Genomic DNA, 72,089 nt, shown 5'->3' on the forward strand with positions numbered 1-72,089 from the left:
ACAAAAAAATGGAAAACACAGTAAATCAGTCAACCGATTAAGAAAAATCGAACCATGAAAGTTGCTGTAAAGAATAGAAAACCCTTGTTCTTGCAGACGCATGCTAATCCTTTTGCAGTCTATTTATATCACACAGTGGCTCCAAATAATATTTTTAGAAAAGCGTAAGGGTTTTTTTTGTTTTTTTTTTTTTTGCAGTACGTGGGCCTCTCACTGCTGTGGCCTCTCCCGTTGCGGAGCACAGGCTCCGGACGCGCAGGCTCAGCTGCCATAGCTCACGGGCCCAGCCACTCCGCAGCATGTGGGATCTTCCCGGACCGGGGCACGAACCCATGTTCCCTGCATCGGCAGGCGGACTCTCAACCACTGCGCCACCAGGGAAGCCCTAGCATAAGTTTTTAGTAAACATTTTTCTTCTGCTTTGAGTATTCTATTTTGCCAGATGGATGAAAATGGTTTCATAAACCTAACAGTTTCATTAAACCGCAAATGTTTAATTAAAGAACTGTGCATTTAAAAAAGTCAAATCACACACAAACGAACAACTTCAACATATGTGTCACCCGGGTCTATAGATCTGAGGATGCAAACATTAATAAAGTCCATCTTTCACCTCCATGGGGGGAGCAGAGGATGGAGGCACGGTGTGAGAATGAACGTTATGGCTTTTAAAATAGAAGGGGGTGGTTGTTTATAGCATTGTTGGAAAATAAGATAATGTACGACTTTACCTTTGCCCTCAAGTAGCTTATATAAATCAGGACATGCAAACAACCACCTCTACTAGGCAGAATAAAAAGGCACAAGGAAGGTAAAACCAAACAAAACTGTGACAGTGCTAAAGAAGAAGGTTCATTCCCACGAGGGTGGGGCGTGAAAATGGGGCGAGCAGCGGTGGGCGATATGGGGGGAGTGGCCTTGGAACCAAGACTCAAAAGAAGCTTGAAGAGGTAGTCAAGCGGCACGAAAACGGTCTGAAATGACACTAAAAATTAGGTCGACGTGTGTATTGTGTGCTTTTAGTCTAATCTGTGAAACGAGCTAGCCTCTTGTCCAGCCATGAGTTCACTCATCTTAATTTGTTAAAGTTGATCCCGATGGAAGCATCATGATGGGAAAAGGAGAGAAAAGAGGGGCATGTGGTTCTCTTGGGGGGAAGGGAGGGATGTACCCCAGAGGCAGGAAGCTCTGGCGTGGCCTCTCAGATCCAGTACAGTTACAGCGCCGGCGTTCGGCACCGGGACCCCAGACCAAGAGAAACCAGCCAAGCACCGGGCTGGGGCAAGAACAAATGAATGAAGACAGGGTAGAGACAGCCACCTCCTTATTTTACTTGGAGCTTGTCCGTGCCCTCCTTTCTCATAAGCTCTCTGCTCCCAAATCTGGTCCCTGCCCTCCTTCTCCATCACTGAGCGGGGCCAGCAGGACAGCTGGGGAGATGCCGAAAGCCCTCTGAAGTCATCAGACTTGGTGGTAACGGCAGGACCTGCTCAGAGCATCAAACCAAGAGCAGCTGGTCTCATCTGATGGGCGCTGAGCATGCAGGACCTGCAGACACGCCTCATTGCAAATGTGGTTTTGGTAAAAGCAGAACTCGGGCTCAAAACATCCTTTCGAAAATTTCTTTCAAAACCCTGCGCGCCAAGTGCATTTTCCCATATAGGACATACTAAATAATACATAGCAAGCAGAGCCATGAGCACGGTACCCGACGTGAGATTTCCGAAATCCTTTCTTTAACCAGATATTTTCAGCTCACTGTTATCAGAAAAATAAAAAAAGAAACCAAAAACTCTGCGTCTTTATTGCTTAAGCTTCCCTGATATGCTCGGGCATTGTATAGATGGAAAAGAAAATGCTTTCAGGATGAAAATTAAAGTTGCATGGACATATCTACACTACCAAATGTGAAATGGATGGCTAGGGGGAAGCAGCCGCATAGCACAGGGAGACCAGCTCGGTGCTTTGTGACCACCTAGAGGGGTGGGAGAGGGAGGGTGGGAGGGAGACGCAAGAGGGAGGGGGTATGGGGACATATGTATATGTATGGCTGATTCACTTTGTTGTACAGCAGAAACTAACACACCATTGTAAAGCAATTATACTCCAATTAAAAATTAATGACTTTTAGAACTGAAGCAGAAAAGCATAAAAAGAAAAGGTTTCACATTTTCTCCCTCAGTCAACTGTATTTATAGTCCAAACCTTTTCCTCTGCAAGTAGACAGGGTTTTAAAATAAATCTTACCCTATATTTTTTGGAATGTACTTGTGATTTTCATCATATCGGGAAAGCGGATGGAAGGGACGTAATAGCAAACAAAATGGATGTTTGCAATCAGGGTCACACTTGTTAATTATGGAAGACTGGAAAGGAAATATCCATTTGCCGTAGAGAGATGGCATCGTAGACTAGCTAGGAAGGCAACTGAATAAACAGGTTTCGGGGAACCTTACTGACTGCTTGCTTCAGTTTACAAATTAAAGAGAAATTGAATGCATTTTAATGAATGTACCGAGGCACACAGAGAGAGGAAAGCATATTCTCTGTAGCTGGCACACACCGTGAGAGAGAGGCAATTTCATAGGAGGACAAACTCTAATTTGGAATGGGTTGAACAATGACCACGACTAGCCCGTGGCTGATTCTCGACGGATGTGTTTTCTATCAAGTGTTCATTCAGACTTTAAAAAATCAGGACTCTGTGCTTGCCATGATGAATGTTTCTTGATACCAACACATGATAGACACAATATCATTCACACAAAAATGGAATGCCTCGCCCTTCTCAACAACTTTTCCCACTTGAAGGTAAATCTCCACCGCCCTGCTTCTCCCCAAGCAGCCAGGACTGACAGAAAGCAAGCGTGTAAAATGCAGAAGGAAAAGTCTATTCCTTGATCTTTTTTTAAGTTTCTCTCTTATATTACCTCCCACACCAATCTTAAAAACCTCCGGTCTTCCTAAAACCCCAGTACGGTTGTGCGTTTTCCCTAATGGCTGCCTCCAGGCTCTGGGCATACCCTTTGCCCATTTCCCATCATTGTGGACCTTTACCTAAGTCTCACCTCCCAAGAATCAACACACAATTCGCAGCTCTACTGCAAAGCTATCAGATAGCACGATTTCGTCTGAGGTCCTCACCCTTGGCTGCATGCTAGAATAACCTGGGCAGCTTTCAAAAATTCCAGTGTCTCTCCAGACCCAGTAAATGAGAATCTGGCTATAATGGTTTTAAAATTCCCCTGTTGATTTCACTGTGCGGCCAACAACTCTGGCCTAAGACACGGCCACTGGATCGTTCTATTGGCCATTCGGGGGTACGTGCAATCAAGCCATTAAAAAAAATCATGCCTTAACTCAGCAGCTAACCTTACAATAACATTCTCTTGAGATTTACTAACAGGTGTTGAGAGAGTCAAGAAAAGCAGGGTTCTGAACTCCAACAAATTTGTGAACTGATGTGCCTCACGTCACCCCCTCAGAGTTGGAACTGAGTAGGACAAATATTCTAGGAAGTCGTGCTTTTAAGACAGGACCCTAAAACCCTTCTGAATGTATTTAATCCAGGACTCCCAATTTTTTTTTATCACTAAACAATTGTTTATCAGAGCAACCGGAATCGGCATCCTGTGAAAATGAGACTCTGTGATTCACCCCTGAGGAAAAGGCTGTTTTGACACCAAAGAATCCCTCTCTAATCACGAGGCCTTTTCTCAGACACTGCTCACTCCTTTCATACAGATTCCTGCATCCCTCAGTCTGTAAGACCAGCTAAGAACACGAGGATGGGCTTTTCTTCATCCAGGAAAAGCCATCTCCCGATTCTCTAGCTGAGATTCACCTGACCTGATTTCCATGATGAAGCATAGACATCGAACTTCACAGCTGGAAGGACGATAAAACATCACCTAGGATGAAATTGCAAAATTCCTCCTAGGGGGCCTTGGCAAACAAATGTCACTTGAACACAAGCACTGCAATACCACGACAGTGGCTACTAAGGAACTGACAGGCCAGACACGCTGGACGAAGGGAGGATTCGTGTCCCCAGAGGGGCTAAGCAGGACAGCAGGAGATTTCTTCACGCTACTCAGAACAGTGGCATTTAAAACTTCTTGTTTATTTCTGGAAGTTTCCCTTTAATATTTTTGGATCGCGGTCGCCTGAGGGTAACTGGAACCACAGAACAGCGGGGCACACTCCTGTATGGACGGAAGAAACGCACGCAGACCTGAGACCTTCCCACGCAGAAGGTGAAACCAACCTGGAGCATCGGCTCTCACATGTTGACAGAGAAGGAGAAAGGAAAGGGGCGTGTGATGAACTGTCCACTAAGAGGCATGAGCGAGTTCCCCTGTGCGTCTGCTTTGAGAGGACCTAGGGGCACAGGAGCTGAGACGTGTCGTTGGTATACACAGAACAACGAGGAAACAAGGAGAACTGAACGCCGATTCTTTTTTTTTTTTTAAGACAATTTTTTAAGAGCAAGTTTCCAACAAAATTGAGAGGAAGGTACAGAGGTTTTCTATATGCCCCCTAGCCCTACGCATGCATGTTCTCCCCCATTATCAACATCACTCACCAGACTGGTACTTTTTTTTTTTTAAACCAAGGATGAACCTATATTCACACATCATAATAACCCAAAGTCCATAGTTTACATCCTGTGGATTTGGCCAAGTGTATAATGAGATATACCTGTCATTATGTATCATACAGAGTAGTGACACTGCCCTAAAAATTTCTCTGTTCTCTACTCATACCCCCTTCTTCATTCCTAGCAACCACTGATATTTTAATTGTCTCCATAGTTTTGAGGATATCATAGACTTGCAATCATAGTACGTAGCCTTTTCAGATTGCCTTCTTTCACTTAGATATACGCATTTAAGGTTCTTCCACAAATACGGATTCTCAGAAGTAATGGATGATCCTGAGGAGGATGTGATGAAATAATTTATGCTGGAATGAACTGGTGGAAGATCTGAAAATTAAATATCATTTCTTATGGAGATGAGTTGGCAATTATTAAGAAGGAAAATGAGGTGGTCACAGCAAGAATAGAGTTTATTGATTTTAACATGTTTGTTTTACCTTGGAAAAATGTGCATAATGTATGTCTTCAAAAGTTTACAACAGCTCCTCATAATTTCCATGTAGCCTTACTGGAGAGTTTCCTGAGTGTCAGGAAGTATGGTGTAGGTAGAAGAAAATCGGGTGTTAATCCAGTTTCCACACCTGATGAAAAGCCACTTCTGCGCACACCAGATTAAGCTGCACTCTTTAATTAAGATATTCCCCTCGTACAATAATATCTCATTATTGCTGACCTGATGAATGGAGAATTCACGAAGGCTTGGATGTCACCTGGCAAAACGTTATCTTGCAAAGCAAAGCTCTCCTTCATATATTGTGCAAATCCTTAAAGTAGTAAACATGTATATACCTTCAAACGGTACTATAATTTAGACGACTCTTTCCACTCACATGAAGTAGTGTGCTTTATGGATTTCCTATTTCAACGTACAGTTTACACTTCTGACGGTTTCAACATAGGGTCTACATTTTATTCACTGCATCTTACTCACTTTCATTATGAAGCAATCATTTGTGTGTATGATTGTAACGGGTAAAAGTTTTCAGTATACCTAATTCTTAAAGGGAGAGATGTTTCTTTTTTTTTTTTTCTTAAAATGGAAAAGGTCTAATTTTAAGGGCTCCTGAATCTCTATAAAATCAGAACCATTACCTGTGCTGTCTGTTGCTATGGCTACATACTCATGTGATCTGTAAATCTGACATAATTCAGGTATCTCTGCAGAGCAATATCGTTGCAAAGACATCAGAGAAAATTTAAGCCATGCAGGGAAGCGAGAAACGTAATTTACAAGAAAGATTTTAAAAGGAAAAGGGCACTCTAGGAAAAGATAAAATTCATTTTGTAATATATTTTCTACTTTTATCATGAACTATTCACGTATCTTTTTGCGTATGTCGTTTCTCTTCTCAGGATCTACGTCTTCCACTTAATACTTAAAGTGCACACATTAACTAGAGGAGGAAAAAATGTAAAGAGTTTCTTAACTATGGAATATTGCATAAAATGACATAAGATGTCTGCAGAGGTTAACAGTTTATTGTTTTGCTTTCAAATCAAAAGCTGCAAGAGCTATGTTTGTGTAAAGAGATTTCCTGGCTCCAAACCTCTATTAAATTGTATTCAGTGACCTTTGATGAAATAATAGAGCCATATTGCTTTTGAAGACATTAACCTTCAGCGTTAATAGTTGGGTTTGTAATCCGATGGTACGAATGAAATTTAGAATAAAACAATGATTAGGTATCACTTTTGTAAATAAGACAACTCTGTCAGTATTCATGCCTGGCTACATGTTTGAGAGATAGGTTAGTAGATTGACAGAAATACAAAACATGTTCAGATATTAACTGCATAATTAATTAATTTCACTGGACATGATTTTCACCACAATCCATTATAGCCAAAGCATGTGTTCATCTCCTGGGATCCCAGGAAATCAGGCTTCTTAATTGACACATTAAAGTGACTGGTAAATAGCTAGTCTTTGTAGGGATGTTATAGTGGACAAGTCTGTTGAAATAATGAAGAGAACAGGATTGCCAGTGACGCATTAGAGAAGAAAGCAAACAGACCAGTAGAGAAAAAGAAATACATGATGATGAAGATGAAGAACAATGAAAGAAAAGTGCAATTGGAAATAAAAGATGAAATACTGTGTATTTCATACCCAGATACCCAGATAGAAGCCCTGGATGTAAGTAATCAAGCCTTAGGCAACTTGAAAGAAAGCAAGCTGATGTTGGAAACAGAAGTTTTACCTGGAAGCTCAGACTTTGGTCCACCTCTTCATACTGACTGTACCAGTCAGGATTTTCCAGAGAAACAAAACGAATAAGATAGACAGATGATAGATAGACAGACAGGTAGAGAGATAGATAGATAGAGAGATAGATGACAAAGGTATATAGATGACACTTAGGTTGGTAGACAGAGAGATACCTATATAGATCTAGAGGTCTCTCTATCAACCTAGCCATCTATCTATATATTGAGATTTACTTTTGAGAAACTGGTTTCTATGACTGTGGTTCTGGCAAGTCTGAATCTAGTAGGCTGGCTGAAAACTCAGGATTTCTATGTTACAGACTTGAGGCTGAATTTCTTTTACTCTGGGAAATCTGTTTGCTTTTATGGTCTTCAAGGGATTGGATGAGGTTCACACATATTATCTCCTTGAAGTCATCTGATGGTTGATGTTAATCACATCTACAGAATACCTTCATAACAACACCTTCACTAGTGTTTGACCAAACATCTGGGCACTGCAGCCTGGCCCAGTTGACACATAAAATTTAATCGTCACAATGACCCAACTCTTCTCTCCATCAGCTACAGGCACGTCTCTTGTATCAAAAAGAACAGATTTCTCTGTATTAAGCCTTTTCAGTCACCAGAGACTAGAGAAGTCTCTGTTATCTTCAGTTAGTGCTCACACTGGTTAATCACTGGAAACTTCAGAGCTCCATCTGATGATCAGAAGGTTGTGTTTACAATGAAATATGTAAATGAGAGGGAACTGCAATGACAAAAGACAACACTAAGACCCCACCTCCCTCTGCACTCGTGGACTTTATGGTTACAACAAAATTGGTCTGCCCTAAGTCTCTAATTATTAGAGAAATGCAAATCAAAACTACAGTGAGGTATCACCTCAGAATGGTCAGAAAGGCTGTCTACAAATAACAAATGCTGGAGAGGGTGTGGAGAAAAGGGAGCCCTCCTGCGCTGTTGGTGGGAACGTAAATTGGGGCAGCAACTATGGAGAACAGAATAGAGGTGCCTCAAAAAACTAAAAATAGAACTACCATGTGATCCAGCAATCCCGCTCCTGGACATATATCCTGAGAAAACCATAATTCGAAAACATACACACACCCCAGTGTTCATAGCAGCACTATTTACAATAGCCAAGAAATGGAAACAACCTAACTGACCATCGACAGAGGAATGGATAAAGAAGATGTGGGCACCTTCAAGATGGTGGAGGAGTGAGACGTGGAGATCACCTTCCTCCCCACAAATACATCAAAACTACATCTACAACTGGAACAACTCCTACACAACACCTACTGAACGCTGGCAGAAGACCTCAGACTTCTCAAAAGGCAAAAAACTCCCTACATACCTGGGTAGGGCAAAAGAAAAAAAGAAAAAACAAAGACAAAAGAATAGGGACAGGACCTGCACCTCTGGGAGGGAGCTGTGAAGGAGGAAAGGTTTCCACACACTAGGAAGCCCATTCATTGGTGGACACAGAGGGTGGCAGGGGGGAAGCTTTGGAGCCACGGAGGAGAGCGCATCAACAGGGGTGCAGAGGGCAAAGTGGAGAGATTCCCACACAGAGGATTGGTGCCGACTGGCACTCACCAGCCCAAGAGGCTTGTCTGCTCACTTGGTGGGGTGGGCGGGGCTGGGAGCTGAGGCTCGGGCTTTGGAGTTCAGATCCCAGGGAGAGGACGGGGGTTGGCGGCGTGAACACAGCCTGAAGGGGGCTAGTGTGCCACAGCTAGCCAGGAAGGACTCCGGGAAAAAGTGTGGAACTGCTTAAGAGGCAAGAGACCATTGTTTTGGGTGTGCGAGGAGAGGGAATTCAGAGCACCGCCTAAATGAGTCCCAGAGACAGGCACAAGCCGTGGCTATCAGCATGGACACCAGAGACGGGCATGAGATGCTAAGGCTGCTGCTGCAGCCACCAAGAAGCCTGTGTGCAAGCACAGGTCACTCTCCACACCTTGCCTCCAGGGAGCCTGTGCAGCCTGCCACGGCCAGGGTCCTGTGATCCAGGGACAACTCCCCTGGGAGAACACACGGTGCAACTCAGGCTGTTGCAATGTCACAGTGGCCTCTGCCGCTGCAGGCCCGCCCCACACGCCGTGCCCCTCCCTCCCCCCAGCCTGAGTGAGCCAGAGCCCCCGAATCAGCGGCTCCTTTAACCCCGTCCTGTCTGAGCGAAGAACACACGCCCTCCGGCGACCTACACGCAGAGGCGGGGCCAAATCCAAAGCTGAGCCCCTGGGAGTTGTGAGAACAAAGAAGAGAAAGGGAAATCTCTCCCAGCAGCCTCAGGAGCAGCAGATTAAATCTCCACAGTCAACTTGATGTACCTGCATCTGTGGAATACATGAATAGACAACGAGTCATCCCAAATTGAGGTGGTGGACTTTGGGAGCAACAGTAGACTTGGGGTCTCCTTTCTGCCTCTATTTGTTTCTGGTTTTATGTTTATCTTAGTTTAGTATTTAGAGCTTATTATCATTGGTGGATTTGTTTATTAATTTGGTTGCTCTCTTCCTTTTTAAATTTTACATATATATATTTTTTCCCTTTTTTACTTTTTGTGAGTGTGTATGTGTATGCTTCTTTGTGTGATTTTGTCTGTATAGCTTTGCTTTTGCTATTTGTCTTAGAGTTCGGTCTCTCCGTTTTCTGTGTTTTGTTTTGTTTTGTTTTTAGTATAATTTTTAGTGCTTGTTATCATTGGAGGATTTGTGTTTTGGTTTGCTTGCTCCCTTCTCTCTTTGTTTTTTAGTTACTTTTTTATTTTTAATAATTTTTTTCTATTTTAATAACTTTATTTTATTTTATTTATTTTCCTTTTCTTCCTTTCTCTCTTTCTTTCTTTTTCTGCCTTTTCTTCTGAGCCATGTGGCTAACAGGATCTTGGTGCTCTGACTGGGTGTCAGGCCTGAGCCTCTGAGGTGGGAGAGCCAAGTTCAGGAAACTGGTCCACCAGAGATCTCCCAGCCCCACGTAATATCAAATGGTGATAGCTCTCCCACAGATCTCCAGCTCAACGCTAAAACCCAGCTCCACTCAACAACCAGCAAGCTACAGTGCTGAACACCCCATGCCAAACAACTAGCAAGACAGGAACACAAACCCACCCATTAGCAGAGAGGCTGCCTAAAATTATAACAATTTCACAACACCCCAAAGCACACCACTGGACATGGTCCTGCCCACCAGAAAGACAAGATCCAGCCTCATCCACCAGAACACAGGCACCAGTCCCCACCACCAGGAAGCCTACACAACCCACTGAACCAACCTTACCCACTGGGGGCAGACATCAAAAATAACGGGAATTACAAACCTGCAGCCTGCAAAACAGAGACCCCAAACACAGTAAGTTAAGCAAAATGAGAAGACAGAGAAATACACAGCAGATAAAGGAGCAAGTTAAAAACCCACCAGACCAAACAAACGAACAGGAAATAGGCAGTCTACCTGAAAAACAATTCAGAGTAATGATAATAAAGATGATCCAAAATCTTGGAAATAGAATGGAGAAAATACAAGAAACACTTAACAAGTACCTAGAAAAACTACAGAGCAAACAGTGATGAACAACACAGTAAATGAAATTTAAAATTCTCTAGAAGGAATCAACAGCAGAGTAACTGAGGCAGAAGAATGGATAAGTGACCTGGAAAATAAAATATTGGAAATAACTACCGCAGAGCAGAATAAAGAAAAAAGAAGAAAAAGAATTGAGGACAATCTCAGAGAACTCTGGGACAACATTAAACATACCAATATTTGAATTATAGGAGTCCTAGAAAAAGAAGAGAAAAAAAGAGGACTGAGAAAATATTTGAAGAGATTATAGTTGAAAACTTCCTTAATATGGGTAAGGAAACAGTCAATCAAGTCCAGGAAGTCCAGAGAGTCCCATACAGGATAAATCCAAGGAGAAACACGCCAAGACACATAATAATCAAAGTATCAAAAATTAAATACAAAGAAAAAATATTAAAAGCAACAAGGGAAAAGCAACAATTAACACACAAGGGAATCCCTATAAGGTTAATAGCAGAACTTTCAGCAGAAACTCTGCAAGCCAGAGGAAACTGGCAGGCCATATTTAAAGTGATGAAAGGGAAAAACCTACAAACCAGATTACTCTACCCAGCCAGTATCTCATTCAGATTCAACGGAGAAATTAAAATCTTTACAGATAGGCAAAAGCTAAGAGAATTCAGCACCACCAAACCAGCTCTACAACAAAGGCTAAAGGAACTTCTGTAGGCAGGAAAAACAAGAGAAGGAAAAGACTTACAATAACAAACCCCAAACAATTAAGAAAATGGAAATAGGAACATACATATTGATAACTACCTTAAGTATAAATAGATTAAATGCTCCAACCAAAAGACAGAGACTGGCTGAACAGATACAAAAACAAGACCCATATACATGCTGTCTACAAGAGACCCACTTCAGACCTAGGGACACATAAAGACTGAAAGTGAAGGGATGGAAACAGACAGTCCATGCAAATGGAAATCAAAAGAAAGCTGGAGTAGCAATTCTCATATCAGACAAAATAGGCTTTAAAATAAAGACTATTACAAGAGACAAAGAAGGACACTACATAATGATCAAGGGGTCAATCCAAGAAAAAGATATAACAATTGTAAATATGTATGCACCCAACATAAGAGCACCTCAATACATAAGGCAAATGCTAACAGCCATAAAAGGGGAAATCGACAGTAACACAATCATAGTAGGGGACTTTAACACCCCACTTTCACCAATGACAGAGCACCCAAAATGAAAATAAATAAGGAAACACAAGCTTTAAATGATACATTAAACAAGATGGACTTAATTGATATTTATAGGACATTCCATACAAAAGCAACAGAATACACTTTCATCTCAAGTGCTCATGGAACATTCTCCAGGACAGATGAAATCTTGGGTCACAATTCAAGCCAAGGTAAATTTAAGAAAATTGAAATTGTATCAAGTATCTTTTCTGACCCCAGCACTATGAGACTAGATGTCAATTACAGGGAAAAAATTGGTAAGAAATACAAACACATGGAGGTTAAACAATACACTACTAAATAACCAAGAGATCACTGAAGAGATCAAAGAGGAAATCAAAAAACAACTAGAAACAAATGACAGTGAAAACATGACTACCCAAAACCTATGGGATGCAGCAAAAGCAGTTCTCAGAGGGAAGTTTATATCAATACAATCCTACCTCAAGAAACAAGAAACATCTCAAATAAACAACCTAACCTTATACCTAAAGCAATGAGAGAAAAAAGAACAAAAAAACCCCAAAGTTAGCAGAAGGAAAGAAATCATAAAGATCAGATCAGATATAAATGAAAAATAAATGAAGGAAACAATACCAAAGATCAATAAACTAAAAGCTGGTTCTTTGAGAAGATAAACAAAATTGGTAAGCCATTAGCCAGACTCATCAAGACAAAACGGGAGAAGACTCAAATCAACAGAATTAGAAATGAAAAAGGAGAAGTAACAACTGACACTGCAGAAATACAAAGCATCATGAGAGATTACTACAAGCAACTCTATGCCAATAAAATGGACAACCTGCAAGAAATGGACAAATTCTGAGAAACGCACAACCCTCCGAGACTGAACAAGGAAGAAATTGAAAATATAAACAGACCAATCACAAGCACTGAAATTGAAACTGTGATTAAAAATCTTACAGCAAACAAAAGTCCAGGACCAAATGGCTTCATAGGCAAATTCTATCAAACATTTAGAGAAGAGCTAACACCTATCCTTCTCAAACTCTTCTAAAATATAGCAGAGGGGGGAACACTCCCAAACTCATTCTAGGAGGCCACCATCACCCTGATACCAAAACCAAAGATGACAGAAAAAAAGAAAACCGCAGGCCAATATTACTGATGAACATAGATGCAGAAGTCCTCAACAAAATACTAGCAAACAGAATCCAACAGCACATTAAAAGGATCATACACCATGATCAAGTGGGGTTCATCCCAGGAATGCAAGGATTCTTCAATACACACAAATCAATCAACGTGATACACCATATTAACAAAATGAAGGAGAAAAAACATTCAATCATCTCACCAGATGCAGAAAAAGCTTTTGACAAAATTCAACACCCATTAATGGTAAAAACCCTCCAGAAAGTAGGCATAGAGGGAAATAACTTCAACATAATAAAGGCCACATATGACAAACCCACAGCCAACATCATTCTCAATGGTGAAAAACTTAAACCATTTTGACTAAGATCAGGAACAAGACAAGGTTGCCCACTCTCACCACTATTATTCAACATAGTTTTGGAAGTTTTAGCCCCAGCAATCAGAGAATAAAAAGAATCCAAATGGGAAAAGAAGTAGTAAAACTGCCACTGTTTTCAGATGACATGATACTGTACATAGAGAATCCTAAAATGCTACCAGAAAACTACTAGAGCTAATCAATGAATCTGGTAAAGTAGCAGGATACAAAATTAATGCACAGAAATCTCTTGCATTCCTATACACTAATGATGAAAAATCTGAAAGAAAAATTAAGGAAACAGTCGCATTTACCACTGCAACCAAAAGAATAAAATACCTAAGAATAAACCTACCTAAGGAAAAAGAAGACCTGTATGCAGAAATCTATAAGGCACTGATGAAAAAAAATTAAAGATAATACAAACAGATGGAGAGATATACCATGTTCTTGAATTGGAAGAATCAACGTTGTGAAAATGACTATACTACCCAAAGCAATCTACAGATTCAATGCAATCCCTATCAAACTACCAATGGCATTTTTCAAAGAACTAGAACAAAAAAATTCACAATTTTTAAGGAAACACAAGAAAATCCCGAATAGTCAAAGCAATCCAGAGAAAGAAAAATGGAGCTGGAGGAATCAGGCTCCCAGACTTCAGACTATACTGCAAAGCTACAGTAATCAAGACACTATGGTACTGGCACAAAAACAGAAATATAGATCAATGGAACAGGATAGAAAGCCCAGAGATAAACCCACACACCTATGGTAACCTTATCTTTGATAAAGGAGGCAAAAGTATTGCATGAAGAAAAGACAGCCTCTTCAATAAGTGGCGCTGGGAAAAGTGGACAGCTACATGTAAAAGAATGAAATAAGAACACTCCCTTACACCATACACAAAAATAAACTCAAAATGGATTAAAGTCCTAAATGTAAGGCCGGACGCTATAAAACTCTTAGAGGAAAACATAGGCCGAACACTCTATGACATAAATAACAGCAAGATCCTTTTTGACCCACCTCCTAGAGAAATGGAAATAAAAACAAAAATAAACAAATGGGACCTAATGAAACTTCAAAGCTGTTGCACAGCAAAGGAAACCATAAACAAGACCAAAAGACAATCCTCAGAATGGGAGAAAATATTTGCAAACGAAGCAACTGACAAAGGATTAATCTCCAAAATTTACAAGCAGCTCATGCAGCTCAATATCAAAAAAGCAAACAACCCAATCCAAAAATGGGCAGAAGACCTAAATAGACATTTCTCCAAAGAAGATATACAGACTGCCAACAAACACATGAAAGGATGCTCAACATCACGAATCATTAGAGAAACGGAAATTAAAACTACAATGAGGTATCACCTCACACCAGTCAGAATAGCCATCATCAAAAAATCTACAAATAGTAAATTCTGGAGAGGGCGTGGAGAAAAGGCAACCCTCTTGCACTGTTGGTGGGAATGTAAATTGATACAGCCACTATGGAGAACAGTATGGAGGTTCCTTAAAAAACTAAAAATAGAACTACCATATAACCCAGCAATCCCACTGCTGGGCATATACCCTGAGAAAACCATAATTCAAGAATAGTCATGTACCACAATGTTCATTGCAGCTCTATTTACAATAGCCAGGACATGGAAGCAACCTAAGTGTCCATCATTGGATGAATGGATAAAGAAGATGTGGCACGGATATACAATGGAATAGCACTCAGCCATAAAAAAATGAAATTGAGTTATTTGTAGCGAGGTGGGTGGACCTAGAGACTCTCATACAGAGTGAAGTAAGTCAGAAAGAGAAAAACAAATACCATATGCTAACACGTATATATGAAATCTAAGAAAAAAAAAAGGTTCTGAAGAACCTAGGGGCAGGACAGGAATAAAGACGCAGACGTAGAGAATGGACTTGAGGACACGGGGAGGGGGAAGGGTAAACTGGGACGAAGTGAGAGAGTGGCATGGACATATATACACTACCAAATGTAAAAGAGATAGCTAGTGGGAAGCAGCCGCATAGCACAGGGAGATCAGCTCGGTTCTTTGTGACCACCTAGAGGGGTGGGATAGGGAGGGTGGGAGGGAGACACAAGAGGGAGGAGATATGGGGATATATGTATATGTATAGCTGATTCACTTTGTTATACAGCAGAAACTAACACACCATTGTAAAGCAATTATACTCCAATAAAGAGGTTAAAAAAAAAGATGTGGCATATACACACAATGGGATACTATTGAGCCATAAAAAAAGAATGAAATAATGCCATTTGCAGGAACATGGATGGACCTAGAGATGATCATACTCAGTGAAGTAAGTCAGACAGAGAAAGACAAATATCATATGGTTTCACTTATATGTGGAGTCTAAAAAATGATACAAATGGACCAATTTACAAAACAGAAACAGACTCATAGACAGAGAGAACTTACAGTTACCACAGGGGAAATGGGGGGCGAGGGATAAATTAGGAGTTTGGAATTATCAGATATACACTACTATATATAAAACAGAAAAACAACAAAGACCTACTGTGTAGCACAGGGAACTGTATTCAGTATCCTGTAATAACCTATAATGGAAAAGAATCTGTTAAAGATTATTATGTATATATATATGTGAATAACTCTGCTGTACACCTGAAACTAACATACAATGTAAATCAACTATAGTTTAATTAAAAAAATTTTAAAAACAACATTGAGGGACTTCTCCAGTGGTCCAGTGGTAAAGAATCCGCCTTGCAATACAGGGGATGCGGGTTCAATTCCTGGTTGAGGAACTAAGATCCCACATGCCGTGGGGCAACTAAGCCCACACACTGCAACTACTGAAGCCGAGTGCAGCAACTAGAGAGAAGCCTGAGAGCCGCAACAAAAAAGATCCCGCATGCCTCAATGAAGATCCCACATGCCGCAACTAAGACCCAACGCGGCCAAAAAAAGAAAAAAAAAACAACAAAAACCTTTAAAGCAAAAAACAAGATCGGTTTGTATGATCAAACACCTCTGCGTGCTTTTACCTAGGTCCCGACGTTCTTGTGTGTGAATCTCAGATAGGGGTGGTGGTATAGCTTGGTGGCTTCTGTAATCACACTGCTTGGGGTCTGATATTAGCCTTGCCACCTGGAGAAAATCAGCTATTCTCTCTAGACCTCAGTTTCCTCATCTTGTTGGACCTGCCAAACAGCTACTCAGCACCCGCCTGGATTGCCATGGTGATGAGATGACATTGTGTAAATTAGACAGGACAAGGTGTATACAGTCAACTCTGTTAGTGATCCCTAACCCAGATCATGGGGCCTGAGGTGTCTCTACATTTGCAGGGGGCGGGCTGTCTACTGAAGATGGGGTGGGGTATCTCTGATTCTCCAGAAAACGTGCTCTATTCCAACAGCTAGCTGGCTTGTAGCAACAGGGAAGGCTGATGGCAAGTCTTCCCTAGAAAAAAAACATTCACTCTTGTGATCACAGGATGGGATCCAGCTCTTTCTTTCTGCTTCACAGCCAGCTTTACTAACAGACTTGTCTATGATGTTCTCTCTCTTGTCTATGACTTCCTAACCTGCTGCAGCCTAGCTTCTGCCCCGAGTATGCTTCTGAAATGAATCACAAATCCTATATACATTTCAGTAATTTTTCCTGCCTTCTAACAAGCTCAAGTCTATTTCCTGAAACTTCTTCTGTCAAAACAGTCCCTTTGCAGCGTCCCAGACAAGTGTCAATGTAGTACTAGAGGTGACATGATGCCTGAGTTTTATGCATTGGCTAAATAAACGTGTGGACCTTATTAATATTTTATATGTCCTTTAAAAAACTGCTTTTGTAAATGGTTTGGGAGACCAGACTGATAATTTATCATCCTCCACACTGTCGCCTTGCAGGGCACTTTGCAGCTGAGGACGATGTAGTGAGGCTCCCTGGATTTTTATCTATATTCATCTCCACATCCCCACACCACCTAGGCTTCTAATCTTCCAAACAGCACAAAGTCCTACAGTCAGTGGCTGACTTCAAATAAATACCACCCGCGACCCTGTCTCTATGGGTTTCTCCTCACTTAGTTGGGAGTATTTGATTTGAATAGGATAAAATTAGGTAAATGGAAATTTTGCACAAATTCAGCTACGCGGTTTATTTTGGGGGTGGAACTGGTGGCAGAGGGACACAGTACAGCAAGGAGTCTTTCCTTTACACCGTTTTCCCTTTCATACCGTTGAATTTTGTACCATGTGCATGCATTACTTGCTGAGATAACTAAGTAAGTTAAAGTAAATGAGCAATGAAATAAGTAAATTTAACTGCAGGGTGCCAAAACCTATCAAGGTTTTATTTAAAAAATTGTATAGTGAAGATGAAATGCTTTCTGTAGATCTTCCTTTATATCGTCCTTCTGGCAGATTTCATCTCCCAGGAGATGGAAACTGCGTGATGCAAAGGAGCCATGTGAGGGTTTAAGGCACGAACCTCAGAAAATCAAGACGGAAGTGCACGTCAGGAAGGGAACAGTTCAGAAAGAAATGTTGCCAGTCATAAGGAGGTCCCCTGCATCACGCCTCCCAGTTGCCACTCCTCCCATAAAGGCAGGGGGTCTTTTTCCACACATTTGAATTGGGGTTAAAATTGTGTTGTGCTTTGACCACAAGAATGCGGTGGACAGGGATGCTTTGTGAAGTCTGGAGAGCACACCTCAAGCAACCTGGAGTTTCCACTCTCGCTCCCTGGGAAAGGAACTCAAAGACCATCTTAGGTTGAGGAAGCCAAGTGCACTGTCTGAGAGAGCGAGAGGCCATAGAAAATAAACGCCGGGGCACCCCGGCCAACAGACAGCAGCGATGCCGTGCAGACGGTTGAAGCTGTATCTTCCTATAGCACCTCCATCTCACACCCCGTGGCCTTCTATCAGCATAAAATAGGAATTTTCTTCTTAATGTTTTGCCCTGGCATTTGTATTTTTGGATGACATGAAGTACACCTACACTTTTTTTAAAACTATATGAAATGCACCTACAAAATTAATGAGTTATATATTATCTATCAGTGTGTGTATGTATGTGTATATATATATATATATATATATATATATCACATTTGTTCCCACTTCAGGAATCTATACTTCATTCCACTGACTCAATATGTTCTTTGGATTTCCAGCTTGTCAGCCATCTTCCTTAATGAGTGACGCCCTTGGGAATAAGTCCCTGGCGAACGCAAAGAACTGCGCCAGCATACTGATGGCTCTCAACCCTGCCTCAAGTGCTTCCTGTCTTTCTATCCCGCATGAAGACCTTCACAGTAGGCTCTCTTTAACCCTGGCCTTGATCCAGAGGCTCTGAATGGGGCTGAGGACAGTGGCTCCCTGGGCAACGATGCAGCGTCTCAGTCCTTGGGAAATAACAAGCTCTGAGCACCGAAGGGCTGGGTTTCTCAAATACAGAAAAGAGCACATGCTTCAGAATGCTCTCCTCTGGGCTTCCGGTCAACGTGCAGCTGCTGCTGTGCCTCCCTGCCCCGCCCCCATGGCTTCTTACGTTGGGCGGATCACGGAAAACCGGGGTTGGGACTCAATGGCTTCACTGAGTCAAAGAAAACCCAGGGAGCCTCCATCTGCCTCTCTGACTTGACTTTGGGTCTAAAGCCTCTCCTTTCCCTCTTCTTTGTATCAGATATAGAGGAGAGTGCCATGTGTAATGGACAGATCATCGAACATGGACATCCTCTGCCTCTGTGTGTGTGTGTGTGTGTGTGTGTGTGTGAGATCCCAAACACCAACCTAGGATCCACGGAAAACTCTACTGTTAATATTTAAACATAATGCCTTTGGCTGTGAAAGAGGCATTTAAAAGAACATTTTAAGTAGCATTAACATCACTGGGATAAGTATTTGGCCTTACAAGTTGACTACTTCGAAAGGAAATATTCATTTGGATAGAGGAGTTTTGGTATCCTTTTTTCAAGACAATTAAAACATCACCACCATACGTAGTCACTATGCAAAACAGTATGGAGGTTGCTCGAAAAACTAAAAAACAGAGTTGCCATATGATTCAGCAATCCCACTCCTGGGCATATATCCAGAAAAAACTATAATTCGAAAAGATACGTGCATCCCAATGTTCATAGCAGTTCTATTTACAAGAGCCAAGACATGGAAACATCCTAAATGTACATGGACAGATGAATAAAGAAGATGTGGTACATGTATACAATAGAATATTACTCAGCCATAAAAAAGAACAAAATAATGCCGTTTGCAGCAACATGGATGGACCTGTAGGTTATCATAGTAAGCAGTGATTCAGACAGAGAAAGACAAATACCATACGATATCACTTACATGTGGAACCTAAAATATGACACAAATGAACATATTTATAAAACAGAAACAGACTCACAGACACAGAGAACAGACTTGTGGTTGCCAAGGGGGAGGGGGGGAGGGAGGGAAGGGTTGAGAGTTTGGAGTTAGCAGAGGCAAACTATTATATATAGAATGGATACACAACAAGGTCCTACTGCATAGCACAGGGATATATATTCAATATCCTGTGATAAGCCATAATGTAAAAGAATATGAAAAAGAATGTATATAAAAGTCAATCACTTTGCTGTACAGCTGAAATTAACACAACATTGTAAATCAACTATACGTCAATAACATTAAAAAAAATCACCATGGGCTTCCCTGCTGGCACAGTGGTTGAGAGTCCACCTGCCGATGCAGGGGACGCGGGTTCGTGCCCCGGTCTGGGAAGATCCCACATGCTGCGGAGTGGCTGGGCCCGTGAGCCATGGCCGCTGGGCCTGTGCGTCCCGAGCCTGTGCTCCGCAACGGGAGAGGCCACCACAGTGAGAGGCCCGCGTACCGCAAAAAAAAAAAAAAAAAGAAAAAAATCACCACCATAAATCAACCATAAACAAAAACCACAATAAAAAGCAAAAGCAGCCTACAGGTATGTCATCATAGTCACAGCTTTGCATTATTTACCCACCTAAGGTGTGTGTAGCATGATTTTAACGTCACCATCTAACATTTTGGTCTCCTGGCTTCGTTGCACTGTTCTTGCCGACGTGCAATACTTTACAACTAACATCCATTCCAGAAGGCATCCTATTCTCCCCATAGCCTAAATTATTACTAAACATGTCAAGGGAAGAAAACTAGCGTCGACCCTTTCAGCAGCCTGACTATTCCTTACACCAAGACGAATATGTGTTATTGACCCCCGAGTCAGTTTCCCACAGGGCGAACTGTTTTGGAAGAAGCTAATCTGCTCCTATCTGGAGGGAAGCAAATGGGGCAGGGACCAAAACGATCATCTGGGAGCTACGGGGCAGGGTTTGCAGTCCTAACACTGTCACCGAAGCCACCGTCAAACCTCTCCTAGCTCAGTCTCCTTGACCATACAAGCAAAGGAAGGGCTGGGATTGGGACTCAAGGTCCCTTCCATTTCAGGAGGCAGTGCCCACGTGCTCCTGTGAGGGTGTGACAAGTGGGGGGGGGCCCTGTAACTAGAAATCTAGACTGGCGTCTTCCACCGGGGTTTGCGTGGCTCCAGACAGTATCCTTGTCATCGTTGTGATGGCTGCCCTGGATGAGCTGCTAGGAGGAGGGGGTCCCATGAGAGCAGGAGGCCAGGCTTTCATTCTCTCCCCAAGTTCATGCTTCAACCCTCTCTGGGTCATTTTTGAAGAAGATAAAGAGAAGCTGAGCATGGAGAAACTCCCTACTCAATTCAGGTATATGAGAGCTAATCAAAAGGACAGACAGAATTCCCTGGGTGTCTCCCTTGAGCTCTGCGATGATCAAATCCTACTATGGCAAGCACTGGCCTTCCCCTGGCAACCGACAAAAGACAACCCAACCCAGGCTTTCAAAGGTAACGCAGTTGACCAGGGGCCCTTGCTCCTTCTTTGCATTTTTAAAATTTTGCTTTGCCCATGATTTGTTTTTTTTATTTTTGGCCATGTCGCACAGCATGTGGGAACTTAGTTCCTCCACCAGGGATCAAACCCATGCCCACTGCAGTGGAAGCACAGAGTCTTACCCACTGGACAGCCAAGGAAGTCCCCGTTGCTCCTTCTACAGTGTGGTTCCCGATTGTTTCCCCCCAGAGGCTGCACTGAGGAGTGGCTTTGAAGGGTTCTAGAGACCCCCAAACCTCCATCAAGTCCCACAGTGTCATCCCAACAAATACACAATCTCAGCCACCCAAAACCAGGTGCCCGCTATACAAACACAGCTTCTAAACAGCCTCTGTGTCCTGAAATTCTACCCTTTGGATGCACCTAAGCTCCTTCTACATAGAAATCCTGGAGTCTCTGGTACCTAAATCTGACGACCCAGGGTTCTCCCCCTTTAAAAAAATGACACAGCAAAAAATCCATTTCCTGAGCTTCTTGTCACACCTGACACACAGTGGAGTGGGGATCCGTAATCGACACTTTTAACTGGAAAACCAGGTAATTCCTTGAAGAGTAATACTTGACAACTACGGTTGCATACCATCGTGGGTTCTACCAGATTGATGTGAGGTGGCTGAGAAGGAAGTTTGAGGCTGGAAAGACGAAGAGCCTACAATGAATATATGATCCGTTTTTCTCCATGACATAGTACTGCCACAGCCAGAAAGATGGAGGCTGTTGTAGCATCTCTTGACTCAACCCATGGTCCATGGTCCAGAAGCACCAACATCACCCCATCATTAAGCTCGTTAGAAATTCAGAATTTCAGGCCCATCTCCAAAACCACTGAGTCCTAACCTGCGTGTTGTCAACACCCCCGGTTGATTTCTGTGTACTCTGAAGTGTGCAAAGTGCTGGAGAAATAGAGGAACAGGGCCTAACTATCATGACTCACCAGGAGTCCCGCTTTCTCAGATCCAGGGCAGAAGGAAACTAGTCCAGTGTTCACATAGCATCTACTGTATCCCATTGGTTTGCTGGGTACATTTTGCAAACCATGCTAGTAATTCCTTTTGTGGTTCACCAAGGTATCTTACGTTGAGCAATTTACCCAAATTAAGGTGAGTAATTTGCTTAAATTAAGAGAGTTTATAAGGGATAGAGAAGGATTTTAACTGCAAATGAATCTTGCTCCAATTCCCCTGATTCTCCCACAATGAGCCAGGTGAAAGTAGGCTGCAGTCAAGGGGGGACAGTGTTTATACATGAGAGCCTGCAGTGGACTCACCACTGTGACCCTTTGCACAGGAAAGAGTTAACCCAGCACCCTGGGCTGCACACGCCCGAGAAATGCCCATTTTGGTAACTGATCTTTGTTTGGCTCCCATGAATTAAGCTCTTGGAATGTTTCACCGATAAGAGTGCTTCTTACCCTTGGGATCTTGAACCATACACTATCCAGGCAACCTTGGAAGTAAATCATGTGATTTACAGTGAACACCTGCTCTGCTTCTGGGGGTCTGGAGCTTTAGAAACCATGTTCAGACACACAGGCAACACGAGCCTATGTGGGTGACCCTTGATAAAAACACCGGGTTTCAAGACTCAAGTGAGCTTTCCTGGTAGACAGCACTGCTCATGTCATTACAAATCACGGCTGGAGGAATTAAGTGTGTCCTGGGCTGCTCCCCTGGCACGAGGTGGAGACTCGTGCCTGGTTTCCCCTGAACTTGGCCCCGTGCACCTTTGCCCTCTACTGATTTTGCTTTGTGTCTTTTCACTGTGACAAACCGTAACCATGAGTAGAACGAGTCCCAGGTCCTGTGAGATCTTCCAGTGCATCTGTGAACCTAGCATGGCCTTGGGGACCCCTGACCCATGCCTCCTCCCTCTAAGAAGCTGCTCTGTTACCTGGAAGCCTACAGGAGAAGGTCTTGTCCACCTTATCATGGTGTACAGTTCTCTTCCATATGGTGGGTCTTCAGATGTAGCATCACATCACCCGTAGGCTGTTTCTTCTCCAAGGTCAAGCTTCTCAGACTCCTCAATATTACTATGGGTAGCTCACTCCACCATCCATGGAAATGGAACCAATGTTTCTCCAATGTGTTCGACTGTGTCTGGGTCCTCGTGTTGGACTCCAGCCCTACAGGTGTGTTGCCACCTGCACAGAGTGCAACCTGGTCGTCACCTGTTTCATTCTGGACAGTGGTCTCTAGGATGAAGCCCGAGATCCTGTCTTTGTAGTCACCTTATGCCTTCAACTTATTAAATAATAAGGTACTTGATCTTTTTGTTCCTTATCCTGTGCTACAGATCCGCAATCTATTTTCTTTTAAACTTCTCTTTGGGCCACCTGAGGGAAGCCTGTGGCTTTCTCACCACCGACATTCATCTCGGAAGGACAGATTCTTTGTTCCTGTCTCTTGATATCTTTCGGATCCCAACAAGTTGGTGGCAGATGAGACTGGGAATGTTCCAAGAGACCTTTTATCAGACAACTAAGGGTAAACATGACGTTCTCCGTAGAGAGCTAGAAATAAAAACTGTTTGCAGAGCATAACAGAGTTCCTGTTTCTGATCCTAACTCCAACTGACATTGAGCTAAAATGTACTTTGGTCAGTGATATTTGCAAGCACCTAGCCCGCAGGAGCCTGGGCTTTGCCTCTGAAGAAAGGTATAACCCTTCCTTCCTGAGGTGAACTTGACTTGGCACTGCTTCTGTTTGTTCAAGCTCTATCCCTTCCAGACTTGCTTCCTGGGACCACCTCTGTCCAGCATCGCTGTCGGTCCCTGTGGTCAGAAGCATTTCTCATTGGACTGCAAAGTTTCCTCGCTTGGTTTCAGGCCATCTTGACTTGTTTTAAATATGACTTTCACGTTTTCCCTAGTGGACCTTATGACCCGATAGTGATTCCAGCCAGTAGGAAGCTATTTAAATCTTGACTCAATTCACTAAGACACCTGTGATCCCTCTAAATCTCAGATCATGTGTAAACTCTTGATCATGCCCTGTGCCCTTGCATTTGACAAATTACTAATAATATCAGGACTAAAGACCCTGAAATCCAAGACTTTCCCTACTAGTGTGTTGGTCCATTTGTAGACATCCGCTAGGCTGATCGTTTAGAAAGCTATTCGTTTGCTTAATTTAGCTCATCTCTCTTCATCTTGCCTCTGACAGTTTCCCACGACACAGATTTTCAGCTCTATCCTGAAGTAGGGGGACCTAACACAAGTAAAACTGAGCCAAAAATGACCCAGTGTTATTCCAATAAAAATGTGTCCACGATCACAAGCACTGAAATTGAAACTGTGATTAAAAATCTTCCAACAAACAAAAGCCTAGGACCAGATGGCTTCATAGGCGAATTCTAACGAACATTTAGAGAAGACCTAACACCTATCCTTCTCAAACTCTTCCAAAATATAGCAGAGGGAGGAACACTCCCAAACTCATTCTACGAGGCCACCATCACCCTGATACCAAAACCAGACAAGGATGTCACAAAGAAAGAAAACTACAGGCCAATATCACTGATGAACATAAATGCAAAAATCCTCAACAAAATACTAGAAAACAGAATCCAACAGCACATTAAACGGATCATACACCATGATCAAGTAGGGTTTATTCTAGGAATGCAAGGATTCTTCAATATATGCAAATAAATCAACGTGATACACCACATTAACAAATTGAAGGAGAAAAATCATATGATAATCTCAATAGATGCAGAGAAAGCTTAGAACAAAATTCAACACCCATTTATGATAAAAACCCTGCAGAAAGTAGGCATAGAGGGAACTTACCTCAACATAATAAAGGCCATATGTGACAAACCCATAGCCAACATTGTCCTCAATGGTGAAAAACTGAAAGCATTTCCACTAAGATCAGGAACAACACAAGGTTGCCCACTCTCACCACTCTTATTCAACATAGTTTTGGAAGTTATAGCCACAGCAATCAGAGAAGAAAAGGAAATAAAAGGAATCCAAATTGGAAAAGAAGTAAAGCTGTCACTGTTGGCAGATGACATGATACTATACATAGAGAATCCTAAGGATGCTACCAGAAAACTGCTAGAGCGAATCAATGAATTTGGTAAAGTAACAGGATACAAAATTAATGCACAGAAATCTCTGGCATTCCTATACACCAATGAGGAAATATCTGAAAGTGAAATCAAGAAAACACTCCCATTTACCATTGCAACAAAAAGAATAAAATATCTAGGAATAAACCTACCTAAGGAGACAAAAGACCTGTATGCAGAAAATTATAAGACACTGATGAAAGAATTTAAAGATGATACAAATAGATGGAGAGATATACCATGTTCTTGGTAGGGAAGAATCAACATTGTGAAAATGACTCTACTGCCCAAAGCAATCTACAGTTTCAATGCAATCCCTATCAAACTACCACTGGCATTTTTCACAGAACTACAACAAAAAATTTCACAATTTGTATGGAAACACAAAAGACCCCGAATAGCCAAAGCAATCTTGAGAACGAAAAAAGGAGCTGGAGGAATCAGGCTCTGTGACTTCAGACTATACTACAAAGCTACAATAATCAAGACAGTATGGTAATGGCACAAAAACAGAAAGATAGATCAATGGAACAGGATAGAAAGCCCAGAGATAAACTCACGCACATATGGTCACCTTATCTTTGATAAAGGAGGCAGGAATGTACAGTGGAGAAAGGACAGCCTCTTCCATAAGTGGTGCTGGGAAAACTGGACAGGTACATGTAAAAGTATGAGATTAGATCACTCCCTAACACCATACACAAAAATAAGCTCAAAATGGATTAAAGACCTAAATGTAATGCCAGAAACTATCAAACTCTTAGAGGAAAACATAGGCAGGGCACTCTATGACATAAATCACAGCAAGATCCTTTTTGACCCACCTCCTAGAGTAATGGAAAGAAAAACAAAAATAAACAAATGGGACCTAATGAAACTTCAAAGCTTTTGCACAGCAAAGGAAACCATAAACAAGACCAAAAGACAACCCTCAGAATGGGAGAAAGTATTTGCAAATGAAGGAACTGACAAAGGATTAATCTCAAAAATTTATAAGCAGCTCATGCAGCTTAATAACAAAAAAAACAAACAACCCAATCCAAAAATGGGCAGAAGACCTAAATAGACATTTCTCCAAAGAAGATATACAGACTGCCAACAAACACATGAAAGGATGCTCAACATCACTAATCATTAGAGAAATGCAAATCAAAACTACAATGAGATATCATCTCACACCAGTCAGAATGGCCATCATCAAAAAACCTAGAAACAATAAATGCTGGAGAGGGTGTGGAGAAAAGGGAACCCTCTTGCACTGTTGGTGGGAATGTAAATTGATACAGCCACTGTGGAGAACAGTATGGAGGTTCCTTAAAAGAAACTACAAATAGAACTACCATATAACCCAGCAATCCCACTACTGGGCATATACCCTGAGAAAACCATAATTCAAAAAGAGTCATGTACCACAGTGTTCATTGAAGCTCTATTTACAATAGCCCGGAGATGGAAGCAACCTAAGTGTCCATCATCGGATGAATGGATAAAGAAGATGTGGCACATATATACAATGGAATATTACTCAGGCATAAAAAGAAACGAAATTGAGCTATTTGTAATGAGGTGGATAGACCTAGAGTCTGTGATACAGAGCGAAGTAAGTTAGAAAGAGAGAGACAAATACCGTATGCTAACACATATATATGGAATTTAAGAAAAAAAAAATATCATGAAGAACCTAGGGGTAAGACAAGAATAAAGACACAGACCTACTAGAGAATGGACTTGAGGATGGGGGAGGGGGAAGGGTGAGCTGTGAGAAAGCAAGAGAGAGGCATGGACATATATACACTATCAAACGTAAGGTAGATAGCTAGTGGGAAGCAGCCACATAGCACAGGAAGATCAGCTCGGTGCTTTGTGACCGCCTGGAGGGGTGGGATAGGGAGGGTGCGAGGGAGGGAGACGCAAGAGGGAAGAGATATGGGAACATATGTATATGTATAACTGATTCACTTTGTTATAAAGCAGAAACTAACACACGATTGTAAAGCAATTATACTCCAATAAAAAGGAAAAAAAAGAACGCACAAAACGTAAAAATGAAAAAAAAAGTGTCCATCTCTTATTCCACATTTGTGAGCTGAGAAAAGATGGCAGAATTCGATTGGGATGAGAGAGAGAAGGGATGGTTTGGGGAGAAGGTTGGTGAAAGATAGGGTCCAGATATGCAATGGGGCAGAGTTAAGGAAACAGAAGTGTTCCTAAGGACCATTAATTGGATTCTTTTTAATATTCTTGGAGAGATACAAACAAAGAATGGAATTCCTTTTAGGCTGTTTTTGCATTTGGATTGTACTTCTTTAAATAAGGCACCACGGTGGCACATGCCAAGTAAGTCACATTCTCAATGGATTTGATATATGACTGCACACAGCCCCAGAGAAATAGTCACTGGAACATAAGCGTAGGATTTAATATTGGGACCCACAGGATCTTGGGTGGCTTGGCCAGTTGTTCCAGCTCTCTGGCCTCTTCATGCCCTGGACAATATTAAAATAATGAGTGTGCAGAAAAGATCTAAAATGATTTCTGCCACCGTTCTATGCCCTTATTGGATTGTTTGTTTCATCTGTGACGGATAACCCTGCACACATGTGTAAAATATACCACAAGGTTAGAGGAATGTACAAATTGTTTATCAGAATCCATTTGTTTAGATACCACAGAGAAGGATTAAAAAGTGAGCATCAAAACATCAATAGATTGGATGCAGTGTGGTGGGAATTACCTGTCTGTTAGTTCATACTAATACAGATTATTTTTATACCTCTCCACCTGCTTGTTGCCCTCCAAATCTGCAATGCTGCTGCAGGATCTATGTGCAACAGTACTGGACTCACATAAAGACAGCCAGGGGGAAAATCATGCTGCAGTGCTCTCTCCCAGGTATGGTTTTCATGGTGGAACTAAAGTGATTAACAAAGCTGTGTGTGCACATGTCCGGGATTTCTGCCATTATGTATGTGGCAACCAGGAGCACGTAAGAGGAACGAGGGATTTCATTACCCATGGTTCATGGAACACCAAAAGTGATCAGGAAAATGGTCAAGTAAGTTGGAAGAAACTGTTAGGTCACAGAAGTTGATTTAGGTGAAAACTGGGAGAACGAAAGACGTGACCTGCAAAGGAACGACACAGCGTGGCTCTCAGGTGTGTGAACTCGAGAAGTCTACTGATTAAGGAAGACCTCACACCAGGTGGTGTCTTTTTTTTTTTTTTTTCCCTAGGTGGAGCCTTGATAAAGGCCCTCTGCTGTAAAGGACTGATCCTGGCATGTTCCTCTTCTTTTACAAATTAAGGGAGAGCCTCAGAGACTATTACTCAGCCTTAAAAAGGAAATTCTAAACCGCAGTGGAAAAGAATATGAAAAAGAATACAACCGAGTCACTTTGCCATATAGCAGAAATTAAACACAATCTTGTAAATCGGCTATGCTTCAATACCTTTTTTTTTTTTTTTTTTTAAAGGAAGGATATTCTGACATGTACTACCTTGGAGGAAACTTGAGGACATTATGCTATGGGAAATAAGTCAGTCGCCAGTAGACACATACTGATATCACTGCTGTGAATTTGGATTCCTCACTTTTGTGTCACTTTTGAACTGTCACTTTTGTGTCACTTTTGTGACAATCCACTCAGGAAACAGCAGACGATGTAAAGATTTTATGTTCGTGGAATAAATTCTCTGGTGTGCATACTTAATAAACCAACTAATTCAGATTTTTAACAAACGTGTTGGAGGCTGAAATATCGGTTCACAGTGCTAAAGCTTCCTTCACGGTCTGTATTACCACTCTACCACGTTATGCTATATGTGGATATATGTTAAGTAAAATCAGGATGGACTTAGGGAATGAACTGAGTGGAGATTAAACAACTCCACAAGTACATACTACAAATGAGAGAACTCCTTTTTGTAGTTTATAGTATTGGGAACTTCCACAAAAAAGAAACAAACATGAAACATTCTTGTTCAACCACATTGTCCTTGATTCATCCATTTTTTATGCATGTCATTTTGTCGAATTATTCAAACTGATGTTTCATACTGTTCTAAAAACTCCCCTGGAGAATACATTGAAAGAATGCCGATTATTATAAATGTGAATTCAGGTCTCCTGAAGCTCCGTTGAAACCTAGGTATCGCCCGCCCCCCCACCAGGTTTGTAATGAACACCACGGAGAATCTAGATTAGTAAATTACAGTTAACAAGCTTTCACTGAAAACGAGCTCTGAAAGGATCCTTGGCACCTAACTGGAAAAGTATTCGCTTCTCTAACAGGAAATATTCCATTATCTCTCCTTTGCCACCAGGGTATTCTTTGAAGACAGTTCCTAAGAAAATTACTTTACACCCTCTTCCTTCTCATTTCTGGTCCATCTCCATCTAGCCTCTCACAGTGGTATTACATATACTGAGGAGCATTACATAACTTCCAGTTTATGGATTTTACATTTCAGAAACTTTCTAAAGAAAACATGCTGGGCAATAATTTTAACACCTTGTGTCCCCATTATTTGTAACATGCCATACACAAATTTTATTTTAGGCACTGCATCAAACTAGTTGTGATTTTGCAGCAGGGGGATATCACAGTTCCGTTAGTGGATACTAAAGTTGGGAACTAGATTGTCTCCTCCATTTCTGGAAAAGACATCCATTCACATTTTATGGATATTAAATGATATTAAATGAACAACAATTTTATTAGCTTAGCTGCCATAGACTGGTGGCTCATATTTTTAAGTGTACATTTGCTATATGGATTATTTTCTATGACACTCTAATATTGGGAGACTGTGGAAGAGAGTATCTGTCTAAGAAGATCCACAGATGTACCTGTAGGAACAGCCTTCTCACAGACTGGGAGGCCCAGGTACTGGTAGTAGGATGGAAAATGCAGGCAAAGATGTCAGACAACTTCCCTGAGTTCAAAAATCCACGGTGATAAATTCAGAGTTTCTAAAGTACCTGGGTTTCAACAAACACCAGGCCAGTCTCCAATCTATAGTGTTTCTAAATGGGTATGACAGCAATTCAAAGGCAATAACTTAACCTTCACTGCAGCCTACACTGTGTCTTTATAGTATATGTAGGTGGACTTCATTGTCCTGTGAAAACCACAGTAAGACGACAGTTCACAAGAGCCAAGGACATGTTCCCTTTTTATCCCAATTAAAAAAAAAGTCAGGAGCTTCCCTGGTGGCGAAGTGGTTGAGAGTCCGCCTGCCGATGCAGGGGACACGGGTTCGCGCCACGGTCCGGGAAGATCCCATGTGCCGCGGAGCGGCTGAGCCCGTGAGCCATGGCCGCTGAGCCTGCGCGTCCGGAGCCTGTGCTCTGCAACGGGAGAGGCCACAGCAGTGAGAGGCCCGCGTACCGCAAAAAAAAAAAAAAAAAAAAAAAGGCAGTTCAGTGGGCAGCTGGAGTGGGTGATGGGCAGGATGGGGGGGAAAGGAAAGGAACAGCGGAAATATTAAACAAGATGGCTGTGTTTGCCCCACTCTGGCTACCCCCATTAAGTGGAATAATCCATTACCATATAAAGCTAAGGCATACTTAGGGTTGAATCAATCACCAGGTAAAAGAAAAAGGGAATGTTAGTTCACTTGTAAATTACTCCACTCCCGGGACTTCCCTGGTAGTCCAGTGGTTAAGACTCCGCGATTCCACTGCAGGGGGCGTGGGTTCGATCCCTGGTCGGGGAACTAAAGATCCCACATGCCTTGCAGTGTAGCAAAAAAAAAAAAAAAAAAAAATTATTCCGTTCCCTATCTAATCCATGAGGAATTGGGAAACTGATTAAATTTTATCAGGCTACCTTTTTTATTGGAAATCCCTATTTTACTATATTTTTATTGCAGAAATAGTACATGACATGTAACTGGAAGTAGCCAAGTGAGGGCTGTTTGCTGTGCCGTTTCTCATGTATGTGCTTCTCCACTAACGGCAGTTAGCCGGCTGCCAGCTAACCTGTGGTCTTGAAGAATGCTTTACACACCCATGTTCTAAAAGCATCCCACATTCCCCAAAGTTGTCTGAATTCTCATATCGTCTGGGGCTTCAGATCTCTCTTGCTGTGCTGCTATAACAAGCTGGTGATCCTTGGTGCTCAGTTCCTGATTGACCATCACCCCTCCCCCCAACAAAAGCACCTACTAAGGAAACCCAAGGCTCATCTTTCCAGATGTAGGAAACATGCAGCTTTGAACTGGGAAGAAATCTGGCTCCAGAAGCAAGAATGAAGGTCAGACACACAGTAGGTCTGAGTCAGGGTATCACATCTGAGTTCAGGATGCCCCAAATAGAAGCAGGCAGAGATGGAGTAATTGCTGAACTCAAATGCACACGGGGAAGTCCCACAGGCTCACGAGGTGGGTCCCCACCAAGGCAGTGAGCCCAAGGGGCGTGCTACTCACACCTCACATGCCAGGAATCACCCGGAGTCCTGAGGCAGCACGTCTCGGGCGAGGCCCAAGATTCTGAATTGCTAACGCGCTCCCTGGTTACTCTTATGCAGATGGTCTGCAAATCATATTTTCAGGAGCAGAAAGGTCGAGGCACACACAGGAGGATCTAGCGCCCCAGCTCTCCGTTTTGGCTTCAGATGGCAATAATCCTCTAGGGAGTGTTATCACAAGCCGATACCAGGGACACATCCCTAGGCAAATTAATTCAGAAGAGCTGCGAGCAGAGGTGAGGCATCAGAATCCCCCCGCACCCCGCCCCAGCTTTCTGGAGGTATCATTGACAAATAAAAATTGTATCTATTTAAGGTGTAAATAAAATAAATAACAATATATAAAATAAATAAAAATTTAAAAAAATAAAAATAATGTTTTGATATATGGATGTATTGTGGGATGTTTACCAAACTAACATATCTATCACCTCACATATTCTCCTAGCAAATTTTAAGTATACAAGACAGTGATGGCGGACTTCCCTGGCGGTCCAGTGGTTAAAACTCTGTGATTCCACCGCAAGGGGCATGGGTTCAATCTCTGGTCACGGAAGTTCCGCATGCTGCACGGGGTGGCCAAAAAATAAAATAAAATAAAAAACAGTGATGGTAACTATAGTTACCATGCTGTCAATCAGATCTTCAGGACATATTCAGCCTGCAGGAATCAGTATTCTTTGAAAGGCCGCTGAGTGACTGTAATATGCAATCTCATATTTAGCCCGGGCTACATCAGCCTTCTCAAGCTTTAACGTGCACACGTCATCACCTGAAGATCTCGTGCAACTGCAGCTTGTGATGCAATAGGCCTGGGTCAGGCCCAAGATTCGGCATCTCCCTCAGGCTGAGGTGATGGATGCAGAGATGCTGCTGGACCACACTTAGGGCCGCAAGTGTAGGAACCAGAAAGGTCTGTTCGTACCTCATCCTTAAGACCTCATTAATGCAGTCCTGAGCGTCCTACTAACATAAATGCACAGAAAAGAGTTCTCTGTATCATTTCAAAGATGAAGAAATAGGATTAAATGCAAAATTAAAAATCAGAAAAGATATGAGGAAATGCATTACTCATTGGCAAGTGCTATGGTTCAGGAAGCTGAACTGGAGCTGAACTAATAGGCCCTTCTCCTAACTGCCCATCATTGCCATGAAATCTCTCCCCCTTGTCTTCCAGAGAGGCCCAGGCACCATGAGAACATCTCTCTCCTCAGGGCACTCCTTTTCAAGAGGGAGAGAAAGAATTTTACTTTTTTCTAGCTGCGTGAGAGAATTTTTTCTTTGTCAGGCTTTAATAAATGTATATGTTCTCAAAAGACCACCAAATATACCAGGGAATAGGTAAGTCTCCAGGAAAATCCAATTTCAGGAATATGTGTCAGCTGCTAAGACAAGGGAGAGAGAAAAAGCACGTCAAGCACGTCAAGCCTACAATTTCAAGCCAGTATTACGTTATTCTTTTATTTCATAACAAAACATGGGACAGCTGCACAGACCCGGGGGCAAAGCACCTGCTGTCACCTGCCTTTTATGACACGCACGCGTGGTGCACCTGCAGCTATGGCAACGTGGAGGCGTGCTCCTGTCCCAGCCGCACTGAGTGTGCAAAACTCGCTGGTATGAGGGGAGAAAGTGATGCACACACAATTCTGCATGAATTGTTTCTGTGAGTGCTGGAAAGCGGGAATGTTGGTGAGGCGTGAGAAGGACAGATGGGGTTGGCCATTCTTTCACTTTAAAGTGATAAAAAGCCGGGAGAGAGATGGGAGGGAATATTGTCGTCATTTCATAAAACATTCAACATTCTACAGATATTTTAAGGTGGAAGCAGAGGGAGATCTAGCTGGAGCCTAATGCTCTGAAAATTGGGGGGACTCAGGAAGAAAAAAGTGTGATATTACGGAGCCCTGGGGGGGTCCCCGTGCAGGGACCCGGAAGGCTGTCATTATCAGCTCCATTGAAGAGAAAGAAAAAGGTGGGATAAAGAAGAACGCTATGCTTGGGTACAGGACAGCATGGCTATTAAGATCATATTAAGATCACAGGCGATTAAGATCTGGAACCAGCAGAATGAGATTTCCAGCCTGGCGTGCTATGACTTCTGAGCTTGGTAAACCTTGGCAATGAACTTAATTTTCCAAGCACAGTTTCTTCATAGGGCTCTTGGGGTGGGGGGTGGGGGGTGGGGGGTGGTATCTGAAATGATGTGCATTGATGTCCGTGTCAAAATTGCTCAAGAAATTAAATTTTGAAAAAATAGATTAATGATACGTTATTGGTAGACCATTACGTCAACTCCTTACTCGGAAAATTAGTGATTAAAGGGCTACAGTTAAGAATCAGTTCTGCCTGTCCAGAGCAGTCCTACTTCAGGGCACTGGGTCGCCCTAGGTAAGGAAGCAAAACTCTTCTTTGCAAACAAGTGTGAGCTAGTAAATGCATAAGGAATGGTAGAGTTAAAACAAATAGATGCTTTGTAAATTCCTAATTTAAATATACATATATATGTATATCAAGCAAGGATCAATGGGTGGCAAAACCATTATGTAAAAGTGTAATGGGCAAAATGAACACAGTAATATGGAAGTAACCCAAATTATTAAATAAATATCCATGAGTCCATGGAGATAAAAATGAAATATTTAATAGGTGAGAACAGACAAATCTCTCACGCAGAAGAACTCCAAATAATTAATATTTTCTCCATTGTCAAGGTGGTGGAGAATAGTACCCTAAGTGTGACTTTCTTCCAAAGAGGACAGTTACGGATAAGAGTTTTTTGTTTGTTTGTTTGTTTTTTGTTTTGTGTACACGGGCCTCTCACTGTTGTGGCCTCTCCTGTTGCGGAGCACAGGCTCCGGACGCGCAGGCTCAGCGGCCATGGCTCACGGGCCCAGCCGCTCCGCGGCATGTGGGATCCTCCCAGACCGGGGCACAAACCCGTGTCCCCTGCATCGGCAAGGTGGACTCTCAACCACTGCGCCACCAGGGAAGCCCCGGATAGGAGTTTTTTAAAAAGTAACTTTACAGTGGAGACACCTGAACCACTAAGTCAAACAGGTGATCAGGGTCAACATGAACAGTGATAAAGTCATGTGTACCCCTTGACGTGATGTGATAAAAATGGCACGTTACCCTTGTGGTCTGCCTTGCCCCAAACCCATAACTCCCGTCTAATCTTGAGAAAAACACCAGACAAATTCAAATTGACACACACTCTACAAAATGCAGGACAAGCACGCCTCAAAGCTGCCAAGGTCATCAAAAACAAGTCTGAAAAACTGTCACAGCCCAAAGGAGCCTAAGAAGACATGACGACTGAATGTAATGTGGTATTTGGATGGGATCCTGGAAGAGAAAAAGGACATTAGGGGAAAACTAAGGAAATCTGAATAATGCATGGAGTCTCCTTACAGAAATGTATTGATGTTGCTTCACTAATTACGAGAAACGTATGCCACTAACGCAAGATGTTAATAAAGTGTGAAATGGGACACAGTGTATATGGGAACTGTCTGTACTATCTTTACGATTTTTCTGTAAATTTAAAAGTATTTTAAAATTACAAAGCTCATTGAAAAAGAGATTACTGGGAACTGGATATTCAAATGGTGCCAAAATGCCACCCTACGGAATTGCTGGTTCCAAGGGAGTGAGGGGAGTGTAACCCTATGATGGAAAGATCAGCCTCTGAATTCGGTGTCAATCTTAGCTTGTCTATGGTGGACAAGCAAACCCACGGGCCACCTAATGTAAATCATCACACAACACTTCGGAAGAGTTCATGATTAAAATGTTTACACTGAATCCAGAAAGCCTTTGGAACCACATTCCAGGGGACAAGAAGCATGGGAGGCAGAGGGCAAGTTAACACACCGCAAGAAAACAATCAGACAAATCCAAGACGTTCCAGCAAACGATTGATCTTTTTTTTCTGCCAAGTCAACATCATTTTTAAAAAATAGTGAGTTTGGGATTCCCTGGTGGCACAGTGGTTAAGAATCCGCCTGCCAGTGCAGGGGACACGGGTTTGAGCCCTGGTCCGGGAAGATCCCAGATGCTGCAGAGCCACTAAGCCCCTGTGCCACAACTACTGAGCCTGTGCTCTAGAGCCCGCGAGCCACAACTACTGAAGCCCGCGCGCCTAGAGCCCGTGCTCCGCAACAAGAGAAGCCACCGCAATGAAGACCAGCCCCTGCTCACCATAACCAGAGAAAGCTCGCGCGCAGCAACGAAGACCCAATGTGGCCAAAAAAAAAAAAAAAAAGTGAGTTTGAGGAGACTTATGTAAACCTAATGAAACAATTTTGAATAGATCCTGGTTTGAACAGACCATGTATAAACACTCTGTTTGGAGGCACTGGGAAAATTTAAATATACCCTGCGTCCCAGAGGGTATTCAGGATATTTCACAGTTAGACATGAAAATAGTACTGTGATTTTGGTTAAGACACCCTTACCTTGTTAAGAGATATTTTTGGAATGAAATGTCATGGTGTCTGTCATTTACTTCAAGAAAAAAAATAAAAAATAAAAAACTCAAACAGAGTATGTCCGGAAAGCTAGTACTGCAGAAATCAAGGGGATGCCCGCGTGACGGCATGAGCCAGCTTTTGCTCTGTAACAAAGCTCCCCAATATTGAGTAATGTAAGAGAATATGGCTTATTCTCTCCCGAAGGTCTGTGGGTCAGCTAGTGGTCAGCTGGTCTAGGCTGCACTTCCCCTGGCATGATCGCATATGTTCCACACAATCTTTGGATGGGCCAGTTAGCTGCAATTCTTTCTTGGCGTGTCACTAAACCAAACTCCCTTCATCATACAAGCACATCACAAGCCTCTCCTTCACCCCACTGGCCAACACAAGTTGCACGGACTAAGCCCAAAGCCAATGGCATACGGAGATACGCTGTGCCCATAGTGGAAACAACTACAGTCATCTGTCAAGGAGCATGGAAACTGGGAGGGGTGCCGTTGTGAGCAGTAACCCATGGGGGGTCATTACTCAATAATGGGGCTTTATAAAATCATGCTCTATTTTTTTCGGTATGTTTGGAAATTTTCATGAATCCAAACCCCTCTCTTCCCTGAGAAGATCTCCATAATGTTCTGTTTGCATCCACTGGTCTCTCTGATTCTTCTCTAATTCTGCTTTACTGGCTACACTGTGCTCTGTCAATGGGTCCTCCCCCGGAACAACTCTGCACATGACTTCTCTATTTTTTTTTTGCGGTACGCGGGCCTCTCACTGTTGTGGCCTCTCCCATTGTGGAGCACAGGCTCCGGACGTGCAGGCTCAGCGGCCATGGCTTATGGGCCCAGCCGCTCCGCGGCACGTGGGATCTTCCCAGACCGGGGCGCAAACCCGCGTCCCCTGCATCGGCCGGCAGACTCCCAACCACTGCGCCACCAGGGAAGCCCTCACATGACTTCTCTTCACGCTCTAAGCATTAAAAAAATAATAATTTTAAGAGCAGACAAAAAAGAAAAGGAATACTTCGTGAAATAGAAAACTGTTTTGTCTATCCAAAGAATGATCACATATTTAGTCCCTGTATATCTAGCCATGATTAGAGGAGTAAAAGGGCCCAAGAGAAGAATTTGTGGTAGTCAAACATGAAGAATTTAGAAATGACAAGGAATCAATAAACGTTGGTGCTGTGGAGAAAGGAGAGACCTCGAGATGTGAATAATAATAACTCTGAGCATTCCCTCAACAAAATTGGACACGGACAGTGCAGTGCAAAAACCTGCGTGGATAAGCAAAAGGGAATGAAGATATCATTTTTGAGTGGAAGAAACTTACAATTTCGATATCCCTTGCTTTTCTAGAATCTTTCACATGTATGACCCTTTTGTAGTTGGACAGCACCCGGCAGGATAGAGGTAAATGGCTATCTCCGCTGAAACGATTAAAACTCAACATAGCCCAAGGAAGCTAATGTGCATGAGAAAAGTGTCAGAGCAAATCACCGGGAAGCTGGGTCCAGACTCCATTTCAGTATGGCGGAGTGGAGAGCCACGGGGCTTTGTCAATTTGTGGGACTGGTTTGAACCCAAGTATCAGCTCCACTGCATGGCGAAACATTTGACCTTTAGCAAGTTACATCGCTGAGCCCAAGTCCTTCATCTAGAACACAGACGTTATAACACGTGGATTTTTATCGTTATGAAATGAAACAATGAAGATTTACAGCCATGTTCCCCTTCGAGACAGTCATACAATTTCTGTGCAATACAGCACAGAAAGTGTTTGCACAAAGGTCGGCAAACTATGGCCTGTGCGCCCAATCAATCACGCTGCCCACCTGTTTTAACAAAATGTGGGCATACTTACAAATATTTTATTGGGACACCCATTGGTTGAGGTAATGTTTATAGAATTTTCCAGATGCCAAAGAGCAGAGATGAAGAGTTGCTTCAACACAGAGCCATTCTAAGATACTTTAAACTTGTGAGGCAAACCGAAACAGGTGACTTCCGTCAGACATCAGCAAACTACTTGCTGGTGATTGTTGCAAGTTTCAACACTCAAGTGCGCCACCTTCCTTTCAATGGCGGCACAGCTTTGCGAAGCTGAATGTCTTGCTGTGTGAAAAATCAAGATGCAACAGGAAATGAGGGTGCGCAAGTCCAATCTCATTCCAAGGCTGGCAAAGTGCCCTACAGGCATACACATCCCTTTAGTAAGTACTGGTAGCCACTTAAGAATGAAACGAAAATACACTTGCTTTCAACTTCATATGTATATACATATATATATTAATGTTGACTAAAATGCCAGTGTGTACATTCTTCTTAAGTTGTTTGGACCCAAACGGTTAGATCTTTCTTTTGTCCTAGAAGCATCGAAGAAAGAAATTGCCAAGACCCTAAAGACCCCGTGACCTGAGGAAGGCTGGGGAACCCTGGCCCAGCCTGAACTGTCACAAGGTAGGCGAGCTACCCTTGAATATCCTGTCTTGCTGTCTGCATTCAACATAAATCTTACTTGGCTTTCTAATGCTGAAGTAAACTGGCCTTGATGATCCCATAGACAAAGATTTTTAAAAGCTGCCTTTGTGACACAGAAAACAGACTTGTGGTTGACAAAGGGGACGGGGCTGGGGGAGGGATGGATTGGGAGGTTGGGGTTAGTAGATGTAGGTTATTATTTATGGAATGGATAAACAACAAGGTCCTACCATATAGTACGGAGAACCATGTTCAATATCCCATGAGAAAGCAATTATATTCCAATAAAGACGAAAAAAAAATCCTATGATAAACCATAATGGAAAATAAAATTAAAAAAAGAATGTATATATATATATGTATAACTGAATCAATTTGCTGTACAGCAGAAATTAATACAACACTGTAAGTCAACTATACTTCAATTTTTAAAAAGTAAAATAAAATTTTTTTTGAAAAAGGAAAAACAAAAGATGCCTTTCTGGAAGAACTACCTTGACCTTGACAAGCTCCTCCAATGAATACAATCCCTGCCCCTGTGAGCCTAAATGAGGATGACGCCATAAGGATTAAATCTCCCTCTATCACTAGCTTCAACCTCCAGAATTCGCTCTCCCAGGCTTTGCCAGGGGGCAGGCTGATGCGAAATCTGACCTAATTTGACTTCTCCTGCACAAGCTGCGTCTCCGCGTTGCCTTTGGTCTCTTCCCATCAGCTCCCAGCAGCCACTAGGAGAAGCCAGAGTTCGGGGACATTTTTCCCCTTTGAAGCCACCGCTGCTAGTTTGAAGCTTGGAGCAGTTAGGTCACGAAATAATATTCAGTGGGGAAAATGCAGGGTTAGCCTACCCAGTCAGTGTATTTGGGCCAACACGCACTTATCTTCCTTTGTTCCAAACTCATGGATTTTTCACTAGTTCTCATTTCTAATTTTCTACACTGTTATTATTAGGCTGCACTAGAGACTCTTTACAGACGATCCCTGACACATATCCAGATTCTAATTATTGTTACTTTCCTCTGGCAAGATAAAAAAGGTTCTTTTCACCCAGAATGCATTTTGCGGTTCAGTGACTCTGGCCTATTTACAGTTCCCAACTCCCCTATTTGAGAGACGAGAATAATACTAATAATTTAACTGACAAAAAAGTCCCACGCTGGTATGGATTTCTCTATTTTTATACTCCTAGGCGAAGGGATGCTTTATCTCGAGTCTAGATGGTACTAAAAATAGAACCTTACCCCAGGCTATATCTGTTTTGAAAAATAAATTACGCGTACAAATGAGGTGGGAAAGCAGTGGTTCCATCTTCTGAAGGGAATAGTGGACCCTTCATTAAATAGGGAAGCAGGCGCGAGTTTGTAGCTGACTAACTTTTCAGTCTCTGGATTGTGATCAAAACACACAGTCCATTCATGCTGTCCATACTGTGACTGTGGCCCCATGATGACTCTCAAGACAACATTCGGGAAGTTTGCCCAGCTCCATCTTGAGGGTAAACTGAGAGTTTCCCTGAATTATGGATGCTGTTCCATCTCTGACCTTGGGAACCAAGGCTCAAAACCAGGCTTCTTATTCCTGAGCCAAGCTGAGCCCCCGGTGCCCTAGTTCTCAGAGGTGGTTCTTTTCTGGTCCTCTGAGTCTGTGACCATTTTTGGTAACCTTCCCTGGGTCCAGTCTCTTTTCTCTTTGGACATGGCCTTCCTCTCCCAAGGTTCCCACTCACATTCCCTGAGACGAGTGTAATTTTTCTGGGTTATGACCCAGTTGTTGAGACCCGGTACCAGTAGAGAAGCTCCTCAGCTGGTTCTCTCCGTTATCATGACCTGAACCTCAGTGCCCCGGACCTACCATCCGCCACTTGCTGGCTCACCATTTATATCTGGGCTGGACGTCTCTGACACTCCCTGTGCAGCTTTATGTATTTCACGTTGCCCTATCACCGTGGTCTAGGTTTCAGATGAACTTAACGGAGAAACCCTGAAGACTCTAGTATTGACTGGAAACTCTCCGTCCTTCTGCAGTTAACTGGCCCACCCAACTTGGACATGGGGCATGTCCCAGCCTCCGAGCCAATGTGTGGACACCAGGCAGGCAGCTGACCACTTCTTAACCCTGATGATTGTACCATAAAATTCGGTGATGTCTAAATTCTCACCTCTGCCTTTAACCCAGTGGACTCTGTCTTATAGGGAAAGATCTTCCTGATCAATGTAAATGGACCGTCAGCAAAACGATAATTACAACGTTGAAAACATGTCCCCATGTGCTAAGCCCATTGGAGGGTGAATTTTCTGGAATGTTTCATACTGTGAACCGAATCAATAATTCGTATAGCTTTGTGAAATTCATCAAGGAGCTCCGGGGCTCACCTGATGAAGCTTAATTACCATCTTCTTTCAGATCAAAGGGAAAGATGGGGTCATTATCACCCCGCCCCGACAAGGGGAACGCTAATTAAAATATCCAGTGTGTTTGAGCTTTCCCGTGCAGTTTACATTTAGACAGACACAGCTTCAGGCTTCTTTATAATAGCAGAAGTAACAGGTTTTAATGAAAAAGGTAAGCTCCATTCTCTTGGTCTTTTGGAATTGTGTTCTAACAAAAGAGGATTGTACACATTTGATGAAGTTAAACTGATAAATGTGTTGTGGTACCCCCCAACTAAACGGGATGTTAAACATGGGCTTTTTGGTCTTGGATAAATCAGGTATTTGTCGGCAACCAACAACAAAGCTTAAAAAAAAAAAAAAAAAGGCACAGTTACTCTTTCTCCCACTCCAGGGATGGAGGGGAGGTGACCACACATTAAATGTTTATAAGACAGCATGTATATATATGAGTGCTGGTGTTTTTATACAGGAGTTAAGTGTATAACTTAAAATACGGTAAAGAACATATCGTCACCCAATAAATACTGGTGTAGGTACGTGATCCTCAATAGGGGGTGCGGTCTTCCCACGAGGAGACATTTGGCAACATGTGCAGAGATTCTGATTGTCACAACTGAGGAAAGGGACGGTACTGGCGTCTACCATCAAAAGACCAGGGATGCTGCTAAACATTCTACCGTGCACAGGCCTGCCCGCCTTCACCCCTACAAAAGATAATTACCTGGCCTCAAATATCCCTAGTGTGAACTTGGAGAAATCCTGGTCTAAGTAAACTTAGGTATTTTTTCTGATGTTAGGTATTCACTATGAACCAGGCACGACACTTAGCACCTTTATTTAAATTGCCTCGTGTAATGCTAACAGCTTTTCTATGAGGTTGGGCCCATTTTTTTTTTCAGATGAGAAAATGGATTATGAGAAATTCAGGAACTTATTTACCTTAGTTAGAAACCGAGAGCCACAATTCAAAGCAAGATCTCTCTGGTTTCTACGGCATCCTGTGTAACCTCTGCACAAGCTTTTCATTCCTTTTGCAGAAACTACCAAGTTTCAGATTAGCCAAGCAGCCGTGGAGTAGGGGCTATGACTCTCATCTTATAATTGAAGAAATGAAGTAAGAAGGTTAACTATTGTCTAGGGTCATGCCTAATAAATATTGGAGTCGGCATGCAAGACCACTCTTCCAACTTAAAATCAAGGATTCTTAAACAAAATATCATTTCATGTCTAATGCAGTGTTTTCCCAAGCTGGTCATTACTGACATTTATTTAATTGGGTAGGTCCTTATCATGGAGCCTAACTGTGCACTGTGGGCTGTCGGGCCGCATCCCTGGCCTCTACCCACTAGATGCCAGTAGGACCCTTTTCCAGTTATGACAACCCCCAAATGTCTCCTTACATCACCAAATGTCCCCTGGAGGGAAGACAGCCTCCACTGGAGAAGCACTGCTTTTTTTTTTTTTTTTTGTGGTACGTGGGCCTCTCACTGTTGTGGCCTCTCCCGTTGCAGAGCACAGGCTCTGGACGCGCAGGCTCAGAGGCCATGGCTCACGGGCCCAGCCGCTCTGCGGCACGTGGGATCTTCCCGGACCGGGGCACGAACCCGTGTCCCCTGCATCGGCAGGTGGACTCTTAACCACTGCGCCACCAGGGAAGCCCGAGAAGCACTGCTTTAATGTCTACTTGATAGTCTAAGAAAAATGCTTGACAGTCCTTAAAAAGATGTTCACAACCTGCTCTTCTGAAGCTCTCTTTACGTCTGATTCCAGCCTCTAACTATGAACTTTGTTGTGATGAACCACTGGTAGCTCATCAAACACCTAAATTAATTCTGTTAAAACACAGTATGTTCTACTGGCTGGACATCCATTCCAGTAACCCTCATTAGTCCCAACTATGGAGTTATGCAATCATTATGTTCGAATCATTTTCTCAATGTTCCATGGCTATAGATAAGTGACGGGACTCAGCACGTACGGAAACTTACCGTTGGGGACCAGTTCTGACATCAAGACAGGCCCGAGGACGGATGACTGGGGGCGATGATGCCTTTGTGGTTGACGAGCCAGCCTACGCAATGCAGGAAGCTGCCGGCCAGGTCTCAGTTGAGTGGAAAGTGACAAAACAAAGCGGGTACTACCAATACCCAGGGGATTCGCAGAATGGCTAGCCAAATACGTTTTCGGCATCAGATCCTCAAGAACTCCTAGTCAATGGTGTCTGAGACTTTGTTCTCCTTCTGTGTTGTCCATCCTTATTCCGAAGACGTCTATTCTATGCTCCCAGGGTTTTCCTGCCACTTATCCTGAAAAGGCAACCTGTTGACCCAGATGAGGAACAACCGGGGTTGGGGGTGGAGCAGTGAGGATCCCTTATCCTCAGTCTAATATGCCAAGAAGAAATTTACCTGGCACCACCCTGTGCCCAAATTGCACAAACTCAAATTTTAGATGCATCTTTCTCTCTACTGTGTCCTTCTATTTCAGAAAAACTTCCATGCATTTCAAAAAAGGAACGCCCATGTAAAAGAGAAAAGAATTACATCCATCCTATTTCCTTAGCGCAGTATTTCAAAAGGCAATTCGAGACAGGAGACTTATTTTTGTAACCTATTTCCCAGCTTTTTCTTGAATCCAAAATTTATAGGATAATCTAAAGTTTTAGGATTTGAAAAATAGCTGCAGTAATCTTTCCATTTTTTATCAGCTTTCTTATTTTGAACTGCCTCAAAAATAAATATGTTTTATGGCCCTGAACTTCAAGTAGGTTTTAAAAGTCATTTAAGGATGTACTTCAGTTATATTTGGGATCAAATCGTGATGAAGAGCCCACGCTGTCTATCCCCTCGGGACTGGGGCTACTTAATGAGAATAAAATCAATGTAAAGAATTGTGATCCGAAGTAGAAGTGCCCAATCGTGGCTCTAAGATGGTCTGTTAGGAAATGGAGCATATCGATGGGGTCTCAGAACAAGGTCAATGGGCAAGGTAAACATTGCTATATTCTGAGGAATAAGAAGGACAGTAGATGTAAATTAATGAAAGCACCCTGCTCATCAAGCATGAAAAGATGGTATGTAACTCAGCAAGCCAACAACATTCATGCGTTTTAAGTCGCTTTTCGGGGTAGTATGCCATGAGTCGCTGTGTCTTATCCCCTCCATGGCCACTGAGGGTCGTCTTACTATGCTACAAGAGAGGAAGAATTCACAAAAACTGAACTTTGTGACCTCCAAGAAATCACTCACCAATCTACGATGCTGGCCCTAACACAACTCCCTTGTGGTCCAGGAACTCATCCCTCATTATCCTCTGGACACTTACACTTGAATGTCACGCTATTTTTGACATCTCAGTGTGTTGAACACTGACCTTCTTTCTTTTCCCCAAAACTGCCTCTGGGTATGACTTCTCCATTTTTCTAATGACATCATGAATTTCCACGGTCTGAAACTAAGAAAATAAAAGATCCTTCCTCTCCTACCTCTGACATATAACTAAGTGCATTTTTGTTTCCATTCTCTTTTTCAGCCTTCCCTCTGTTAATCCTACCAGCACCAAGCAGACCCAAGCCATTGACATCCGTCAATCACGCTACCATTAGAGGCTCCTAATTTCCTAACTTCTTTTCCCCCTGCCCATCTTTTCCCCACTAGAGATCCAAAAGAAAGTCTTCTCATTTTACTCTTTTTCTCCTTAACACTACCTCTAGATTCTCTGCCTTTAAAATCACTGTAGCGTTGATCAGCAAGACAGTAAAGGATTGTGATCATGTGCCCTCAGCCTGTCTTTCTGGTCTCTCTTTTCACCCAACTCAAAAGTAACCACTTATTATACTATTATGATTTAAAATCACTCCCAGTTTTGACCAAAAAAAACAGAGAAAAAACAAACAAAAAAAAAAACCCTCAATCTCCACAGGTTCTCTCCTTAGAATATTCCATGCCTCTGGATTGTCTGCTCATCGGGAGCAAAGAATGGGTCTAATACTTTTGTATCCACGGCCCCTAAGCACCTGTACAGTACCATGCAAACACAATAAAACCACACAGAGCTTCTGCTGAACTGTCACTTGGCTATCTGTGGGATGACTGCAATGACTACAATATAATCTGGTAAATGTTTTCTGAGGCATACCCCTTAACCAGTGAACTTCTGTATTCGGTTATTTTTAACTTCATAATATGGAATTCTCTCTCCTCTTTTCAAAATTACAGCTAGGAAAGTCGTAAAAGAGATGGTGTTTTAAAAAATATATAGGGTTACATTTACAAACTTAACTGTGGAATGATTATTCATTAATAAGATGACATTATTTAGAGTCGCTAATTGCCACATCTTTAGGGCGCCTACTTAGGGGAAGGCATCTAATAAACCAGTGAACCAATGAGTAAGGAAGATGTTTTCATACGCTGTGACATTTTATACAAAGAAAATGAACAGAGTGAAGAGTTGGAGAGCAAGTGGTGTGGCTACTTTAGAAAAGAAAAGAAAAATGAGATGGCACTCAGACACATCAGTCCTAAGCTTGAGTGTCACTTTATATCAGAACGTGTGTGAGGATAGGTGGGATTTATACCTTAGGTCAAAAAGGAATAAGCAGTAAATAACCATAAAACTGGACAAAATATATGAAACAGTTGCATTTAAATATTGCCCCATGGTTGAAGTAGGAATGGGATCTCTGAGAGACAGAAACAAGGCAAATCTTGTAAGCAAGCAGGACCCTCTGGGGCCTTCTCAGGACAGACTCCTCCCCCACATCCTCTGCTGTAGCTCTTCTCTCAAGTACCCAGATAATAGTACCTGATGCACATCTCCTGAGTTGTTTTACAGATGGTAAAACCCCCACCCAATGGATGAAATTAACTACCTGAGAGCCATGAGCACATAGCCCCCCAGACCTATTGGAGCCTGAGGATTGATAATGTTAACCCATCTTACCTCGTCATCAGCCAATCAGAGAACCGTGCACGAGCTGATCACATACCCTGGGAGGCCCCTCCCTCACCTGGCCTCTAACAATGCTTTCCTGAAACCCATCGGGGAGTTTGGGCCTTGTGAGCACCAGCTGCCTGGATTCCTTGCTTGGCGCCTGCAATAAAGGCTGCACTTCCCTTCACCACAACCCGGGGTCAGGAGACTGGCTTGGCAGTGCAGGCAAGCGGACCCAAGTTTGGTTCGGTGACTGTCTGACAACGGCTATAACTTTGTGCCCAGAGGAACATTCCAGGCTGTAAGACCAGAGGGAGCCACTCGTGCTCGGTTAGGAAGACAAAGTTCAGAATTTCAGGGCCAATTTGCAGGAAGCACAGCACGCCATAGCGAAAGAGCTTGAGAGCTCCTCCCCGAGATGCAGCTGGTGAAAAATATATCAGATAAGAGTCCTAGATGAAACATAGAGGTGTTAATACTGGCAAACACGAGAAGCAGGGAGACTGAGGAGGAGAGATGATGCAGGTGAACGAGATTCTAATCGGCCCTGCCATACTCTGCATCACCCACTCCAGACAAAAGTCCTGGCTGGGAACAGCCGAGGGACTACCATCAGGTCGTGGGTCTGTGATTGAGCAGGTCGGGAGAGCCAGAATATGACCCTGTTGCTTTGGTAGCAGAGCTCTGCCTCCCCTTAAGACTAATTATCTCCCCAAAGCCACAAAGGCCTTCAGGAGTCAAGTGGGCCAATAATTTCACACGTCTGTTACAGTAACCTGCTCTGGTGAAAGACCTGGGTACTTTCTTTTTGGTCTAAATCAAATGTTAGTCCATCAGCCAAACACGATTTCATTTATAATATTCATTTCTTCTTATTAAATTAAAAATGTTTAAATCCTGTATGAATAGTACATAAAAAGATACATCTAATGTTTTCAAATAGGGTCCCTTTGCTTACTAACTGTGCAGACAGAGGAGTTTCTAATAACTCATAAAATTCTGTCCTGCAAAACGTCACGGGCTTCGTTGCTTGCTTTTAAATGAAGACCGTACGTTCAGTTACCTTACGGTATTGAAAGCCATAAGTACCAGGGCAAATAAAAAGACAGTCTTTGTCATAGATTTATCGAAAGCTGCTATTCTGAATTCTCGAATCAAGCGCTTCAAATTCCAAATCATATCTCAAATAAGAAAAAAAATATTCTAGATTAGTGTTTCTCAATTGTTTTTTGTTATTGTCCTTCCTAAGGAGTCTACTAGACTTCATTTTCCCTAATCTCACCCACCTTCCTTGTAATTTCAATACCACAAGATATGCTATATATACATTTAACACTTATATGTGTATGCACGACGTGTATGTCTGTGCTTTATAAACAGAAAGAACAAGATTCCTCCCTCCCCAAGAACCCCTGCTTTCTCCCTTGGATGTGAGACCTCTACCAAGATGTTTGCTCTAGATCAGCACCGTCCAACAGAACTTGCTGTGCTGAAGGGAATATTCTATCATAAATGGTAACCAGTAGCCTCATGTGGCTAGGCAACAGAATTGTATTTGCTTAAATTTTATTTTCATCAATTGAAATACTCGCATATGGTTAGTGGCTACCATATTGGATACCCTAGTTCTGGAGACTGCAGGAAGAAAGTGATTAAGTAAAAGCATATGGAGAAGGGCCTCCTGGTAAGTCCCAATGGGCAGCTACTGAGGTTCGTGAAGAAGCATGTACAAAAGGTGTGGTTCTCAGCCAGGGGCCATTTCACTCCACGCCACCCCAACCCAAGGGACATTTGGTAAGGTCTGAGGGCATTTTGGCTTGTCACAGTGGGAACAGGTGCTAATAGCCTCCAGTGGGTAGAAGCCATGGATGGCAGTCAACACACCATCATGCATAAGACAGCCCCCTCCCCAGCCCAACAAAGAATTCTTCAGCCCCCCATGGGAAGAGCGTCAAGGCTGACAAACCCTGCTGTGAAGACAGACTAGTTGAAACAGACGCTTGCAAATGTAAGCCTCTCCAAACCTCCAGTTGCCTCTTGGAAAGCAGCTGGGCTGAAAGGCTCCCTTTCCTATCACGGTTTCTGAAAAAAAAGAGAAAGAAACCTCACTCGGCCTCTTGGGATTTGGGGAGTTCTGTCAAAGCAAGAATACCAACAGCGCTTCAGCTGGAATGTTTGCTTCCCCTTTCTTTTAGAATATGAACAACAGAGAATAAAACGACTGCCTGTTTCTGAAAATCTACGGACGCGCGCCCATCAAACTGAGGTGCACCAATCATCCAACTAACGCTGGGAGCAATGCCACCGTGGTCTCTGGGCCACGGTTTAAGATAAAAAATATCACAAACATGATTTTTATGCCAATTGGGAGAACTGGCTTAAATGATGAGAATTACTGGTAAGAGGCCAGCCGGGGCTGTGAAAGTCAAAGCAGCATTTTCTAGTTAGGTTTTGGGTGAGGCTAATAACCGTGTAGGCAAACAGGACAGGGCATGTTCACAAATACTTGTATTCCAGGCCCGGAGAAATCCTGGAGGCCTAAGACAAAGGGGTCGAGGATGTCTCGGAGCAGCAAAGCAAACGCTGTCCATCACAATACAGAGGGATACTTATTTGCTGATGAAATGACAGATGACCATTTTACAACGATCCTGTAATTCTGCTCGTGTCCATCTCTCTTTTGCTTTTGTGGTATGTGTTAGGGTGACAAGCTTTGCCACTGTGAAAAAAACATATGGCATACATCATTTCAGGAATAGCAAGAGAAAGAGGAAATACGACAGACCAAAGAAAACAATCTTACAGAAGGCTGGGTCTCTGATAGAGGAATCTTACGTAGATTGGACTGACAGTTTTATAGGGGAGAAGGGGTGCTTTTTCATGTCACCGAGGAATCTTAGAAAAAAAGATTTACATGGGGCCCACATTAGCATCAAATTCTTTCTCCTCACTGAAATGTAGTGCCCTGGGAACAAAAGTAACTACAAATATGATGTAAACTGGAAACAAAGAGGGTTAAATGTTTCCAAAGGGAACATATTTTCATCTGTTCGCCTAGATCCCCTGATTACATTCTCCTCTTCCCTGTCAAGGAGGGTCATAACTACGACGAGAGCACTCAAATGCAGTGTCAGACGTTTATTCAATTTCTTAATGTTGTAATTTCATCCCGTTTAGCTGTAAACTCAGCTGCTGATGCAAACCGCTTAAAGCAAAACATCGCTCTCCTAATTCATCCTAAAAGTATGCAAAAACTCAAAATGGGGCCACTTTCCTCAAAACCAGGCCTCCAGACTTGAAGCGATTTCACACTTCTGAATGGTACTGGAGCGTGGGTCAGTTACCTGGCGAAATCATCGCCTATTGGTCAGTTACCTGCCGAAATCATCGCCTATTGGTCAGTCACCTGGCGAAATCATCGCCTATTGGCTCTGTAGTTGGATAAATAACTGTACCCCAAGGAACTCTCCAGGGAAAGGCGAACCCTGAGGAAGCCCATGGGAGGCAAAGTCCTTGAAGACCTTGAGGCAGGTGAAAGAGACAGAGGGGAAAGTCTTTGGCTGAAGAGAACTGCTCATGCATTTCCCCCACTTTAAACTTTTTTTATTACAAGCATCCATCAAACTTTATGAGGAACAATAGGGGACTTTACAGAGTAAAAGATGAAAAGGGCCCCAGCTGTAATTCTTTTTTTTAATTTTTTTGTTGAGGCTTACCAGGAATCGTACACTATAATGGGTAAGATTACCAGCTACAGGCACTAAACATTGCCAGATGTCCCCGTAAATCAGTACAGCTCTCTGGGACCCCGATTTGGAAATGCGGCTCCAAACGGATAAAATTCAGTGCTCCTATTGGTACATAGCCGTCCACAGCACATCCAGAACATAACAAAAAGCGTCGGGGAAGGATGTTCATGTGGCCAAAGTGGCCACCATATACAAATCACGGGAGGTGAATTTGGTGGGATATTATTTAGACAAGGCAGCCACTTGGAAATCTTGTGCCTGAACGCTCGACCGCTGCCTATCCTATCTCTGCTTGGTTAGCAGTATCATGCCCGTGGAGCACGTTGGAAAAGTACGGAGAGAATGTCCTACATCATGGGTTATCCGGAGGTCTCCAGGGGAGACAGTGATGGATGCTGAGGGATTATTATCTCTGCTTCCAGGCCAAAGCCAGGAACCCGTGAATTAGAAGAAACATAAGACATCCTTGAAACTCAGGGCAAAGGCATCAGAACTCTTTTCTCTTATAGGATCCTTCCACACAGTCTCCACTCTGTCCTGGAGCCCAGAAGAACCACTCAGGCCAGTTGTGAGGATGAACAGAGCCTGGGCTTTATGTCCGAAGACGCAGAGAAGACAGCTCTCAGCACACAAGCAGGGAAGGTTTACCAGTTTGCACCTCACTCAGAGCGAGACCATGAGAAAATGAAAGCCTTTACTGTACAGTACAGGGAAAATAGCCAATATTTTATAACTATAAATGGAATATAACCTATAAAAATCTTGACTCAATAAGTTGTACACCTGAAACTTATGTAATACTGTAAATCAACTCTACCTCGATTAAAAAAAGAAAGAAAATGGAAGGCTTCCTGGCCGTCCATGGCCACCTGAGTTACCAACAGGCTGCCAGGTACCGGGACCGAGAGATGGCCTCTTGTAAGCAGGCCAGAAGGAGGTGTGATTCATTCAGGGGGACTGGGTCACCCACAGGAATAAGGCTGAGCCTCATATCCAGAGGCAATAGTTCCACTCAAGTGGAAATAATGGGAGATACAGAACACTTTCACAAGAGTTATACGATTTTATAAGAAGTTATAAATAGGAAATGACATAGACTTCCTGAACCTAAAATAATGAGTTCCTAAATGAAGAAACAAACAAGTAGACTCAGAAAAAGTACTGTGGAGAACTGAATAACCATCCTAAAGAAATTCCCGTAACAGGAGACAAGGTAATGAAAATCAAAAGTGAAAGGTAGGAGGTGTGGAAGACAGCGCCTACAGCTAAGAGTCTACTGGGTCCCCTTCTAGACATAGAATATGCATATAAACATGCAGGAGCTATTACTGTACTGTGTAAATAAGTGAAATTGTGCTATGCAAGTCATTCTTCACCGTGCACTTTTACTACTGTGCTTAAAAGTCGGTAACATGCCAGGATGAAAAGTTCTAGAAAACCAATTTGTGAGCATGGTTAAGACCTTGACCTTGAGTCTTGACTAGCTTCCTATCTGTGAGACTTGGGGTAAATGCCTTCACTTTTATACACCTCAGTTTTCTCTTTTGTAACGTGAGCACAAATTATCACTGGCCTTAAAGGGTGTCAGGATTGCATGCCTTAAAGCATGTGTTTAAGAAAGTGCAAGAGTGTTACCACGTGACAAATGTTACATAATTGGTAACTGTCGCTAACTTACTTTTTTTTAACAGCAGCACTGTATTGTATACATCACTTAACAACTGCCCTATGGATGAACAGCTAGAATCTTTCTTTTGTGCCCTCATTGCAACAAGCTTCCTTGGGCATACTATCTTTGCTCATTTCTTCAAATGCCTGTCAACATTTAATTTGCATACCTGGTGTCAAGTTCACTAACCTTGAAGAAACGTGAAATATTTAAAGCAAGTCTTAGAATTGAGGTACACAACGAGGTTAGCTGTCTGATTACAGGTAATGATGACGATAACGACATTGATCAATAATAACATGTATCAAGCTCTCCAGAGGCAGGAATCCATTTCACATGGGACCACCATGAAAAGGAAGCTCTTTAGAAAACACTTACCATGCTTTAATTTTGTGCTTAAAACTAAAAGGAAATTCCCTTCTATCACAGCAATTTAAAACCTATTTGTATTTTATAGAGCATTTAATTGTACATATTTGTGCCTATTAACTTATTTTCTAGATGAAAGTAAGAGAGAAAGAGAAAAACAAATACCATATGCTAACACGTATATATGGAATCTAAAAAAAAAAAAAAGGTTCTGAAGAACCTAGGGGCAGGACAGGAATAAAGACACAGATGTAGAGGATGGACTTGAGGACACAGGGAGGGGGAAGGGTAAGCTGGGATGAAGTGAGAGAGTAACATGGACATATATACACTACCAAATGTAAAACAGATAGCTAGTGGGAAACAGCCGCATGGCACAGGGAGATCAGCTCGGTGCTCTGTGACCACCTAGACGGGTGGGATAGGGAGGGTGGGAGGGAGACGCAAGAGGGAGGAGATGTGGGGATATATGTATACGTATAGCTGATTCACTTTGTTATACAGCAGAAACTAACACACCATTGTAAAGCAAGTATGCTCCAATAAAGACGTTAAAAAAAAAAAAAGCATTTTTGTAATGAGAAGACTAAAGTTTAAGAGCATCTGATGAAACTCTCTCAAAGTCACCCAAAGTGGCCCAGCCGGGATTCAAACTTATGTCTATTTGACCTCACAGCCGAGACTCTTAAGCTCTACGCCACTGTGCGTCCTCACCCCCAAGTACCCACTAACACCGAGTGGGTTCAGCCACATTCATGCCTCTGTGTCCCTGAAGTTTCCTTCCCCAGACCTTCTCTGCCTATGACTGTGCTTACCCTGCAGCAGGACATCATTCTCTTAGTGGAGATGACTGTGGCTGTGTGTCCGCCTGGCCATCATTCCTGCATCTCAGTGCTGGCCATCCTGCATCTCTCCAGTCCTATTTTCCTCTCCCCATCTTCATTCACCTGCTCGTTCCACCACTATTTTCCCCCCATACTCTTCCTTTACCCTTCAGTCTTTTGTCTTCCTATTCCATCCTTAGCTGTCTGAAATACAGAAACAATTTTTTAAGTATTTTCCCAGTTTTATTGAGAGATAATTGACATACATCACTGGGTACATTTAAGGTGTCCAAGATGATGGCTTGATTTCATGTGAAATTTACATGTGAAATGATCACAACTGTTTCAGTGGACATCCATCATCTCTTTATGTTTTTAAATGATTTTTGGTTCATGTACCCCTTTTCTGTTTTCTTTACAGTGAACACATTCGGCCCAAATAGAAGTGGTTACGTCGAATAGTTTTCTCTCTTAAACATCTGTCGCCCTTGATAGGATACACGCACGTCCACGTCATCCTCTGCTAACTTCAGTTTCCGTCTGAGTTATATCCTCATTCGCAAAACCTTATGAATTATGACCCTTGTATAATAAAGTCAAGCCATAAACATTATTCCCTTTGAGGACAAAGGTGCTACAATTAACTGTCCTTTGGGGAAAAAGTTCCCAACAGGAATCAGTTATTTGACAAAAAGAGATGACCTTCCCCAATTAAATAAGGTGGAGACACCCGTATCCCTGTTAATCTAAGAGCATCGCTTCATTGCACATCTCCACTGATGGGAACACCCACTCATCACTGTGAATCTGACATGTGCAGGATTCACTCCGAGACTTCAGAAGCTTTTGCATCATTCCCCACCCAGGCGGTGACCCCCTCCCCAGCTCCAGGAGCCGGCCTACTTTCTATATTTATTTCCGGCTTGCATTCAAAGCAAGAATTATACCTTTGCATTATTTCTGGCTGATCTGATTACAACTTAATTACAACATATGCATGCGGGTGTCAGCTCATGGAGACCTTTTTTAATTTAAGGTTATTTCCTGTGGCCAAAGAAAAGCTCTATCTAAACCTCCCCAAACAAAACTCCTTGTTCAGGGAATATCAAATACCCCAGAGCAGATGCAAAAATGTTCTGGGATGCTAGAGGAATCCATCTAATTTTCTAGGTCTTTGCCATCGCCCTGAAGGTAAACCAATGTTTTTTTTTCCAAGGGGACTGGTGGATAGGACAAAGGCACTGAGGAGTTTTTTGCCTTAGTTTTCTCCTTGGGGAGAACAAACGAGTTTTGCTGAAGCTGCTGAAGGACTGCAAGAAATTACAGAGATAGAGAAGCCTATTTCCCAGTTCAGCAACTTGGTCCATGACAGAATCTCACTCCCTCTTTGCCAAAGTCTGTGGGTAGACAGAGCACCCAAGGCAGCAACATCAGTCCTTCTACTGGTCTTTCATCCAACATAAAACATTCAACAAGTACTGTCGGGTCCCACTATGTGTCGTGCACCCTTCTGGCTCCATCCATGGGTGCAACAAAACAGACAAGATTCCACCACCACCCCCAAGTCTTTCAAGATGCAGAGAGACAGAACATAAACCAGACAACTAAGTACAACTTATATCCGGTTAGACTGTGATAAGCACCACAAAGATTATAAAGCAAGATGAAAGACACAAGTATGAGGATGGGGATTAGATGATCACTCCCCACCCCCTTCCTGATTATTCTTTATTTTTTTATTTTTTTGCAGTACGCGGGCCTCTCACTGTTGTGGCCTCTCCCGTTGCGGAGCACAGGCTCCAGACGCGCAGGCTCAGCAGTCATGGCTCACGGGCCCAGCCGCTCCGCAGCACGTGGGATCCTCCCGGACCAGGGCACGAACCCGCGTCCCCTGCATCGGCAGGCGGACTCTCAACCACTGCGCCACCAGGGAAGCCCCTTCCTGATTATTCTTAACCAAACCTTTTCCTCTCCTCCCTCCATACAAATGTGTCTAGATGCATTGTATGTTTTGGTCATATTGGTATTTTTCTTCTCGTTACTAGAGTGATAGAGCATGGAATAAATCTAGCATAGGTCACTCCTTATTATAGGCTCCCAACACCTGTTATACCTCCACTCTCAACATTTTCATGCTGCACACGCTAGGTTACTTCTTGCTTTGATTCTGCGGTTTCAGGCAGACTGCCCGGAATTCTCTCCTTTATAAAGGACAAGACCCACTGCGTGGCTCTAGAAAGGGGCTCATTTACTTTTTTTTTGAAGTACAAAAGTACACATTTACTTAAAACCAGAAAAGAATCCACAAAGTTACACATTTTAAGAAGATGACAGAAACCATAAACCTCACAAAATTAAGAAAGAGAAATATATCTCATTAAGCACAAACTAAATGTATCACCACCTCAACTTTATTTTTTTTTTACTTAGATCCTCTATACACACGTTTATTTGCTACTGAAAATTGAAATAGCACATCAAAAATTTTATAACAATTCAAACTTTTGAAAACCAGAGAATGTAGTTAATACATCCTGTTCTAATTATGCTATGGCCAAACTACCCAATGTTTTCTTTATATTCCTTCCACACAAGTCAATTTGCTTCACATTCTTTTTTTTTTTTTAGATTCTTTCCCCATATAGGCCATTACAGACTACTGAGTAGAGTTCCCTGTGCTATACAACAGGTCCGTATTAGTTATCTGTTTTATATATAGTAAATCCCAATTTCCCAATTTATCCCTTCGGGGCTCATTCACTTTTACTTAAACTTTTCATTCAATAAACACGTGCTGGGAATCCACAGCCCCATCCCAGTGAAGATGTTGGCAAATCAGACCTGCACAATCCCCACTCCTTTCCTTCAGAGACTCATACGAAATGGGAGACCAGTCTGCACACAAATAATTTAAATAGTCACCTACGCCATCTCTCATGTTTACACAATAAAAAGTGATGTGTAGAGTCCGAGCCCTCAATCCCGAATAACAGAGAGACGTGCGGTACAAGATGTTTCAAGCGGTCACTTGATCCTTCCATGAGGATCTGGGCAGAACGCTGTTTTTGTCTGAGAGGTGCGTCACTGAAACATGCATCTGGGGTTCTTTTGACTTCAAGAAGCAGGCGTCAACTTCTGCCACCTGAAGCCCTCCACGGGAATGCGTTGGGTTTCCCAATAAATAACTGAAAGAGTTGAAGAAAACAACCCACAAGCCCAGGAAAAAGGAGTACCACTCCGGAGACCTCAGCTGAAGATGACTGGGCACCTGTCAGAGTGACCACAAACACAGTGCGGCCTCCTAATGTCCATCCTCTGAATATCAGTCCCAAAGTCCCATGTGATGACTGGGATGACGGTCAACCCTGAATTAGCTGTGCCCTTGGATCAATCCGCTGCAGCCACTGGAGCCCGTGCCCCCGTAATTTGGGCACGATCACTGCGAGGCTGTCTCCAGAGAAGGCGTGGGAGGCCCTACAGTGAGAAGTTTACAGCCCATGCGCACCCTGCTTTTAGAGCATTACTGCATCTAGGATAACACACGTAAGGAAGAGTAAATATGGGAACGAGGAAAGGCAAAGGAGGTTGGGGACATTTACTCTGAAGAGTGACTCGGTAATTTTCAAGTAAATGAAGGGTTATTATGGAGAGAATTCGGGCCAACTCTTCTTAGCCTTCACAGAGCAAGAATAAATGGATTTAAATGCCAACAAGGGAAGCTTAGATAAGAGATGAAAAAGAATGTCTTGGCAGTAAAAGTTATTAAGCATTAACCTAGGATTCTTGGTCATGAAAGGTAGTAAAAGAGATCCAATACTTCATCTTAAAAATCACGTAAGTCACCATTTCTTTTATATAAAATTGATGGTTATAAGAAGGGTTTGGGATATGGAAAAAAGACTTACCAGAAGAAACAAACAATTTTTACAATCATATTTGAGAGCCTGGGAATTACGCAATCTCACAGTGTCCAAAGAACGATGAGTAATTGATAAGATCAGTCCTAAGTCAGATTTTTTTTTTTTAATGGATAGACCTGAAAGATAATGAAATTCACTAAAGTTGATCACTTTATGTTTTGGATTCTGTGTTATGGGGCTGCCCCTAGATAAGAATGTCACTTTAATGAAGTGCCCTGGGTTAGCTGAAATCACTTAGGGGAATTTCAAGTCAGATATGCCATATTCAGATACTGTGTGTTTATCAGGAGACCCTGAACATTGTTTTAGCTGGCTTCAAACACCAAAGGCAACAGACGGCGTCATCAGAGTTGTCATAGAGGTTTACTAGAAAGGCATTTTTATTTTCTTCCAACAAACTATACAGATTAAAGCATCCATGCATAGTTTAGAGAACGGGAAGTTTCTGATGAAAAAGTGGAGGACAAATATAAATGAAATACTGTCATTACCAGTCACGTGTTAGAATGATGGAATATGCAAATGTTTAAGCATACAAAATTTTCGGTGTATCGTCATCAAACTTCTTTCCCTAACAGCACTGGGTATCCACATTTAAATCACTATCACTCATAAGCCTTTACAGTCATCAGTTGTTAGCTTCACTTTATTTAGTAGAAGTTCTGTTTCAAATCTTGAAGGGGGCATATACAGTGTGTGATTCCTTACTGCATTTGTTTAGGAACAAGTTGGAATAAAACGTGGTGATGAGGAAATATTGGAGCTGTCAAAATAAATCCATCAGTTTTCAAATTGCATTTATGATGTATAGATCTCTATGTGAAAAGACCTCCTTATGTATCCCCTCTACAATAAAACACAAAAGTACGTGTTCACCATTTTTAGTGCTTCGTTGCTTTTGCTATTGTTCGGCTATGGTTAGGAAAACGAGGTAAATTCTTTTGCATTATATCACCAGCACAAAGTGGTCCCAAGAAAGTGTATGTGCAATGGAGTAATCAGGGATTAGCAAAAAGTTACCAACACACACACACACACATACACACACACGCACACATATTCCTTCATGCAAGAACCATCTATCCATTGACTGACTCCAGTGTACTATGGACTGGAGTTACAACTACAAGCAAAGAGGCAACTAAAACATAATGTAGGGCTTCCCTGGTGGCGCAGTGGTTAAGAATCCACCTGCCGATGCGAGGGACATGGGTTCAAGCCCTGCCCCGGGAGGATCCCACATGCCGCGGAGCAACTAAGCCCGTGCACCACAACTACTCAGCCTGCGCTCCAGAGCCCACGAGCCACAACTACTGAAGCCCGCACGCCTAGAGCCCGTGCTCCACAACGAAGAGTAGCCACCGCAACGAGAAGCCCGCACACCGCAACGAAGAGTAAACTCTGCTCACCACAACTAGAGAAAACCTGTGCGCAGCAATGAAGACCCAACATAGCCCAAGATAAATAAATTTATTTTAAAAAATGATGTAAAATTTTTTTTTTAATTAGGGCGAGTTCAGTATGATGATAAAACTCAGACTTGTGGCACAGTGACCCAATTTGTGTTTGTCATCGGTTTCCTGATAGCCCTGACTGTGGCATGGAGTGTGTTCCCTCATTACCTCTACCCAGAAAATGGTTTTCCCCAATGCACTTCTGGGGTCATGTCATATTCAGAATAGCGTCCTACTACGCTCCACATGAAACTGAGTCTGAGACGCAGATATTCCCTCACTCTTTCACCATCCAAGTTGTTTGCCATTATTGTTGCAATTGAGTCATTTTATATTTTTAAATCTCACTTTACCAAGACTTTAGCTGAAGACCCAAGGGAAATCCCAAGTGCTGGCTTTCTACCCCTCACACTCCAGGGTCAGAGCAGTGAGCGGCCTCTTTCCCCAGCTCACAGACGCCGGAAGCTGTTGTGAACATTTCCCTCAAGCCTGACAACACCTCCATCCTCCGGAGAGGCAGAATCACAGGGGAATCTGAGTGCTTTCTGGATGAAGTAGATAAATAAGCACAGTCAACTTTTAGGGACTGTGGTCCACAGTCATATCTCTGCAACCTGGATAGAAAAGTATTGATCTCCTTTGCTTGATCCACAGAATCAGGACATGATACAATGAATATTGCAGCCAGAAGTCTGCAGACTACTCTTTCACCAACAGACACATGGAGCCTCATGTTAGGTAACACACCTCCTGCTTGATGAAGGAAAGCAGTGTGGGTGTGTGTGTGTGTGTGTGTGTGTGTGTGTGTGTGTGTAGCCATAATGCAGAGACTGGAATCAAAACTCATAAAATTCAGGGCTGAAGGGCAATAATCCTGCTTATCGTGTAGAATGACCAGTTTAATGGACAATAAGAAAGTTGCCGGATGGCATCATGTGTACTTGGTGGATGTGTTCACTGGGTCAGAGAATGCGGAGGGTCCTACTCCCCGATCGTCGACACTGTTTTAGTTTTGACTCCCCCAGGATCAGGAGGCAAGGCTAGGATGCACACTGTTTCCTGGGGAAGAGGACTTGGAAGGTGAGACAGGGAAGATGGAAAAGCCAGGAGATAAAGTGTTAACAAGTGGGTACCCCTGTGGAGAAAGGGGCTCAACCCATACGCTCCTCCCCAGAGACTGCAGAACATGCCTCAAAGCCACCCAACTGTGGGGTCAAACAACTGGGACATTTTACACGCATTGGCTGAGGGTCACCGGCAAAGCAACAGCCCAGGGCTTCTGCTTTGCTCCTTCCTGTGGTCAGACAATGTCCACTGGGTGACCTTTGGGGATGGTGTGCACACAAGCTGAGTCACACCAGCATCTGATACGCTGCACACTGGTGTTCCAGACTGCAGCTGGAGCTCACATGCAGATCAGAGGAGGCCAGTCTTGCCAATCTTCCATCCCAGGCATCTGTCAAGACTTCGTCCAGAACTGTCAGGGGAGCTTACTGCCATAATCCAACGGCATCCTCCCCCACCTGGACATTCTCGGAGCCACGGCTCCTGTTTGGTGCTACAGGGGGTCAGCTAAGATTTTTTCTCCCAGCCTGGAGCGTTTGGCTTAAGCTGGCTTGAGTTTCTTCTGTTACATCTTTTGAAAGGTAAAATGCTTTCCAGGCCCATGGAGTTGCCTCTTTCCTCTGTGAGTCGAGGTCAGGTGGCTGACTGGGACCAGACCCCCATGCTGGCTACCAGCTGACCCATGTACATCCTCGGGGCTGGTTTCGTCCACCTTAGATTGTAATGTTTAGTTTATTATCAAGTCTGTCCAAAATCCATAATACTTGTAAGGCTCAAACGGAAGAGATGTGAGTCCGAAGCTCTTTTGTTTAGGGCTCTATAAATTCACAGCGTATCTATACACATAAATGGATGAAATGGAAGGCCCACCTAAGAGCTGTATTAAAAACTTCCAAGCCCTTGTGTCAAATTAAAAAAAAAAAAAGCGTTCTGTGACACTTCCCTTCTCCCTGAGTAGTTTTTCTTAGAAAAACAGCAATACATAGCAATTGTCTACTTTCTGTAGAACTACCCAACTGACACCTTCCCACCTCTAGAGCCAAAAAAAATACCTCTCAGCAATGCCTGAGTGACAGCTGTCAGCTTTGGAATAAACCTATCAACGAAGCGCAGGCTCCATCAAATGTTCCATCCCATGTGCACAAGCCAACCAAACAAAACCTTTCACAGACTCAAAACATGTGCAGACAAAGTCAACGGAGAGGAAAGTTACCTTTTGCACACAGCTTTGCCGCCTGTGAAAAGAGCATCTTGTTTGTTCTGACTTAGGTGCCATACTAATCACGGCCCAGGCTCTGCAGACTACGGAATTGGTGGCTAAGTCATCTCTCAGGACAGACTCTCTGGGCAACAGTTCTGATATTCATGATAAGGAGATGGCTATTTTCATAGAACCAGAAGTTCATTCCGATTGCTTGAGTGTGTCCCCACTGGAAATAACTGTCTTGGGCTACGTGTGCGGGCTCTGTCAAGAGACAGATTTTCAAGCATCCTTGAAAGACAGACCAAGCTAAATACATAAGAGAGAAGAGTCTGCTCTTTCTTATCACCTAGATTATTGCATGCAGGCTGCTTTGGGCCCTCTCATAATGAAACTTTCCCAAGTTCCAGAGAAGAATTTCCATTTCCAAAACACACATGGAACGCATGTAGTAAAATTCAACGGTAGCAATTTCAAAGTCTACAAGTTCATCAATGTTTGTGGAGCTGGATTACAGTCATTTACAGGTGACGCCATCATCATTTGAAGCTATTTTCTGTGAGTTAATTTTAAAGTTTAAATGCATGCGGTGGTCATGGTGTTTTAGTATTTCATTGTCTGTTACCTGGGTCTAAATGCCAGACTTACAGTCACATTGAAAAATGCACACTGAAATAATGAGCTGTCGTTCAGTTCAGCTCCTACTCACACTTTAAGTGATAAGTTAATTGAAAGTGTGTGAAGTTAACATATTTCACAATTTGGATATTTATGCTAACATATAACTTTGAAATGCATTTTCCTAAAGCAGTGTTGAACATATAATTTGGAGAGTTTCAAAAACCCTGGCATTTAAATCCAAGTGTTCACCGTGGTGCCTGTATGTGGCAGATGTGGACTGCTAGAGATTTAAACCATTTGAGCATAGCGCTAAAACCGGATTCACTAGCTTACCAAACACTTTTTAAACAATGAAATACAAATAAATGAAGAGACTATTTCCCATGTTAATTATTTATGTGTGAGAGGACAAGACAAATATTTGTTTCTGTAGGGCCAGGCACAATGTCTAGCACACAATGGGTAATCGATACACATCCGTCCAATAGATAAATGAGGCTCATGTGCAGCCTTCAGGCAATGAATTTGATGGTCAGAGGCAGTTATGTGAAATAGTTATACCAGTCTTTCCAATCAGGACGTGGAGTAACAATATCCAGGACCTCAACTCTTCAGGGCAATCAAGGGCCCACCTGTATTATTGCATCACGTATAAGGAGAATGAGAAGATACAGTTGACTTTCAACATTAGGAAGTCTCTGGTGATATTTGAGAAGCATTTCACCGCAGTGCTAGGAGAAGAAGGCAGATTTCGGGTGATGGCGGACTAAATGTTAGGCAGGGAACTTGATCATTTGGGGTCTGGTGGAACTCAACAACTTAATCCCAAGAATGTTGAAAAATTTCCGGAAAAATATGCAAAAGCAAAGTATTCGTGACAAAAGCTTACACTTTTTTTTTTTTTTTCTAAAGGCAGAATGAACGTAGCATTAAGCAAACCTAATTGGTTTCTTAGTTAGTCTTATGAGAAAAGTCATCACCCTAATAAATCACCAAGCTGTCCCTTTGGTGTCCCCAAAGACCAGGTTGGCTGCTCACACTTAATATGAGGGTCTGCCTGTGTTGTTTCATTAGTGATTTACCTTTCCCAAACCTGTTCTTGAGTACTAGTATAAATAACCCTCACGCTCCAACGCATACAAACAACAATATCCTATCAAGGTAAATACACGGGACAACGCAGACGTATCCCCCTGATTTGTCGAGATGACTGCAGAGCTTGAGGTGCTGGTACAGGATGCAGGAGCACCGCCTTCCAGTTAGGTTCGTAACTGGGTGTGATCCAGAACGGGGTCTGCCCACCACGGCAGCTCACGTCCATCCCCGGTTTTTGTATAACCCACAAGCTAAGAAGGGGTTTAAGTCTTTGGGGGAGGGGGACTAAAAAACGAAGAAAATATCACAGCCTGTGAAAGTTATATGAAATTCCAATGTCAGTGTCTGTACCTCAAGTTTCACTGAACACAGCCATGCTTGTTCCTTTACGTGCTGTCTGTGGTTAACTGTGCCCTGAAGCGGCCAAGCTGCGTAGTTGCATCAGGGACCGCAGGGCGCCCAAAGTCAAAATATTCCCTATCTGACTCTTTACAGAAAACGTTTGCTGATGGCTGGTCTAGAACGCTTGACTGCTTGAAGGTTAGATTAAGTTTTAAAAAACTGTAAAGTGATCTCATTTTACTCTTTAATATTTTATAATACAAATATCTGAAGATGCTCAATAATAAATGATCTGGGTAAAAGAAATCCCAAAGCACTAACAACTAAGAAGGCAAAAGCCAAGAAATTAAGACAGGAGAAGACTTAGAGTTAAAAAGTGAAGCTTTTTAAACGAATCTACAGTTACACACAAAAAAAACTTGGTCCTGAGCTCCCTGCACACCGGCCAAAAAACGAGGAAAAGAGGAAACTTTGTCTCTCTCTCTCTCTGCCTTTCTCAGTCTCTCTCAAGTCTGTGAGTAATCTCTCATGTGGATTTCTATCAACACTTGTTAACCCACAGAATTAGAAAAAGTCTATGCTGGTGAAACAGGTCTTTGATAGGAAATACACATATGAATAGTCCCAAAGTTCAGGTAGACAGGGTGGTGTTAATTAAATCAGACTTCCTCACGTTTCAAGCTCTTAGGACATAAACCTAAGAAGTTTTCTGTCTTTTCTGTTGTTCTTCCTTAGGAAGTGTTTGGGGGAAATTACCACACATGACTTTTTAGCCCCCAAGCCTTAAATTACTCTGGAAAACTTTGTACCATAATCTATAGGAAAAGATTCCATCTGTTATTTTCAGTTTAGGATTTCCAGGACACAGATTTATGAAACCCAAATATTTTATAAAGAAAGACCTTGAAAATAAGGAACGAAGAGAGGTAAACATCCATTCTCACTGAGAGCTGAGTTTTTCTGAACTTAGTTACAAAACAGAAGCACACTCACAGACTTAAAGAGTGAACTTATGGTTACAAGGGGGGAAGGGTGGTGGTGGGATGGTGACAGATAGACCGGGAATTTGGGATTGACATGTCCACACTGCTGTATTTAAAAGAGATAACCAGCAAGGGCCTACTGTAAAAATAAGTAAATAAATTTTAAAAGATCCACATATGAGCAAGAATAAATAAATAAACCCTACAAACCTTAATGAACCATTGATACTTTAAATTATTGCTTCAAGCTTTAATTCCTCAAGTACATTGTGTTCTGCATCTTATTATATTAGAGCGAGTTGTAAAGACTGTACTTGAACTTAATGTTAAGGCAACATTGGAACTAAAACAGAATCCAAGACATTAAAACCTTATAACAGTTTCTCAGAGAAAAATGATTATGATCAGAATATCAACATTATGTTCGCTCAGACTGCTTTGGTGTAACAGTATCCATAATTTGGTCTGTCAGTCGGTAGAACAGTATTAAGATGTTTATTAAAATAAATGTAATGAAAAAGATCTAAAGGAAAATGCTGAGGACTGGTTACCACCACTGTTCTTTAGAAGATTTTGAATTCAGGACCTCAGGAAATTCATAGGACAACGTTTCAACACAAAGCTTCTTTTCTTGAATACATTATTTTATTAGTAGTAAACAAAGCCTTGAGTGGGCAAAAGGGAAAAGGGGGTTAATGGAATCTCTATTTCAGCTGCTTTTTGCACAAAATAAATGGACGTTTCTCTGTCCCAAGGGAATGGTCACGTGCACCCTTACCAGGAAATATACACTGTGCTGACATCTTTCAGGATGCAAAAGGCATGAGAGGCCTGGGTGTACTGCCCCCACCTAAAGACCAAGCTTCCATTCCTCTTAACAAGATGACACGGATTGGCGAGGACATGAACTCTGTTCTTAGAAATACAGAATTGACTGTTATGACAGAGGACTGCAGAATGTAATGACTCAAAATCTGTCTGGAGATCACAGTCCCACCCTGAAGACCAAAAGGCACCCTTCCTCTTCAACGCGATACATCGCTATGGGACAGAGGACTCACTGGGAAGTGGTGCCTGCCCATCCGACCTGAATCTGTGTGTGTTCTTTGTTCAAAGTCACCTTAGCGGCTCCTCACACCGAGATGATTATATCCATGGCACAGCAGCCGCCAAAGCATCCCGCAGGATTGTGGCAGGATTGCAAATGCTGAAGAACAAATATGGACCAGTGGCCCTAAGCTAAATGACAAAGCACCTAGCAGGCTCAACCAGAGGCTACGTCGGGTCCCCAGCCTTGAAGGTCAAGCTTATTGATCCCACGGCTCCACATGTAGAAAGCTACCTGATTCAGTTCAAAGACACTGTACAGGTCTCTGCAGTGTCCAGTGGGTCCCTGTGGAACAATATCTCGGGGCACTCGCTAACTTTATGGGACAGGTGCCTCTAGACAAAGCCAGGACATTTGTACGAACACTGCACGTACATTATATTTTAGCAAATTTATTTTTAAAAACTTTTTGAGATTTTGTGGTTCTACCAAATGATATTTATCAATGTCAGTCAAGATATTACATAAACAAATTGTTAAGCATGGCATTATCTTAATCCTATCACTAACAGCCAATCCAGTATTATGAACTGTAATGTGGAAGCACTGTGTCTCATAATTCAATATCAAATTATCAATAATACATCCTGATAAAGTATGAGGCATACCACACTTGAGAAGGATTCATTACCTATTTGCTTTTCTATCCATCTGACAGCATCTTCTTATTAACAGGCTAATTTTTACACTTCACAAGCACTGGAGTGAATTTACAATATTACACACCTGTCTTATCATTGGTAAGATGCCACAAACGTGATATTCTTAAGGAAAAAGTCAAAGTCTCCTTAAAGCAAATTTACTAAACATTTTATTCAGCACTTATTCATGATACAGATACTTAGTGAAATAGGAAGAGAAATAAACATCTTTACCTAAAAAACTACTACAAACCTACAGTTCATAGCCAGTGCAAGACAGGAACCATTTCTGTTCTATATTGCACTGAAGACCATATCCTATATAATACAAAATTAAATGCGTATATAAATCAAAAGGATAAAGATGGGATAGAAAAATAGATATCAAGGTTGATGGATGAAACAACTGCTACGTGGAAAACTCAAAACATTCCACAGACCAATTAGCGAACAAATATAAGAATTTAGAAGCTGGCCTATCACAAAATTAATATAAAAACTGTACTGCATTTGAATGGGCTTCCCTGGTGGCGCAGTGGTTGAGAGTCTGCCTGCCGATGCAGGGGACGCGGGCTCGTGCCCCGGTCCGGGAGGATCCCACGTGCCGCGGAGCGGCTGGGTCCGTGAGCCATGGCCGCTAAGCCTGCGCGTCTGGAGCCTGTGCTCCACAACGGGAGAGGCCACGACAGTGAGAGGCCCGCGTACCGCAAAAAAAAAACAACTGTACTGCATTTGAATGAATTAGAAACAACTCCAAAAAAAAATTTTTTTTAATTATGGTTTCTTATAAAATATATCGTATCTAGTAATAAAGTTAAAAGAAACATGCACAAAATGTATGGCAAAGTACATTAAGAAAACATTAAATACATTCTATAGTCAATTAAAATTGTTGGTTCAAAAATGAACAAATTCAGGACTTCCCTGGAGGTCTAGTGGTTAAGACTCTGTGCTTCCAATGCAGGGGGCACGGGTTTGATTCCTGGTCGGGGAACTAAAATCCCACATGCCACACAGCATGGTCAAAAAATAAAATAAAAATTTTTAAAGAATGAACAAATTCATCCAGAAACATACTGGTAGATGTATGGAAACTTAATCTAATACACAGGTAGCATTGCATATCCTCCACGAACAGATGGACTCATCAATTAATGTGATGGAATAACTGGTGATCAATGGAAAAAATAAAAAGCCCAGATATTTAAGGGAAGCAAAATTCATTAGTGATAGATTAAGGACATGAAAGTAAAAGAGAAACCCGTAAGAAACTTTTATATGAAAATACACTGTAACCTTTTCCTGGGTAAGACAGATATTTTCTTAAGACACAAAAAACATAAACTCTAAATAAAAGAATTAAAAAATTCAACCACATGAAAATTAAGAACTTCTGATCATTCACGGTAGAATAAAGAAACTGAGGGAGAGAGGAAAGCTGCAAACCGAAAGAGGATGTTTGCAAACACAATAATGTAGGTAAGTAACCAAGACACACAAAGAGCTCCTTAAATCAAAAAGAAAATGACGTACAATTCAGTATAAAAGCGGGCAAAACATTTAACAGAGTTTTCATAGATAAGGAAACTAGACTATCTCATTAACGTATCAACAGGTGTCCAAAATAATCACGAATACAGATTAAGACTGCAAACAGATTCTATTCATACCCACAAGATGGATAACATTAAGAAGACTGAAAATTCTGGGTGGTAGGAAGGTGCGTTTCAATGGGAATTCTTATATGACACTGGGTCACTTTGGGTGCAAACTGGCATAGCTACTCAGAAGGGCAATTTCTCTCTAACTTGTAAAGCTGAACAGCCAGACACGAGTGGCTCAGCAATCCCACTCCTGAGAGGAACAAGTCTTCTGTCAATGTTTGCACAGGCACACGAGAAGAGAAGCAGCAGCATGTTTAGATCAGCATTGTTTATCGTAGCAAAAATATGGAAAACCCTCATGGCCGTTTTCAATAGAAACAATCAATAAATCTATAATAGGAAAAGAAAAGCAGCTTTTTGTTTTGTTTTTGTTTTCTCGTTTTGTTTTGTTTTGAGCCAAGCTGAGAACTACATCGTCCAGGAGCCAGCCTCTCAGTTAGCTGAGGAACTGCTCTGAAGAAGCATGGTGTTCAGCATATTTTTATATCTCATCAGAACAAATAACATCAAACATTTCGGGGGCACATTCCTTCGAGGTTTCAAAAAGACATATCAGCACATACACAGCGAGGCAGTATGGCCTTGGCACCCGGGGAGGGGGTCTAACCATCAAAGGTGGATCAGCAATGGCCTCCCAGGAAGGGACGCATTTATCCCTGTCTTCAAAATGGACATTCTTTTTTTTTTTTTTTTTGCGCGGGCCTCTCACTGTTGTGGCCTCTCCCGTTGCGGAGCACAGGCTCCGGACGCGCAGGCTCAGCGGCCACGGCTCATGGGCCCAGCCGCTCCGCGGCATGTGGGATCTTCCCGGACCGGGGCACGAACCCGTGTCCCCTGCATCGGCAGGCGGACTCTCAACCACTGTGCCACCAGGGAAGCCCGAAATGGACATTCTTTACTTCTGGACAACATATCCTTTTCTTTAATGGTTAGAGCAGATGTACAATGCATGTTGGATAGGCCACAAGACAGGGTGTTCTAGTTAGCACAAAGTTTAAGTCTACACACTTAGTTCACATCCTAGTTATCTAGGGTGATGGCCCTCTTCCTGAACAGATCCTCTGTCTACATTCTTTAGGCAGTTAGGGGAAGGTCAAAGTTTCTTCCTGAGTCTTTTGCCTTGATTGTTTTCAGCTCCAAATAATCCACATGCCAAAGAGACACTGTGGGGTGGCACGTTTTGCTCCCCTTCAAAGACATCTAAATTAATGTGCTACAGACAGCAACAGCCCATCACAACAAAGAGAACTTTATTTTTAATGCCAGGATTGTCATAGTTTACTTTCCCACCAGCCCAGTTGCTAGAAATTAGCCTCTCTCAAGGTAGCCCCCAGCTATTTCTGTGAGGCTCCCAGGTGCCGGCTCAGGTGTACCAAGAACAGGCCTCCTGGTTTCCTAGTTACCATCTCCTTCTGCTGCATCTATGGGCACATGAATCAAAACCCTCAAAAATATGCTAGAGAGGAGGAGAGGTTTCTTTGGATACATTTTAGATTTAATATTCTGAAATGGAGTCCTGCAGAATCTTGTAGAACTGTCCTCCTTGGAAATCTTTAATAATGCGTTCACAGTTACCAATCTCCCTAAAAGAGCTCCACAAGTATAACCTGGCAAAATAAAGATGAAAGAAAAAATATTTTGCCAGGTTAAACCTTCAGTATGGAGGCTCCTTAAAAAATCATATGGTACAGCTACGATATGATCCAGCAATCCCATTCCTAGGCATATATCCAGAGAAAACCATAATTCGAAGATACATGCCCCCAAATGTTCACTGCGGCACTATTTACAATAACCAGGATATGGGAGGAACCTAAATGTCCATCAACGGAGGAATGGATAAAGAAGATGTGGTACATATACACAATGGAATATTACTCAGTCATAAAGAAAGAATGAAATAATGCCATTTGCAGCAACATGGATGGACCTAGAGATTTTCATACTGAGTGACGTAAGTCAGACAGAGAAAGACAAATATCGTATGACATCACATATGCAGAATAAAAAAAAAGGGTACAGATGAACTTATCTACAAAACAGAGATAGAGTCACAGATGTCGAAAACAAACTTATGGTTACCAGGGGGTAAAGGTGGGGAGGGATAAATTGGGAGATTGGAATTGACATATACACACTACTATATATAAAATAGATAACGAATAAGGACCTACTGTAGAGCACAGGGAACTCTATTCATTACTCTGTAATTACCTATATGGGAAAAGAATCTTAAAAAGAGTGGATATATGTATAACAGATTTACTTTGCTGTACACCTGAAACTAACAACATTGTCAATCAACTATAGTCTAATAATTTTTTTAAAAAATCCTTATTGTAAAAAAAAAAAAAATGAGGTGACAGTTACCCATCACCCTAAAAGAGCTCGAAAAGTATAACCTGGCAAAATAAAGATGAAAGAAGTAAAATCTGAGGGTTTGGAACCGCCATTCTTTTTTGTAATGGTTTTAAGGTCCTCAAATTCATGGTGCACATTCATTGAACAAATATTTTCAGAGCACCCGCCATTACCCATTAGGCAAAGCACCGTGGGAATAAGATGAGCGTTACTGTGTCTCTCCGTTGTTACAGAACTGTGGGAGAGAGGTTTAGGCACACAGGGTGTGATTTAAGGCAGAGAACAGAGTACAAAAGCAGAGGTATTTGTCCAGTGCTGAAGAAACTCAAGGGCAGAAGGGCGTTTATAAGTAACACACTGAAGTAGTATCCCACATGGTGGAGGAGACGTGAACTGCCCATGACAACAGCTACAGCACACCAGTTACATAATTAAAAGCTCCGGCAGCCACGCAAGATGGTGCAGGACGTTTGTGATCTACTATGAGGAAAAAAACCCAAAAACGAAACAGCAAGAGCATCATGCAATGGAGGACATCAAATTGAGCAGCTCTTTGCAGAAAACCTTTATTTGTTACCATTTTTGGACAACATATAACTTTTTACATTTATTATCTTTGTAACACACTTTTTAATTTTAGAATAGTTTTAGATTTATAGAAACAGTGCAAAGATAGTAAGGAAGTTCCCATGCACCCCACGTTCAATTTCCCCTGTTATTGACATCTCCACTGTGACAGTCATCACAATTAATAACCAATGTAGATACATTATCCTTAACTAACGTCCATGCTTTATTCAAGTTTCCCTTGTTTTTACCCTAAGGCCCCATCCAAGACACCACGTGAGACTTAGTTGTCATGTCTCTTTAGCTGTGACCATTTCTCCATCTCTTCTTGTTTTTTACATCTTGACAGTTCTGACAAGTACTGAGCAGGTGTTCTGGAGCATGTCCGGTAATCTGGGTTTGTTTTTCTCTCGAGATTAGACAAGGTTATAGATTACAGGTTTGGGAGAGGAAGAACAGAGAGGTGAAGTGCCATTTTCATCACATCATATCAAAGGTACAGGGTATCATGGTTGATGATGATGTTGGGGTCCAGGGCAGGTCACCCCAAACTATGCCTCCCTGGCATACCAAGTATTTTGAATTAAAGTTACTTATGAAATGGCGCAAACAGGAGGGACCGCTGACCCTCCTCTCTGTCTCCCTGAAGCCGAAAACACATCTCAGGTGAAACGTATCCTCCCTGCATCTGGAGGTAAAAGGACACCCTTATCCAGAGACAGGGAATTCGAGGCTGAGACACCTGTAGAAACAAACCTCGTGACTTTTTAAACTGATCACCCCAAGCCCAAACTCTGTTTAGATTCTTCACCAGTTGAGCACCCAAAGCCTATATGTCTTTCTTTGTCCTATGAATTCTTCACACACTTATCGTTCTTTGTCTAAAAAGTATAAAAGCTGCCTGCTCTGGCCACTTCTTAGGTCCCATGCCTACAAGACCTCCGTGTGCACAGATCAAAATGTGTTTCTTTTCCTCCTGTTAATCTGTCGTGTGTCAATTTTATTACTGTGTCAAGTTTATTACAATTTGGTAACTAGTGACAAGAATGTGAGAGGGGAAAGGGGGACGTTTCCCCCATTCCGGACAATGACCTCGATCACCTGGCTGAGGTCATGGTTGTCAGCTTTTTCCACTGTGATGTTACTATTTTATCCCCCTTTCCACACTGACCTCCTTGGAAGGAAGGCACATTTAAGGACTGGAGAGTTATTTTTGGAATGAGGCCATAGTAGCTACATAAATTACTTGGAATTTTTCTGTACAGGAGATTTGACTTTCCCCCATTTATTTCTTCAATCGTTTATTGCAATAAGTTGTATGTTAATTTAAATCAATAATTTGTCGTGTCAATACAGACTGACCACATATAATTTTGATGTTCAAAATTGTAGTGAGCCCCTCTTTACTCCCTTCCCATCAAAAAATACCTGCCACATGCTTTTTGGACCTAATTCTTCAAAAGAATCCCCAAATATTACAGAGCTAGATTGTTCTGCTGTGTGGTATTTATTGGGTTTTTTGAGTTACGTTCAGCTTGTATAAGCTCATGGGTGCATATGGTTGAAACAATCTCATTTTCCACATACAGCCATGTTCCATTAAGAGCGAATGCCTTACTCATTCTTCCAAAATTTCCAAGTTTCCAATTTACAAGTTCCTAACTTAATGAAAATTCTCTCCGGGTGCCGCTGAGCAGTTTTGTAACTCGAGTTTGTGAACCTGACCCCGAGTTCCTCCAATGAATTAGGTTTTGATGAATGAACAATAATAGTAAGGCGTTTGCATGTCCTGTGCTCATCTAAAATTATTAAAACTAAAATTGCACCCGGCCTTTCCGACTCTCCCTCTAAATGGGATGTAGTTAAAATGGAATATTTACCCAGCGTGGATTTGAGAAAACAAAGGGCTTTTAACTATGATGTGGACGATGGCACCGATTCCCTTAGCAATTAAACCATTAGGGAAATGCAAAGCACTTCGCAAAGCATCACGTTTAAGCTAGATACTTGGAGATGTCTTGCAAAAGATTATTTTTGAATCCGAGGTATGCATTTTTAAAGGTCACCCCAGGAAAGAAATCCGTGTGCAAGCTCCACTGATATATATATATATATATACACACATACATAAATGACTGTGTTTTCATAGTTCTGTAATCGTGATGTTTGAAACTAGCCAGATCTCTCCTAAGACCAATAGGAGCTAGACATTTCATTTTGGTAAAAGTCTTCAGCAAAAATATGATTTTAATAATGCAATCCTCAGTGTTCACTCTGATCCTCAGCACTGCAGCGTTTCTATCGTAAAGACGGCATGTGACCCGCGATGTCTGGAGAGAGCTGACAGACAGAGCTCACGGGAGCCTTACACCTCACTTCTCAGCCCAGAAAGAATCGTGCCTGTCGGCATCTTGAGGGTCACCCTTCTTCCCCTGGAATTGCAGAATATGACCCAACTTTGAATTCCCTTCAACCTCTCACAGAAATACGACCTGAATGCCAACGTTGCTTTGTGGGCTTTATTGAAAAAGTTACTTGTTGGTTCCTAT

This window comes from Monodon monoceros, unplaced genomic scaffold (assembly GCF_005190385.1).
Source record: "Monodon monoceros isolate NGI ecotype Baffin Bay Population unplaced genomic scaffold, NGI_Narwhal_1 Super_Scaffold_22, whole genome shotgun sequence".
NCBI lineage: Eukaryota > Metazoa > Chordata > Mammalia > Artiodactyla > Monodontidae > Monodon > Monodon monoceros.